This window comes from Lepidothrix coronata, unplaced genomic scaffold, assembly GCF_001604755.1.
Source record: "Lepidothrix coronata isolate B3197 unplaced genomic scaffold, Lepidothrix_coronata-1.0 Scaffold95, whole genome shotgun sequence".
NCBI lineage: Eukaryota > Metazoa > Chordata > Aves > Passeriformes > Pipridae > Lepidothrix > Lepidothrix coronata.
In genome coordinates, this window is record NW_016690275.1 from 954,700 (window position 1) to 1,026,788 (window position 72,089).

A 72,089-nucleotide genomic window follows, 5' to 3' on the forward strand; every position below is an offset into this window, starting at 1 on the left:
GCTGTCTCTGCATTGACACTGAAAGTCAGACAGCTGAGAGCAAGGGAGACATATAAAACCACAAGATTAATCCTATGCTGCAGCTAGGGAGTGCCAGTACATATCCATACGTCTGGCTCTGAAAAGGAAAAGCACCACTATAGTTTCCCCCTACAAGTAAAGGAGAAAGTATCCACGTATGGAGAGGGAAAATGAGAAAAATCCTTGTTTTCTCTATTATAATTCTGTAGTGGAACTGTCCCGGTTAGCGAGAGCCATGGTCCAGCAGTAACCTGTCACTGCTGGGAATCCTATGCTTGCATTATAATCACTTTGGGTTTTTACAGTGGACTGGACATAGCCCATGTCCTCCGGGATTCCCTGCAAATGTGTGAGGTGTCCTGGTTGGAGGACACCTGCCTCACACCAACCACAGGAGCAGCTTTCTGCCTGCCATTTCTCACTCTGGGTCTCATGCAGAGGGAAGGCCATTTCCTCAGCTGACTCATGCTCCTGGCTTATTTCTGCTTGTTTTTGTTTGAGTTATTTACAAGCAATGGTTCAGTGCCCACCAGCCCAAGGGCTCCCTGGCCAAGCTGAGGAGCAGGAGAGCCGTGTTGGCTGTGTTCAGTCTCATGGCAATGGAGCAGCTGGGAGAGACCTTGACCCCTGCCTCAAACACTGCAGGGTCCTGCCACTACCCTGTGTCCCAGGGCTGCTCTGTGATTTCTAACCTCATCCCTTGTTCTTCGAAGGGAGAGTGAATTAATGGGGGCAGACAGAAACAGACACCATCGGGCATTGCAGGAGAGGGGCAAAACCTGGCACTGACTGTGCTGCCACATGGTATAAGGGCTGAAAGTTTCCATTCTTTGTCCGCATGTACATCTGCAAAATTCTCAATCAATGGGTTTATTGCACAAAAAAATGTGAGAAGACCATGATGGTATGTTCCCAGCAAGTGACCTTGTGTACCCACTCTGCTTCTCACACTCTGCTACTTGCTTAGTCAAAAAAACATACTCCTATTCAGCACCAGCTGACAACCCTTATACAGGGCTCAGTCGCCTCTTGCTTTCTGAAAAATGGTGCAGCAGCTTTTCCTCCTTTATTATTTTCTATATTACCATGGAAGTGATGCTAACATTACCTAGTGGATTAAAAGGAGTGATCCTGAAAAATTCGGATTAAAAAGGGTGTCTTGGTTGCTTCTGCTGTAGAAACAGCCAGGACAGACACCAGCCTCTAGCCATAGGCTGCTCCTATCATGTGCCACAGTTTGTCATGTCATTGCTTCTCATCTGGCTCTGGCAATTGCATATAACTGACAGGAGAGGTAGGCTTTTTTGTCTTAAAGAGGAAACAAACCCTACAGAGTGCCTTGTGGTTTTTCACCCTCTTTTATTGCTACCTGCACCCAGCATGAATCCAGTAATAGGAGAGAGCATTAATTCTGTGATCAGCACAACTCAACATGGTATCCTGCTATTTATTTTCGGAAATTGGTACCTTACCACATGCACATCCTTTTTCCCTAAATCACAGCAAAACCCCTGCACATATAAGAAAGCATCACATTTTAACTTGTTATCAGAAAATGAGAAATGCCTCCCTGTGAAAAGGTGCAAGCACACAAGAGGAAAAAGAGAGCAAGCAGCAAACTCCTTGCCTTTCACAAGGTTAGCACACAAAAAAATTTTAAGTGTTTTATTCTCTAATTCTCCCCACCCCATTTTGCTGAAAGGAGATTTTCTCTAAGTTACTCGGCTAACCGGGAGTAAGGGGCACCAAACATAACTTTTTTCAATTGGCATCATTTACAGTGAGGCCCTAGCCAGTTTCATGGATTTTTGTAACACAGGATGATCCTTCTCCCACCCCTTTTTGCTTTAAAATAATTGAAGTAGTTCAAGTGTCTCTCTTTTTACTCTCATAGTTGCAGTCTGTATGTGATCATACAGGAAAACAAAGTCTTTTTTTTTCCTGGGTCTGGATAGGAAGGAGACCTCTGATCTAAGGCAATATTAAGTTCCTAGAAAAGAAAGTTTCCCAGATTTAGGGAGGACAAAACTTACAGTGTGGAAAACATTTCATATGTTGGAGACAGCAGTTCTCAGACAATGACAAAATATGAATCCAGAATAGCACAAAACAAGGGCTGCTCTCTGCAATGAAGCAGACCAGCCTGGAGAAGCTATTCTGGGGACTGTAAAGTATACACGCTCAGACCCGGGGACAGGCAAGACCTCTGAAAGTCAGACTCTGGGTGACTAAATTTGGATCCCCAAAATTAGAGACCATTTTTTAAAATATAAGACTGGGTGGAAAATTTTGTACTGTACATAAGCAACATGCCATTTTCACAGGCTTATAGCAACTTATAAACTTTTCCTAAACCAGCATTTATTCAAATACCAACTTTCATCTGGATGAAGCTATTTGACTAGTCAGAGTTCAGAAACTAAGGCAAACATAAAACCCAAACACAAACAGTTGCGGAATTATGGCCTGGTATGTGGAAAAATAGTCACCTTGTGCTAGGCGAGCTCAAAAAGAGGTTCACCAAGAAACGTTTTTACAAGCATTCCCAGAAAAATGGACATTAAATTTGCTCAGTTGAAGCACTACTGTTTTTCCTTGGGGAACTCTGAGGTGCATGGGGCCTGATGGCTTTCCTCCTCCTGGAAAACCAACCTCTGAGATGCAGCTGCAGCATGGCACCAGGTGATGCAGGGTGACTTAGCCCAAGTCACAGTCAGTAGGGAATGGTTTCAGCAACCCTGTGGGTTAGTTCCCTGCAGATGCCACCCATGGGATTCAGAACAATGTCCCACACCAGCATTTCTATCCTTCCCTCACAGACAGATGTGTTCGAGTAAGGGACACATATTTTGGGGAGGTTTATCAGCTCCTAACTATGGGCAAGTGACTGAGCTGATTACTAAGAAGACACTTTCTGCTGTGACTATATCATACATACATTGTGCAACAGTATGGACCTGTGAAAATTCGCTCTCTTGCTGCTGTTACCCAGCAGCAGTTTCAGTTACTGACACTTCCTTAATAACCCTTCCTTTTTTTAATTTCTCATGTCTCTCTTACTTTGGTTCCAGGTAGTAGGAACAATGTCGTATTCTCCATTTACATTTAATTTCCTTGTATTTCTCCCCTGCATAGTTCATACAAAAACAATCTGTCAGTTCCTCCCTGAGAGAGTTAACACTCAGGCTGTCTTCAATTTCTTTTGACCCCTAATATAAAATTCATTTTGATGAATTATTTATGTCTGGAACTCCCCAAAGAATTATCATTTGTATCTTCTATAGTTTCTGCCTGTCACTGGCTATTACCGAATTACATCAGCTGGACAGCAGCTGTCAGTAATCAAACCATGTTCCTTCTCTGCCCTGGCTTTTTACATTACCCAACAAACACACCATCTCCTAGAGCAGGTTGTTTTGTAAGCCTACTCCCTTGCCCATTTTAAAGGCTAAAGTTGAGTTCATTTTATTTCTTAATAACCTTGGTATGACAGGTAGCAATAGAGACAAAAAAAAAAGGTGTTGTTACCAAGTGGACAAATAATGCCAAAACCAAAATCTATCCCAGCCTTGGACAAGAACATAGTTGTATCTGGTTAATCTCATTGTCAAATAGAAACAACTGTATTCTCCTAAACTGACTTAATCTAAACACCATCTTCAGGAAGCAAACGCATCTGCGTGCTCCCTAAGCCCTCCTTGAAAAATAAAGCAAACTCTCTGGTGTGAATATTGACTTATTCAGCAGTGGGCCTTGGTTGTCATCTCCTCTGTCATTCATCTGAAGCCAGACCATAATATTGTCGTATTGTCACCACACAAAGTGGGTTCTTTGGGCTTCAGGTCCTCATTGTGAGATCTTAGAGCAATTAAAAGCTTTACAGAAGCCCTTTGAACATGACTTCTAATCCACTCTGGCAATAAAAACTGTTAATGTGTATTAAGCTAAACTGACAATAAAACTTTGCAGGATTGGAGTTTTATTCAGATAAAACCTCTTGGCACAGAAAATTCAAATGTAGATCTGAAAGGGGCAAAACCAGGTTCACCAGTGATGAAGGATGGCATGGTGTGGCAAAACTTGAGGAAACAAGTGCCAGTGGGATCCCTCAATCTGCTTCAGGAGTTGTTGGCTACAATGTACCACTCCTGAAATGTGTGCACACCAATGCAGGCAGCATGAGGAACAAACGAGAGGAGCTCTGAGCTTTGGCCCAGTCACAGAGATTTGACATCATTGGCATAAGTGAAACCTCGTGGGATGAGACCTGTGACTGGAGTGCCCTGTTGGATGGTTACAGGCCCTTCAGGAGGGATAGGCAGGGCAGAAGAGGTGGAGGGGTGGCACCACAGTTGGCAATGGCAGCATTGAGAGCTCCTGGGTAAGAATCAAGGGACAAACAAATAATGTGGATGTCATTGTGGGAGTCTGCTATAGACCTCCTGGACAGGACAATGATGCCAATGAATTATTCTTTGAGGAACTAAGGGACACTTCCAAGTCAACTGCCCTTGTCCTTACGGGGGACTTCAACTTGCCAGAAATTAACTGGGAGCATCACACAGCTGGTACAACCTGGGCCAGAATATTCCTAAAACACTCGGATGAAAACTTTATGGAACAGGTCCTAAGGGACCCAACCTGGAAGGATGCCCTCCTTGATCTGTTGTTTGTCAGCAGAGGGGATCTCCCGAGCAAAGTGGAGATTGGTGTCCCTCTTGGCCACAGTGACCACAAAGGGATCGAATTTAAAATCTCTGTTGACAGGAAGAAAAGTGCCAGCAAAACCTCAGCTCTGGATATGAGGAGAGCAGACTTCAGGCTGTTCAGGGAATCAGTGAGTAAGGTCTCCTGGGAAAATATTTTTGCAGGTGCTGGGGTTCATCAGTTCTGGTCACTTTTTAAACATCACTTCCTAAGGGCACAGGAGCAGGCAATTCCCAAATGTCCAAAGTCAAGCAGGCGAGGCAGAAGGCCAGCTTGGATGAGCAGGGATCTTCTCTTGGAAAGATGGCAAAAAAAGGAAGGTGTATGCCCAGTGGAAGCAAGGTCAAATGGCATGGGAAGAATTCAGAGATGCTGCTTGACGCAGTAGGGAGAAAAAACTGGAGTTGAAGCTGGCCAGAAATGTGGGGAACAATAAAAAGAGTTTTTTCAAATACATTAATGGCAATAGGCAGTATAGAAATATAATTGGCCTGTTACAGGATGAGGATGGTCATCTCACAAACAGGGACAGAGACAAGACAGAGGTGTTTAACACTTTCTTTGTCTCTGTCTTCAACATGGATAATGGACCAAGGGGGGGGTCACAGTGCCCTGAGCTGGAGGACCATGACTGTGAGAATGATCAACTCCCAGTTGACGCTGAAACTGTGTGGGATCTGCTGTTCCAGCTGGATCCCTACAGATCTATGGGGCTTGATGGGATTCATCCCAGAATCCTCAAAGAGCTGGCTGATGTCATGGCAAAACCTCTCTCAATGATTTTTGAGCAGTTTGGGGAATCTGGAGAGGTCCCAGATGACTGGAAGCTGCCAAACGTTGTCCCAGTTTTCAGGAAGGGCAAGAAGGACCTTGGAAACTACTGGCCTGTCAGTCTCACTTCAGTGCTTGGTAAAGTTATGGAGATTTTCTGTGAGGTATTCAAAAACACTTGGAAGACAATGCAGTCATTGGTCACAGCCAGCATGGTTCCATGAGAGAAAAGTCCTGCTTATCTAACCTGATTTCCTTTTAAGACAAGGTAACCCACCTCATTGATCAAGGGAAGGAAGTTATGCAGTCTTTTTGGATTTCAGTAAAGCTTTCAATACTGTCTCTCACAGGATCCTTCTGGACAAAATGCCCAGCACACAGCTGGAGAAACACATCATGTGGTGGGTGAGCAATTGGCTCACGGGTGGATCACAGAGGGTAATAGTGAATGGGGTAACATCAGACTGGTGACCTGTCACTAGTCCGCAGGGCTCCATTTTGGGCCCTTTGCTTTTCAACATGTTCATAAATTACTTGAACACAGGACTGGAAGGGATACTAAGCAAGTTTGCAGATGACACAAAACTGGGAGGAGCTGTTGACTCCCTCGAAGGCAGGGAGGCCCTGCAGAGAGACCTCAACAAATCAGAGGACTGGGCAATTACCAACCATAGGAACTTCAACAAGGGCAAGTATAGGATTCTGCACCTGAGAAGGGGCAACCCTGGATGTTCGTCCCTAACTGGGGAATGAGATGCTGGAAAGCAGTGCCACAGAAAGGCACCTGGAGGTCCTGGTCGAGGGCAAGTTGAAGATGAGTCAGCAGTGCCCTGGTAGCCAGGAGGGCCAACTGTGTCCTGGGGGGCATCAGGCAAAGCATCGCCAGCCAGTCGAGGGAGGGGACTGTCCCGCTCTGCTCTGCACTGGTGCAGCCTCACCTTGAATATTGTGTGCAGTTTTGGGCACCACAAGATAAGAGAGATATTAAGCTATTAGAGAGTGACCAGAGGAGGGCAACAAAGAAGGTGAAGGGCCTTGAGAAGCCGTTTGAGGAGTGGCTGAGGTCACTTGGTCTATTCAGCCTGGAGGAGACTGAGGGGAGACCTCATTGCAGTCTACAAGTTCCTTGTGAGGGGAAGAGGAGGGGCAGGCACTGATCTCTTCTCTGTGGTGACCAGTGACAGGACCTGAGGGAATGGCCTGAAGTTATGTCAAGGGAAGTTTAGGTTGGATATTACAAAAAGGTTCTTCACCCAGAGGGTGGTTGGAGGCTGGAACATGCTCGCCAGAGAAGTAGTCACACCACCAAGCCTGACAGAGTTCAAGAAGCATTTGGACGATACTGTCACGCACATGGCGTGAGTCTTGGGGATGGTCCTGTGCAAGGCTAAGAGTTGGACTCGATAATCCTGATGGGTCCCTTCCAGCTCAGGATATTCTCCAATTTTGTGACTCTGTTTCATTTGTTAAACTGATTTTTTTTCAGCGAACTTTCTGTGTGTCTGAAAATGAAAGCTCTACACAAAATTTTTGCAGTGATTTCTGTTTCACGTTTAAACTCACTTCCTCTGGCTTCTTTCACTTTTAATCTGTTTTCTCCCTCCCTCTAGGTTTCTGTTGAAAAAACAAAAAGCAAGTGCTGAAAGGGAAATAAAAAAAATGTAAAGTGCAAGAAGCAAAAAAAGATTGTAAGATTAAAAATTCCCACTTCTGATAATATTTCAAAATAAATATATGCTTTCAAAATGTTTTTTTTCCCCAGGTTTAAATCAATCATCCATAATATTTTCTTGCCCTTCTATTCATTGCATTCTCTTGTCTCATAGCTTGTCCAGGAAACTTCGTATCGAAGGAAAGAAGAGAAACAATACCAAGCAGAATCCTTTCTTTGCAAGAAAACTCCATTCTTCTGTACAGGTTTATATTGTTAAACAATATAAAAAGGATAGGCAGTGAACACTTACACTGAGACTTCCTCCCTGGTCATCAATGTGGGCTTTGCTTTTTTTAGAGGAATCCCTACATTTGGGATCAGTATAGTACAGCACAGCTAGCACTAAGGGTCAATACAGTCTAATCATACCACCTGTGAAGACATGCCTTCAAATCTTGACTTAAACTGATTTGTGAATCCTACTTAAGTCCGCAAGTTGGCACATCCAACCCCTCTCACCAGCTGCAACCCTTCCATGAGTGACATAAAAGTGGAAATTGGCAGCAGCAGAGGCCAGCCCATATGTGGCTTCCTTATGACCCATGACAAGAGCATGCACTGCAAAGTTCAGCCTCACTGTAGGCACTAAATTCACCCCGGCAATTTTAAATATTCCCTGCATTCTACAGCTGCTTTATTTACTGTTATCATCTTCTTTCTTTGTGTCTTTTTATCTTAGTTAGAACAGGGTACCTGAGCACTCAGTGTAAGACACTTCAATGCAAGATGGCCAGGTGTGGCACAAGAAGTCCCACCACATCTGGCTTGATGTCTCTCCATGAAGCAACTCTCAATTAAATATGTAGGAAAACGGGCTTATTAGTTCAAATCACACTATTTCACATGCTTTGATAGCACTGAGGACTCTAAACACTCTGAAAACCTTAGCCATATTGCTACATGCCCTGCAAATTCATTAGTCTAGGATTTAAACTTGCTCTCTTTTTGTAATCTATTCCTTTTAAGTTCATAGTAATTGTTCTCTGGATTTGAAGTTTACAAAATACTTCTTTCCAGATATCATTTTGAAACTAGAAACTCTTATTTCAGTAAAAGTCAGAGAATTTAATTGTGTAACAACAATTCTAGGAGTGAGGATCTGGGCAAAAACACCACTTGAAGTCATGAGACTTGGAAGCATAGTAGTCAAAACATCTTTACTTTTTTTTTTGGGGTGTAACAGCAACACCTTGATCCATCAATGTTGATTAGAGCCAACTGTATCATATCTGAAATGTATCTCTGAAAAATGAATGCTGAATATGATTATTTTTTCTTATAGTCACATAATTTCTACTGTTTTCCTAAAAGTTCCAGCTGCTCAAATTACATATACTCATGAGAATCATGGGGTTTAATTTCTCACAATAAGGCAGCAGAAGTCTAATCAAACAAAGCCAAGTAGATATATACCAGCCAAGAGAAATTTAGCAATAACTTGTATCTCATCATCTGTACACAGTACAAGGAAGGAGAGGCAGGGGAGCAGCCAAAGGACTGAGGAATGTCCCATGGTTGCTGGCATGACACAAACGACAAAAATCCTGGGAAGCACTGGGTGAAGTACTGCAGCAAGCAGGGAGGGCTGTTTTTTATACTGTGCATAACCCTGGTGGAACTACAAGCAGGATGCCAACCACAGCTCTAAGAAAGCTGAACTGAAGCTAGAACAGGTGCAGAGACCTAGCAGGACAGGAATGGGGCATCAGTTTTACTGGTGAGACAAATATAGCTTAATAGCACTAGCGTAGCAAAAGAAAGGCTGAGAGGGATACGATTACACTTTATAAATATATGCCCAAATACCATCATGGCAGAAGAATCATTCAAGCTATAAGACAATGCTGGCACGAACAAATAGCATGAAAAAAAATCATCAACTATTTTAAGCTAAAAGTACATTTCTAGCCATCAGAGAAACAGTGTTTTATAGCAGTCTTTCAACAGAAGGAGTAGATGCTAATAAGCTAACTATTTGTATAGTAGAAAAATAGTACATTAAGGTAAGGGATTTTATGACACAATATCTGCTGTAGTAGTGGATGTCCTTTAGGCCCTATGCTCCTAGAAAGGTTCTGCTTGTCTTGGTTGGAAGATAGAAAAGAAATATACAAATGTAAAAATTTGAAAGCTGAGATCCATGAAGAAAATTAAATAGTAGTCCACTAGTAGCTTTTATTTTTAATCTCCTGAGTTCATGTGGCAAGCAGGACAAGTGGCTTCTACTAGGTAGGGAAGGACTTCTGCTTCACAGCCTTCAAAGGTAGAGGCACACTTGTCTTCAGCTTCTTTTCACACACAGTTCATTCACAGGCTCTAACAAGACTGCCAGCACCAGTACTCCCACACAACAGACCATCAATAACTGCACAAGTGTTGTTTTAACACCACTAATGGCCGTTGGAGTGCAACTCTGTAACTTCTGTAGTCATTGGCCATAAAGATAATTGGTCTGAGTCAGTACCAGAGGAATGAGGAAATTTGGGGTTGAAAGGTATTCGTTGTGAGAAGGCACCAGCATGCTTTGCTGTCAGATCTGCCTGCATTGATCTGTTGCAGGCAAGTCTCAAACAACATACAAAGAGCACTGGCAAAAGCTACCTCCTAATTGTAAATCATTTAGTCAATCAAAATATAGCTCCTAAGCTACGTAAAGATCTCATTTCTTCTCAAGAGCCTTACATGGAAAAAACATGGAAATGCTGTACAAGGAGAAGGGGAAAAGCTTTATTTAAAAGTGACAAAAAATGAAAGCTTCGGGATCCCATTTGTGGTGTAACTTAAAAGAACTTAGGTACTTGTCAAAGCTAATTAAGACAGGCCATCTGCAAACGCTTGTGATTTGAAACATTCCTCCCTGTGCCAATGGAACAGCGTGTTACAGCTTCCTCACATCCCACCCTGACAGGTGCTAAGCTGCTCTGCCTAAAGCTACCAGTCCCAGGATAGGGAGAATCTCCCTCCTCCTCCTGCAGCATGAGTGCACATTACCTAAGCACCACCCTTTGGCTCTGCCATGCAGGAAAGGAATGGGGAAATGTCCCTGCTGCATGTGCACTGTTAGGGACAGGAGCGCCCCACAGGGAGCAGAGCCAGTGCCACCCTTGCAGCTGAGGCCAGCTCCCACTGGTGGGCTGAAGCACCTTGCTGTGTACCCTATGGCAGCAACTTCATCTTGGAAACACCAAACCAGCTGTTCACTGCCTTTGGCAAGCGTTTTGCAGGCAGAGCTGCAGGCAGTGACAGGCTAGCTCAGGAGGAATGAGCCCTGATGGTCCACCCTAACATGGCAGAGAGATGGGTGGTGGCAGGCCTGGGAGACATCTGTGGAGGAGCAGGTTCAGCGAGACAGAACAGCTCACAGGACTGACACTCAGGCAAAGAGCAGTGCAGCCTCCTGTGCAGTGTGCTCTTGATACACAAATGTTTAGTTTCTCCTTAGCAATGTTTCTTGGTAGTTTTGTCCATGAAGTATTCTTTGTACCTTGAGGAAGCCAGAAGTGCTGGAGGAGCACCAGGCTTCCAGAGTAGCCAAAAGCACTGTCATCTGTGTCCAGGGTAGACAGTGCCATCAGTCCAGGGATGTCCTGGGCAAAGCACTCTCTGCACAGACATTTGGAAAAGTCTTTTAAATTTAAAGCCTATTTATAAGTGTCATAGTTGGATGTGACAAGTACTAGGATCCCTAGAAATCCATTTTTAATTCCAGCTATGGACTTTACAAACTCTGTCTCGAGATTTCTTTCTCAGCTCAAGTTTATGAATCCAGTCTAAGCTCATGGACTCAGGCTTTAATCCCAAAGGAACAATTTCAGTTGCCAAGCAAGGTAAGCTACAAAACACCTCTCTCACTGCTGAAGGTCCACTTCAGAAAATGTGACAGCACCACCTGTCCTTGGGGTGGCACCTGCCTCCTGCTCACCGAGCACCCTCTGCCTCCAGCCAGAAAGCTTAAGTTTACTCTCTGCACCCCAACAGTGAAACTGGAGTACAACAGGAGAAATGGCTTTGCCATGTGTGTAACGCAAAAATGTTGGACTTACACTGAACCTTCAAAGAGGCAAAGCAAAAACAAAGCCACATCTCTTTTCTTTGTAAAGCACTATAAAGAATGCCTGCAGAGTTTTTGGGTTTGTTTTTCAAAGAATCATGTATATGTACACACACACATACATATATACATACACTGCATACACATGCATATTCCTTAATTTTAGGTCCTACTTATCCCTCAGGAGACATTAGAGTAGATCTTTATACCTAGATGGTTTGAGCAAAGTATATTTGTAGGATCTGCAAGATCCTACACTTGGGGGAAAAAAATGTGGAATTTTTACTGCCACATTAAAGCTGAAATAAAATCTTATTATCTCTTTATCCAGACCACTTTTATTAAAGAGGTTGTCTTAAATCAGCACTATATTTGAAAACTACTCAAAAGTCTTTATAAAACAATTCTCAATTGCTTTTCTGTTTGTGGACATTTCTCACACATACTATGTTCAGTCAAGATTTAACACTTCATTGCAATGCTTTGCATTTAGACAGTTTTAAATGGACTTCATGGGTACTATGCACAGAGCACTGTCGGGTCAGACCGTCTCTGAGTGAGAACCTTTGGATTTGTTAGTTAGAAAGTAATAATCTCACTGTTTGCAGCTGCTCCAGACAGTATCTTTAGGTATGTAAAGTATTCACAGTCATGTGCAGCTTACCAAACTAAACCAAAAAAAACGAAAACACAGTCTACAAAACAGGGAAAACACTTCCCACTCTGTTGGCAGGAACACTATATTTGCCACATCCCAGGTGTTATGCAGAGCTCTCAGCCATGATTTTCTCAGCAGAACCCTTCCTAGCTCCATCTATATCCTAAACTTTCTCAAAAAAGATGTCATTACCTTCTACTGTAGTCTCTTTTTCCCCCTCAAACTGATGGACACAAGCCATTTCATTCTGCAGCACCCCCCATTTCTGCTGAACCTCATGCAGAAGTAAAACAAGGTTAACGGCTGGTGTGGAGACTGGGACCCAGCACCCGGAGGTGAATGCACATTCCCTGTCTTTGGAGTTTGATACTAAACTAGACTTTCTGTTTCTTGCTGGGGAAAATGCTAAAGAAACATTGTTTTTGCAGTACGCCCTACTCCAAAGTGCTCGATAGTTGGCAGAGATCCAAGACTCACCACAGCCAGAGGCTGGAAAGCACTTCTTAAAAACAAACAAATGAACAAGCAAACAAACAACAGACAAAACCAAATAGGGGAAATGACACAGAGAAACCCCAGCTCCAAGAGCTGCAGAGGATTTCTGCGAAGGAACAGAAACCAGTTCTACAAATGACACTTTTACTCTGCTAGAGCATATCTGAAGGCTGGGAGATGTCTAGTACCACACACTCAAGAAAAAGACAAGGAATATTCTTCGTCTCAGAAACAATAAAATATACAACACAAGACTGCTAGCAGTGTAACAGCCCTATAAATTGCATTTTAAAAAGAAATGTATAATAATGTTTTTAAAGTTCTAGCTACAGAAGATTCTTTAATGTTATCCTTCAATTATCAGCATAGAGTTTAAAATGACAGGTTCTCAAACAAAGAAGTTTTTCCACTGAAATAACAGGCTATCAATGGTTTCAGATACTGAGATGCATTTAAGATTTTCCCAATCTCAGCCTGATACTGCTGAAATTCTTAAACCTTCACTGAACCCAGGAAAAATCATGCTTACCTGAAACATAGCCTCATTTGTAATACAGGTGCTTTTTTCCCCCCCTTTATATAGCAACTCATGACCATAGACCTAAACAGATACATTACATAGGATCTACCTTTTTCATTTCTCAAGTTTTGAGCAAGAGTAAAATTCATGCTGGATCTTTCAATAAGCAGATCTTGAAAAAATGGAACAAGACTGTATTTTTAAGAAAAGTAGTAGCATCTATAAGTGAATAACACAATACTGATCACCATTATAAAAACAATAGATGCACAGTTGACATCCAAAGGGAGACACAATTTTCTCACAAAAGGAAGCACTGTGGAGATAACAGCAACTACAGACTTTCATTCACGATGGAATACCAAGGGCCACATTATAGGCACAGATCTGAGCTCTTAAGACACTAGAGAGCTGGCAGAGGTCAACACACGCTCCCCACCAGACTGAGAGTCTCAGTAAATAGCTCAGGCCAAAAGCCAACTTCCAGTCAACCGGAATCAGGTGAGATGGCTCCAACCCTTCTTCAAATGAAAAACCAAGTATGACAGAAGTGTGCAGGAGATGGCAAGAGGGATAGGTGGCTGGAGGAGATGGTGAGAGACAGATTAGAAGGAAAAGAAATCCCTAAAATAGCTAACTAACTAAAAAAAAGAAAAAGGCCTTTGTCCTCAGAACAACATAGTCATTAAGAAATAGGCCACATAGCTGTAACTTTTGGCTGGCTGCTCTTTGAGGCTGTAAACTGTGTTTATTTGTATTTAATATTGATGAGGTTTGTGCTCTGGCATCTCCCAACTCTGCTGAATAGGCAACACTAAAGAGTAATTAAAATCCCTTGATTTCAGCCTAGGTTCACCTTAATCAGAAAGCTTTCCAGTGAAACTGCTCTGGGCATACATGGACATTACCAAGCAGAGAATGTGGCTAATCACTTACAAGACAGTGAAATTATTCTGGATGTATTTGTGAAAAGAACTTAGCTCAGTCCAGCCTAACAGCTTCGTTTAGTATGTTCTCACTATCTTGGGATTTTACAAAGTCTGACGAAATCTGAAAACTCAGTCTGACACAAATATCAGTGCAGAAATCTGTGTCTTTTTAAAGCAGTTTTAAGAAAAAGAACACGCACTGCACCTTTCTCAATCAAATTTTCTTATAAAATCAGATCTATTGTTATTTTAAAAAATCTTTCAAAACCAGGTAAAAAAAATTAGAACACCCATGCCTGCAAAATTCCTGCCAAAGATGTTTGCTCTCGAGCACAGGGCAAATAAAAATACAAATTATATTACTAAGCCCTGAGAAGAACTTTAGAAACCTCAGGGCAAAAGCAACCTTTGGGCAATATTCAAGGCTGTCAAGACACATAAAGCACCAGAAAAGTCACCCTCCAGCAATGGGTAATTACTATATACAGATACAAGTAAGCACGCTGGGGGGCAAAGGCACTGCTGCCACTGACTGCAGCGGGCTAGGAGAAGGCCTTTCCACATTTAAGAAATGTCAGCACTCCAAGGGCTCTCTTTATGACCAGAAAAAAAACGAAAGTACAGTGGAGAGAAGTAAAGTAGGACATAAAATTTTATTCTGAAATGATCTCTGGCCACAACAGTAAAATGTAACAAATATTCACTAGAACAGTCTCAACTCCTGTCATCAGCTGTACAATACATACAGTATCATAAAACTGGCCACTAGGATTAAAACCCACTACAACATCTTTAATGTTAAGTGGCAACAGCAGCATCTCACAGAAAATTATACATAAATATATACACAGTCCACATTCAATCATTTTTCACATGTTTTCAGTACACACAGTTGCAGCATATTACAGTCACGTGTCTAAGTTGTTGCCCAATAAAAACCCAAGCTTAGACGTAGTTGTAGCAGTTGAACTAAGTAATTACAATTTGTAGCAGAGATGTACAAGCCCCTAGAAACAATAATTCACAAATGTTATTTTATTTAAATGCTACCATAGCATTATACTGGGCAATATTCTAATCTTTGCTGACTGGAAAAAGAGTTCTTTTTGTACTTATCCCAAATATTACTGATGAGAAAAAAATACTAACAAATGGAGAGCATTAAATAATGCACACTCTTTCCTAAAGATTCTAATATTGCCCGATGCTACTTATGTCTTAAGTGTTTTCAACGTTCCCATGAAGTCATTTATAACTCCAAACCACCCACCAAGTTAAAAGTGGCTTAAGTGCCTTGCACCCAAATTGTAAAAATCCCTGGCCACCTTTATAAGAGCCAGGCACATATAAAAGGAATGCACTTTGGTTCATACCAAATGCCCTGGGATTAAATCACACTATAAAACTAAAGAGTTTGAGGTAAATTTTTACAAATACAGTTGACTTCTGTCTAGTGTCACTATAACAAAAACTTATTTCAAAAAAATTAATTTGATGTTAAAATACAACCAATGAGGAAGGGCCATCTTTAACCCCTTAACGAGACATACTACAAGAACAGTTTCCTCTTCACCCTAGCAGTGTGATTGCCTTATTGTTTCTATTAAGGCCTGGATCATCTACAGGATGTTTTAAGACAGGTATAGCACTTAAAAATAGTTTTCATCCCTACTAACCAGTATTCCAAGGGTTAAAGAGGCCAAGACGCATGCCCTACAACACGGCATTTGTAACAAAAGGCACATTGTTAACACCAAGGGCACAATCCATCCTCTATCCTTAATCTACATATCTTGCATCACTCTCTTGTTCCAACACACTTAAGTGGTAATGAACCAGTGGTGCAAGAAACTGAGCCAAGTGAGACTGCAACCAAAGACAACACTGTGCTATTACTAAATCTGAAAATAGCTCAGACATCCCCAGACAATGGTAACATGTGAGACTAAGCACTGTTTCCAAGCCAACTTCTATCAGCCTAATTATCAGAGCCCTTAGAATAAAATCACATCAAAGCAAGAGGCAATGTCCTCCCCCCTCTGTTTTTAGGGGTATAAATAAGCTACAATAAAAAGCAGCCGCATCACATAAAAACCATGATGTAGCTGCTCCTTTAGCATAGAGGAAGTTCCACTGTATCTGGGTTAAAAAAATAGCTCTGCATACTATATTTTGGCCTTTAAGTTTCCGGTAGCATTTACGACCAACGTGGATCATAAATGCATTATTGGCATTAAGAACAGGTTACATGAAAATTTAGTGGTTGTAGCCCATTAATGATCCATGAATATTATATTTTTACCTTAAGTTGACATGAAAAGCAGGAACATGTATCAATATCTCCTTTAAAATATATTAAGGAAGGTGATTCTTCTTTCACTCAACATCAGCATCCCTATTTCCTAACTTTTGCAGGAAGAGTTAAAGTAGAAAGGAATAGTAAAGCCAAGTAGGTGGTGGAGAAAGTAAAGATTCCCTGTTACTGTAGAAAAATACACAATATTGTATTCCCACAGTCAAGAGAGTCAGTTAATTTTACATGAGAATTAATATATCTCTTTTCCAGACTCAGAATTTACTGACCATAATTTACTGGGTATTCACACGCTAAAATCCACTTCTCTTAGCTGTATTATTATATTTCATTTTTAACATGATTTCATACATGTTTACATATTGCACTTACACACATTGTATAAAGTTGTGAACATTTAACACTAAATAATTTAATTTGACTAGAGGCAGGAAGTTATCTTTCTATTTAAAAAAGTAAGAAAAATGGTTGATTGACAGTCTAATTTTTACAGTTATCAATCAACAAATACCATCCTCTACTCAGAAATTATTTTTGGAGCTTCTTTAGGTGTTGACTTTTTGGCAAGAAGGTCAGCGATATGTTTCCTGAGAATTCTGTCATTTTGTCCTTATATCCCTCCCCCAGTCTTACATTAAATTACAAATAAAACAAATCAACAAACAAACAAAAATTAAGCTGTAAGTGGTAAATTAATGAACATGAAGGAGAACTTAACCGGAAACTTTCTTGGCCTCTCAGGGGACCATGCTTTAAGTATTTTTCATAATTTGTACAAGTAACTCAGTAAAATATGTGTATATAGATGTTGTTTATAAGCAAAGTTACTGACATTTAATGCAATCCATTCTAGTATGTCCTGTTTTAACATCCATAAACCCTTCTAGATTATGTTCTACTTTGTTTAAAATTCCCTTTTCATATGTTTTATACATCCAATGTAGTCCACAGCCATTGTATGTATTAAAATATTGACCTCAGATTTCAAACTGTTCCTGTTGAAAACATGCTACAACGTGTGAATACTTCTTTCCTAGGTCTAGGTACTATTCCTCAGTAAAGACCATTTTTCTTCCATGAATGCAGTTAAAAGAAAGAAAAACCAAGCATTAGTACACACACACACGAACAAATCTACACATGTCTCTAACTGTTCTTTCAAAGTTAATTTTCAGCTACAGATGACAAAGATTAAATCAAATTCCAAGCATTTAACTTTCCTTTGATAATTGTCCCTTATTAGAAATTATCTAGGATGGTGTCTTTCAACTGAAAAGCTATCCACTGAGGATGTTTCCCACTACCTTTAAGCTGTCTAAGGTGAAGTACTCCTCTACAGGAAGCAATGTTGTAACATTGTGTTTGTCCCTACATGTAGATTTGATCTGAAGTGTAAATGTACTAGAGAATTCACAGTCACACAAACACCATCAGAAGAAGTAAAAGCAATCTTGCAATACATGTAGTATAACAGTCTGGAAGTTACAGTGTAAAACTGACAGAACGAGTACTTCTGTCTATGTGACTCTGGGAGACCAAGCTGCACATTAGAAAAAAACAGAAGAGAAGAAAGAAAAAAAAATGAGAACCTCAGTGTGAATGCTCAATGTTATAGACCTGAAATGAAGTCCAGAACATCTTGCTTTACCAACTCATCTGTCACGTTCAAATTCAGAGGAACAGACACACTGCCATCTTCATGCTTTCCAAGATTGCCCATTCCTCTCACTGTATCACATGGCATGCAAATTAAGACAGTCATTTTAGCCCTGACATTCTTATTTTTTGCAATATATTTAAATGTTTGTTTTAATCAAAGTTCATTACTTTTGAATAGAGAAAGCATTCCATAGGAGGTGATCATATCATTAGTGATCCCACTACTTTCTCTGGGCTACCACACAGAAAATGGCAATGTAACATGCTCCACTTCAAATGACAAGTTTACAAGTGCTTAACTGTATTCTTTGAGCGTTCTCCCTGGAGTCCAGCCAGTCATAGGTGTAAGTGTTCACAGAATCAAGACCAAACCCATAAAATCCAAAAAGTGGTCTTCCAAATTTACCCCAGGTGAAAACTAGTATGAGTCATGGAAGAGAAAGGTTAATACCTTTGATACCACGCTGCAATGCATGACAGTCATGTTGTAACCAGTGGCCTGCCACTGATGTTTATTACTGTGTCACACTAGTTACAGTAAGGCTAATTGTACTGTAGAAGACAAACATTTTAAAAAATAAGTATAAAAACTTAAAGCATTGTCCCCGTGTTTTTATAAAAACAAATCAACATTTCTTACATTTAAAATGAGTGCTGAAAGATACAAATGAATAGATTTATTGAGCAAATAAAAATGTATATCTGAGCTAATTTTTCATACAAATAAGGCTCAGCCACATTGTATTTCTCATATTAACAGCATTGGGTTTTCAAACTCAGCTAACGAGTTTTGGCAACACTGTTCTTTGCTGAATATTCCCATTGGCATCTGTCATCTGTGCCAAATTAGTCCTCAGTTTTGAAGCTGAGCTTGAAGTCGGAGGTAACTTGGAAATTGATGTTATAGCACCAGTGCTCTCTGTAATTCTCTTTGCTGAGGCCTTTTCCCCAGCTGGAGGTTTTGGCAACCGTCTCCTTAGCCAGGGATGCCGCAAAGCCTGGCTGGGTGTCATACGGATAGCAGGATCCCATTCTAAACACTGTTTTAAGAAGTCAAGGAAGAGGGGATCATCACATCCCTTTAATGCGTTACCCCATTCTCTGCTCTCTGGTGGGCCACGCAGTTTTCCCCTCCGAGAGCGTCCACCATTAAGTATTACAGAGCCATCAGACAAGGTTGTGATGCTGCAATAGCGGGGATAACCCTTAGAGCTCACAAAGTTTTTGGCTCGCTTGGATGCATCTAAGAGTTTTGGAGAAGGCATGCCCAACAGTTCAATCATACAAGCCAGTTGGTCTCCTTCATCTTCTCCAGGTAAAAGTGGATAACCAGTTAGAAGCTCTGCTAGGATACAGCCCAAGCTCCACATATCTATGGGCATCCCATAACGAGCACCAAGGATGACTTCAGGTGCACGATAAAACCGTGACTGAATGTAAGTGTAGACACGCTGATGGTCGTAACAACTTGAGCCAAAATCAATCACTTTAATACCACTTCTACCTTGTTGCTTCAACAGAATGTTCTCAGGTTTAAGGTCACAGTGAATGATTCTGTTTTTGTGCAAAGCATCCAAGCACTGTAAAATTGAGTGGGCAAACTTGCGAACCAAAGGCAGGCTAAAGCCCTGAAACTTGTTTTTCTTTATTAATTCATAAAGGTTCATGCTCAGCAACTCAAATGTCATGCAGATATGGCTGCGGAATGTGAAGTTTTCCAACATGTGAATAACATTCATGTTGTTATCCTTATCTTGTTTCCGGAGATGTTCCAGGATCTTAATTTCTTCTGCAGCTTGGCGGTGGAAACGTTTTTCATTTCTCACCATTTTTAGTGCCACATGCTGATGCATCTTGTGATCGTAGGCCTTCACCACCTGCCCAAAGCTTCCTTTCCCTATAACTTTCAGGACTTCATACCTGTATGCAATATGATCATGGGGTACTTGTATGTAAGACCCTTGGTCATCATCATAGCCGCAATTGTTTGAACCACCAATCACACCTTGCCGTTTCTTTGCATTTGGACCCAAGAAGTATATTTCAGGGTAGCTAAAAATCTCATGATGCTCAAAAGCTGTTAATTTTTGCATGTATTGCTTCATGGCCTGCTCTGGTGTGATAACAGAGGTTTTCACCTTGCCTGTTCCATCTGTAGATTTTAAAGAGCTGGAGCTTCCTTGTCGTCTGTGAGTACTCTCTGACTGTCTGTCCTGAACCACTGGCAATCCAGATTTGCCTAGTGTTGTAAGTCCATTTGGCTGTGTTGTCAGAACCGTCCTCTTGTTACTATTATCTTCAAAGAGTTGCTGAACCTGGATTTGTCCATGGCTACCAACATGGAGGTGCTCATTCATTGTGTGCTTACTGCCTCCAACCTAGAATCAAAAATAAATACATACCCAGTTAACAAGAAAGACATGAACTCTATGCTTCAACATTCATTCTGCAACTCACCATTCTGCCTAAATAACCTCAAAATGAAGTATTTTCTTAGAAGTCAGTTGTTTGCAGACAATCTAAGAAATACAGCACATATACTGTGATACTGCTGGATGCTATTAAATTTCCCGATCCTTGTTTCTCAAATGCTATTTTCATGACTCTCCAAAATGTTTCCAAGAAGGCAATCACAAATGCGCTACTGTTACAAGTTAACAATTTCTCCAAGGAATTTTCAAGGCAGCAGTCCTATAACATCAAGATGCATGCTTGAGGGACATCAGACTTTGTAGAAAACAGTATCAGTTTTACCCTGGAGACCAATATATAATGCCTGCTAGAATTTACATGGCTAAGGCTCTCCCAGTCACCTATTTTCAGAAATCAAGATTTTAACTTGTCCCTAAATTTGCTATATATCAAAAGTTCCAGATATATTTTTAAGCAATAAGGAATGTGCTGTGACATGCACAAAGAGAAAAAGAACATTTCTGAAGTTAAGAGATGTCATTTACTGCTTGCAATTGAGACAGTCACAATTCAGCAAAACATTCCTATCAATGAAGAAATAAGCACAGCTTTTAGCACTTTCCCACACCAGTCTTACAATAACTTTTAACTAAGATGAGATTTGAGGCCTGATGCACACTTGAGTAGAAAGGAAATCTTTGCCTTAAGGAACATACAAGTAACTTTATTTTAAAGGAATGGAAAAAAAGCAATAGTTGATTTTAGAAATTACATTTGTTCTTGACAGCGTTCACAAGAGACTAAATAGCTGCATTGAGCAGTTTCCAGCAAATAACTACTGCACTAAACCTGTTATTTTTAAGGAGAAACAAGAAATTTACAAGCATATAGGTGCTATTAAAATAGCTGTCCTTAGAATTCCTCATTTGCTCTAAAGTAGAGGAAAATTAATTTGTCTTATGTCTGGTCTTATACAAATGTGGGAAGAATTCCCCCGCTGTCTCTCAAGCTGATTCACCGGTCTTAATATTTATGCCAAATTACTAGTGAAAAGTTCACTGATATGTCAGACAGATATCAAGCCAGGACTGAGAGCACTTTTCATCCGAACCTTATTTTTAGTAGGCATCTAAGGATAACACATTCCCTGTTCACTTAAGATTGCTGAAATGAAATCGAAAATGACAGCTGTGTGCTGTAATATAAGGCAATGAAATCTGTGCTGCAACAGCAGAAGTGCTTCCTAATGAGAAAACGCAGCCACGCAACGCAGACTCGAGCATACTTTGTGCTTCTGTTAAGGTATCAGTTTGATATGGCAGAAGTCTGCTTTTGCAAATTGTTCCCAAAGACTTGCCAGCTAGACACGGGCTTCACCTTTGGACAATATTTTGAAATCTGCGGCTCTGAAACACATAATAGAAGAGCACGTGTTCTCAGAGATTGCTTCTGTCTTGTTCACTGCTCTTCTGATTCCATTTTGACTCACATTGAATAACTGGTTCATTTTAGTTCACCACTGCAGTTTGACTGTGTATGTTTGTTTGCAGAGAAATTTAGGCTCACACTATCGAATTTAATCAATCTCACAGAAAGCATTACCACACAATCATAATTCAGAGCAAAGATGTTTGTAACATTTAAGCAGGGTGAAGACATAGAGGAAATCAACAAGAATTCCTTTCCTAGTTTGATGTCTCAAAAGCAACAGAAATTAAATCATCAGGAAAACTTAATCAGCTTATCAAGCCTACAGGCAATTCCTTCAGGTCAAATTTGAGGTGCACTGTAGTAGCAGTTTCCTGAAGGTTGCCCTGATCCTCTATATGAACAGCAGTTACTGCAAAGAAAAAAAAAAATCAGCCGCAAGAGCTGCTAAATCACCCATCTCAGAACCAGATCTAGTTTAGTAAGATGTCAGAGGTTCAGCACATGCAGCATTGCAGAACTGTGTAAGAAAGGCACAATGAAGCAGCAGAGTAACCATACAAGGACTCAAGCTAGGAAATTCCAGGTACAAACATGTCTTCTGCAGCACTAGTTGAACAACAAAGCAGAACATATCTGCACAAACTGGGAGTAGACAACACTAATGTAGACAATGAGTAGAAAGAGTATAGCAGAGAAAACCATCTTTAAGCATTTCTTAATCCAAGTACTCATTGTCACAGCTCACACCTTGAATTTTTTTTTTTTTTCTCTCAAGTCACCTGTTTTCGGAGTTAACTATCTTCTACCCTTCCTAAGCACTGTTTATGTCAATATATGCATTGAGAACTTCTTCAAGGATTGGGAAAAGCCCAAATATTTATTCCCTCTCGAAAGGGACTAAAGAGTTCTTTTTTCTAAAAGTGTGTTTGCAAACACATTCTAAAGTGTAAACCACGTAGCTCTGCTTCCTGCACCTTCAGGCAGTCTCATGGTTTCTTTTGTTGCTGACAAGTTGGCTCTTCTTCTTTAAGCAGCAGAATGAAATCACCAGCATTATCCCAACTTCAATCCAAATCCAAAGTGACTGGTTTTGCCAGTTTCAGTCAGCTGCTACTTGGGAATGCAAATGCAGATGCAGACAGTAGCACTGGTTTTCTTTGTGGAAGAAAAGACACCACATTAGCACAGACTCTATTCCAAAAGCTGTGGGGAAGAAGAGAGCTCTTCTTTCAAAAAGCCTGACAGGAGTTTCAGAGCTATGAGACATATCACAACCACAAAGTCAATATGAAAAATGGACTTTCCTCATCTCAGAGTACTGCCTGCACAAGAATCACCACATCTTCTATTTCCAAGCTGGATGAGGGTTGGACTTGCACCACACCTTTGCTCTGCCTATCTACTTCTGGCTACTGAGTGTCTGAGATTGCTGTCAAGTTCAGGCTTGCACTACTTACAAGGTCCATGGGCTTCACCAGTGACACTGTAAGTTCCTGAACCACAACTACTGGGTTTGGGAAGCTACAAAGGATTATAGTCTTAGTCCAGTACCAAACTGTTCTCAATACAAAGAAGCTTTTCAACTAAAACCATAAGGCTGAGAGATCTACAACACGTTTCCATTTTGCTTCTGCAGAACCAATAACCTACACAGCTGACCACCTATGAGCACTTACGAAGCTTACTTATTATATACTGTATTGCCTGTGCTCAAACCCATCCACACCTTCTAAGATTTACACGTTTTTGTAGCACACATCTTCAAAAACTGATGTACACATTTGTCTATAAAACATATTGAAATAACAGGTAAGTTTGAACTCAAAGAACTCATCTTCCTGAATCTTCTGGCAACATCAATTACATAACAGCAAGTGTTACAATGGAATGTTTTTTTCCCTCTCAATAGTTTTTCATAATTTCAACATTGATGTTACGATTTTACTTTAACTTTGGTTTGTTCAGTTTATGGAAGTTGATGACTATGCCGAAAACATTCACTTACTCTTTGAAATAGATACATCAAGCAAAGCAAAACAAAACAAAGCAAAAATACACCCTAAACTATAATCAATAAATCAATCAATAAATAAATAAACCCCAAAACTTTTATTTGCGGGGTGGGAGTACTTGGAGTTTGGTTTTTTCGCTTTGTATGCACAAATGGGTTTAGAGACAGAACAGTAACTTACTGTACTTAGACCACGGACCTGTAACAACACAGAAGTAGCATAAAGATGAGTCCACTTTGCTAACAAGAAGGCAAACCCATTGACAATTCCTTTGCAGTAACACTCAGCCAATGCATTGGTCTGTTTCAAGACCTACAAGACTATAACTATAGGATTGAACACCACTGGAGCATATACCTCTTCTCAATTTTAAAAGCATCAAGATATTATGTAATGGTATCACATTCCAGCTTTGTAACAGTCACTTGCTGTGATTATTAGCACCCTATAAAACCATCCAAGGTAGGACCATGATTCAGCTATATATTATCTTTTTATTTTGAGCAAAACCACAGAAAAAAAGATTTTGCTGTCAATCAGAATCTAAAATAAAATAAATCTTAATAATAAAGCAATCATGATGGCCTGTTGAAATACTGCACAGGAATAAGATGTTATTATCTGCTATTATTTTGCATAGATGACGACAAGGGAGAAAGAGTGTTCTAAAGTAGTAACTTAATTAAAGAATAATTGTTACACTCTATACCCCTCTCTTTACAGCATTTCTGGGTGTGCCAATTTCAGCTCTACTGTGTCTAACACACACTAGAGGCATATGGTATCAGGTGTAGCATGCTTCACTGCCTATTTTTTTGATTACAGCCTGAAATGTACAAAAGGCCTTCTTTTTCCTTGATAAACTAAATCAGCAGCATTCCTCTGTTCAGAACTAAAAATACTTGCTAATTAGTACCATAATAATGCCAGATTATCATAATGGTTGTATTAGGAGTATGAATCTTATACACCAAAAAAGATTAAGCCCCTGTTGAGCTTGTGGCTCAACAAGAGCTGTAGAAAAAACACACCATTTGGATTTTTTGTTGTTGTTGTATCTGGTCAATATAAGCTCATTTTTTTGAAAAGTAAACTTTAGACAGCACCTATGTTCACAGACAGAACTATGGCTCAAGAATGATACCAACTCTTAATTTTTTTCCATCCTGTTAGGACTCCAAGGGTACAGTGAGTTTGAACATTTCTGGGACACCCTGCACTTATTACACATGATGAAACCCAAAAGGACAGACAACGCAAATAAGCTGAAGTATATAAATATGAAAGATGTGCCTAGATGTACTGCAGTCCCCGCAAGCACAGTTACCAATTGTTAGAGCCCAAATTTCAGAGACTCCCTGCCCACCCCTCCTCACCCTTAAAAGTTAAGATAGCTTCATTTTCCCTCTAGATTCAAGTTTTATATAGAAGGAGAAATATCCGAAGAAAACTAGATATAGTGAAATCCAGGTCGTGACTGCATAGTTATTTCACTTAATGTGACAGCATTTCTGTTGCAATTTAATACATGAAAACACCACAACAGGAAGGCATTTTTTTTGGTTTTACCTCCTTTAAAGCAGATGCCCACAGTAAAAATTTGCAGCATGTGACATACCAGATCCTCATATTAACAGCGTTCAGGAATCTGTTCCATTATAATGTAAATTAATTTAAAAAAATTAAATTTAAAAACATTAAGCTTAATACTGAATGATTGATGCAAAAGTACATGAAAGAGCATTCAACTGTGGTGGCAAAAGACAATAGGTTTGCCATACAGAAATCTTAGAAAAGGCTTGAAGAGGGAGGGAACTGAATCATGCACTGTAAATGGGTTGTTGCTACAGTGCTAGAGAAGAGGATAAAAACATTAATACTGCTTTACTGCAAAAGAAACAGCTAGAGTGCAGAATGCAGGGATACATGCCAAGTAAGAAAGAACAGAGATGGAGGTAGGCAGAAGACAGAGACAAGTCTTGAAGAGGGACTCACAGACAGGTGGGGATTTACACAAACAGAGCAGCAGGCAAGCAATATAATCTCTACTGCTGCATGTCAAGTGGATGTAAGAACACCACAGTGAAACAGGAGAGAATGAACAGGAAAAGGTTCCAATCATCAAGGCAAGAACTTAAGCCCTCAAAAGAGAAAGCAATGACTTTGGAGAGGAAAATGAAGAGGATGACATGTTGGAAATAAGTTCTTGGTTTCGACCATAAGGCAAAAAAGATAGTCAGGGGTGGAAGTAGACACAAATAAGCCTAGGATGAAGCCAGACTTCAAAAAAAAATAAGCAAAACCTTTCCCTGGTACAACACATAACTGCCTGCTTAGCAACAAAGGGTGCTGTGCTCGGAGAGACTGCAGCCAAAACCTCTGTCCGTTTTTATAAAGCCTGTGTAAAACAGCATATTCCCCCCCTTCCACTCATGCTACTATAATCTACCAAACAATGACATTTCACTTGAAACTAGGAGACCACAGTTTCACTAGAGGCTAGATGACACAACTCTCTACTGCAAGGAATATGATAGGTAGTAGATTTCTTCTCTGTATGAATTAAAAGAAAAACTTTTCAGCTTAAACAAAGCTCAATCTCAGTTTCTCTTCACAACTAGTATACACACAATGCACACACTTATACCCAAACATCAATGAGTTCACCCATTTAAGCACACTGTACCTTCTGGAAGTTTTAACACAAATACTCCATTTTTAGCTATTAGAGAAGTCACATAGATACAACGGAGATGAAAAGACAATAAGCAAATGAACACAAAGAAGGAAAATCATTTAAGAAAACTGAAATGTTTCATTTCAGCTAGGTCTGAATGAAGTGGTGGGATATAAAGCCAATGGTTTCAATCTGTCAGTGTCACCTGAGGTCAGTAGGACTGAGTTTACAGTAAGATCACATAACAGATACTGCCCTTTTTTTTTAGGGCAAAATCCAGCATTCCGATGTCATATCTGATCCTTACCGCAAAAAGTTATGTTAGCCAACCACAAAATAATCACCAATGAAATTCAGAAAGGCAGTCTGAGGTGTTTCCATAACAGCACCCCAGGCTAAATAAATACTGTAGAGTAGGCCCTGTATCACAAAGGCAAGGCAGACTTTGGAACAGTCAGAATCTAGAGGGACATGAAGCACAGTCATATAATGCTTGATCATCCCTGTGTGCTTCCATAATTATTTCATCTCTATGTACACACATACATACATATGCTATATATAAACATATCCATCCATACAAAATAATGTACTTATAAAAATACTTGAGAGACAGAAATATAACACTTGAACACCCCCTGAATGCTTTCATAAGGACTTCATTTTTACATATGTATCTATTTATGCACAGACACCATATAATACACATACACAAAAATCTATGTATAAAAATATCAAAATTCTATACTTCCAAAATTAGTAAGCAGTCACAGATAAACAGCTAAACCACCACACTTTCACAAATTCTAAATTAAGTCTGGGCTCTGCTACATGTGGGCCCCTGATATTTGTGGGCCCTACTGTAAATGCACTTCCATGACTGGGGTCCAGGCTGTTTGTACTGTATTCCCTCTTCTATAATTTTATTAAAAAAACCCTAAGCTGTTGCCCCAACTCTAAAATCAAGCAGCACTTAACTGGCCTACGAATATGAAAAAACTGGCCTTTCATAGTAATGAGCAATTCAGACATACGCCCTAGCTACATAAATATACAATGATGTTGATTTCAAGCATGCAGCTCCACCTTGAATTTGCAGAATACTCATCATTCCTTTTGAGAATATCCAACATATACTTATTTTTTTAATTTAAGCCAATTCCTTCTATAAATGGACTTGAATAAGATGCTTTTACCCCAGAAGCTACATGGAAAGTCACTGAAACACTAATATCTAAATGCATAGTTTTACCTTCCATTAGCCCATAGTCACATTACCATTTAAAGCTCTGCCATATGTTTACAAAGATAGTATGTGAGCTTCCACGAAGAACTCATTTATTCCATGAAAAGTATGCCATCGATAACTTTCAGGATCAGTATGAAATGTTTCACAATCTAAAAGGAAATGTATGCAATAAAAATTTCAGATATTTAGTGTTAACATGACAGCATAGAGACCCCTCTCTCTATTCTGTCATGACTTCAGGACAGAGATATCTTCTCTTATCCATATATAGTGTCATACTCGGGAAGTTTCATTCCTAGTAGATTAACTAGAAGTGGGAGACAATGTGAGATATCACAGAACCAGAAAATAACATCCTTTTCATGCCATCAGCGATTATTTCTTTATAGGTAAACTACTGCAGCAATAAAGGTAGATTCATCCAATTATTGTCCCTGAGCACAGTGATAGCTTTTTCTAGGGAAGAGACTGATCGGCCTGAGCTAATCAGACATATAAAGGAGAAAGTAGTCTTCATTTTTCACCACAGTTCATGCAACCCTTTAATCACAGTGACTAACCTCATTGCCAAAACAATGTCATCTCAAAAAATGCATCTACCAGAATAGCTCGTCTATGAGAGTGTGAAAGATCGAATTTGTCACTGAAAATGAGACATAAAATCAGACTGAAAGGGGAGCTGGGGCAAGAGAAAGCAGCGTGTGCAATGACAGCGTCCCAGCCTCACAGCAAACATGCAAATTTCATCCAGCCTGCAGAAATTCAACGCGCTTTGCTTCAGCACCATGAGCCTCTGGGTGCCCGTGAGCACTCGGTCCCTCCACGGGGCACACGCGGCGAGCGGCGACGGCGCGGCGAAACCCCGGGGTCAGACGCCCGTTCCCCGCACCCCATCCACCCCCCGCCCTGTACCCCGGCTCACCGTGTGGGAGGCGTTGCTGGCCCTGAGCGGCGGCAATGCGAGGGGCGATGGCGGGCCGGTCCCAGCTCCTGCCCGGGAGACCCCGGCTCCAGTGCCTGGGGAAGACTGCAGCGGGCGGCCGCTGTCCCCTGCCCTGCCTGCGGAGAGCAGAGGGGTGAGCGCGGAGGGCAGCAGCGGCCCCTCGGGCCTCGTCGGGGCGGCGGCGGCCCCGGCGCTCGGCCGGCACCGCCGCCCGTCTTGCTTTGGGCAGAAGCCATTAAAAGCTAATCACCGCCGCGGCGCACACACGCACCGATCCGGCTAATAGCGCAGGCGGGCCGTGCTCGCCCGGCTAAACCCTTCATCCGAGATTAACCCGCCACCGGCAGGCGCCTAACCGGGAGAACGAGCCGGCTCTGCTCCGCGCACGCCTCGAGGCTGGACGGCTGCCCGTCCCCCCCGAGCCGTCTGGCCCGGCGAAATCCCGGCGCCGCCGGGGACCTGCCGGGAGTTCACAAGTCTGCAGCGCGAAGCAGAGGCGAACACCGTTGCCCCTTGTCAAACGCGGCCGCTCCGGCACTCGCGGCGACCCCCAGTTCTCCCTGGGTCGTTTCCCCAAGTGTTTTCTCTCGGCCCCTCACCACTTGCTCCCCCGAGACAAACTCGCCATCCCGCACGACAGCAGCTCGCCGGAGCCCAACGTGCAGCCCCCGACAGCCCCCCCGGGCTCGGCTGCCGCGGGGGGGGGTGGGGGTGGATCAGTGTTCGGCACACAGGGCACCGCTGCGGCGCCAGCCGCAGGGCGCCCGAGCCCCCCGTCCTCCGTCCCCCCTCCGCCGGGCCTCCGCAGCCCGGCCCAGCGGTGGCTATCGCGGCGGCCCACTCGCTCCTTACCAGCTGGGTAGGCAGCACCAGCGGCGGCGCTAGCTGAGGGTTTTCTGGTTAACATGGCCGCTGGAGAGGAGGGAGAGGAAAAGGCATGTCAGGGTGGCTCTCCTCCGCTGCTCCTCGGCCTCTCCGGGCGGTGTCTGCCTCTCTTCTCCGATCAGCTACACCCAGGCCCAGACACGTCCTGCGCTGCATCCCCCTGGCTCCGGGCCCGCCGGACAGACCCTCCAACGGCCCGCCGTCGCCTCCCGCCGCAGCCGCAGCAGCAGCAGCCGGGCCGCCGCCGCAGCCCCCGGCCCAAGCTCATCACCTCCCCCGCCCCCGCCCCGATCGCCCCGGTCCCCTCGCACGGAGGAGGGAGCAGCAGCAGGCGGCCGGACGGAACCCTCCTCCTCGCGCGGCGGAGCGGGGACAAACAGCGCACAGCAGCGGCAGTCCCCGCCCCGCCGTCCGCGTCCCCTCCCTCCGTCCCTCCCTGCCGCTCCCTCGCGTTCCCTACCGCTCCGCCGCCGCGGAGGCGGCGCGGCCCGCGGCTCCCCCCGGGCCCGCACGTGCCCCCGCCCGCACAACGGCCGCGCCGGCCGCGCGTCCCCGCGCCCGTACAACGGCCGCCGCGCTGGGCCCGGGCGCGCGCCCGGCCGTTGGTCACCCCGGCGGCACAGCCATGTCTGTGCCGGGCAGGGAGAGACACAGGGACAGAGACAGGGACAGGCACAGGGACAGGCACAGGCCGCCCGGCCAGCCCCCGCCCCGACAAGGCCCGTGGTTGCACGGGCAAGGGGGAGATGCCGGCGGGAAAGTCGGCGTGTGCGGGAATCGTGGGGAGGGGAGAGGAGCTCCTCTCCCGCTCCTCAGGCAGCGGGGTTCGCTCTGCCAGACTGGAAGGACAAAGGTGGCCCCGTAGGAGGAATATTAAATAACTTGAAATGTGTAGAGGGATGAATACTTAAAAAAATGGTAGTGAGGTAAAAGAAGCTTTTGGGATTGCCCTGGAGGCGTAAGTGCCCCAGCCTAGAACGAGGGAAAGGAGAGTGCGAGGGGCTGTACTGGCCTTGTTTTCCAAACTGCGCGACGTGCTTAGTGGAGTACAATGCTTTGAATTCCTGGTTTGTCCGTTTGAACGTCACTGCAGCCAAAAATAGATGACTAAACATTTGCTCTGCTTGGGACAGCATTGAAATGAACTGTCTTACCTATGCTCAACCTTTTTTGAAGTCCATACAGACCTCGCAGGTTTTCGTTTTTGAAACAGCTGGTAGATGTGTAGACAGACCTCCCTTCATCCCCTTCCACAGAAGAGAAAAAAAATGAATCTCCCCTTTTCTTATGCCTAAGGAAAAAAAAAAATCTGCTTCTTTGCCTCTTCCCATGCCACAGATACGTGTATAAGCAAAGACATTTCCTGTACTGGTACAAAGAAATAAACAATTTCCCTAACCCCTCCTGTCATGCAGAGAAAACAATCATACTTTCTCCCATCCACACCCACCTAATCTTTTCCTTCACTGTAGCTGAAAAAAAGCTTTGTCTTCCTCAATATCCCTGTAGATGTCCACAGGCCCTCCCTGTGTCCTTTCCCATTGGCTGCCAGGTGTATAAATGGTGTTTTCTGATTACTTTCTGTATTTTCTCATAATTTTCAGAAGCTGCGCATGCACATCAAAGCTATCTGAATATCAAACACTGCAATAACATTAGTGTTCTCAGATATCTTAAACGTTTCAGGAATGAAAAAAAAATACTTTTCTAGTTAGTCTAAAGAGGGGAAGGGCTTGTTCACCTTCAAGCTGGATAAGAAAAACCAGAATTGATATCAATTATGTTTCCATAGGGCTTGCAGGAGTTTTTCATTTTAAATGATGTGCCTTTTCTGAGTGTCGATGTCACAGATGGTTTCATGCACGTTCTGGGGTTAGTTACACCTTAACATTGAGATAAGACAAAGCCCACTAAGTGCTCTGTTTCAACTCCTTTCCAGTCAGGTACACTATCAACAGTATGCCTTCCACAGTTTATTCAACATTCTTGGACTGCTATGCATACTATGTAAAAAATTGAGCTAGTCTATCACATAGTAAACAGTATTTTAACTCAGTGGGAACACATTACATTGGTACCTGTCCTCTTTCTAAAACTGTGTGCACTGTAGGCATTCATCTTGAAGCCTGCGAGTGTCCTTGGGCCTGTTTGGATGCCTTTCTTTCTCTCTCTCTGTCACTTTCTCCATCTGCAACCCATCTGCTGTCAAAGATGGAGTAGTAGTACCTGACGGAGTCTGAAGTGGAACTCAAGATAAGGGCAAGCCCATCTTGATTCCTTCTGAATGCAATGCAAGCAACTTCGGTTTAAAAGCCTCTTTCATGCAGGATTTAGGTTGATAAAGAGGAGGAACGTGCTAATATAATTGTAAAATACCTTGGCTGCAAATAGCAATGCCTTTAACAGCCTCTTCAAAATCATAGAGGCGGATATATAAAGAAAAGAAGAAAGCAAAGCCTAAATACTCAAAGACAAAGGAAAGGTTAATTCTTTCACACCAAGTCTTACCCTCAGGAATCTGAAATATGTCCTGTTGAGTGGCCACAAAACTTTTTTCTTTCTAATACTGGCCATACTGAACATATCAGCACTTTCCAGACCAGTGCTACACAGGATGAGATCAACAGACTTAAGTTCCCAGGACAGAAATAAGTATTAAGCATCTCACAGGAGAAAGTGTATGGTTCTCAGAAATTAGAGAGCAAAATGAATTAGGGTTTTATTGATCCTTTTTCCTGCTCACGCAGTTTTTATTACCCAAAGGTGTGAACTAACCTGTAATGATAGAAGATTAGTCTTCCCTTTCTTGCAAACAAATCTACTGAGTGTTCATGAGTGACAGATTACTTAGAATCATAAAACAGTTTAGGTTGGAAGGGACTTTTAAAGGCCATCTGGTCCGACCCCCTGCAATGAGCAGGGACAGTTTCAAAAAGATCAGGTTGCTCAGAGCCCTGTTCAGCCTGATCTTGACTGTTTCCAGGGAAGAGGCATCTTCTACCTCTCTGATGGCACCACCTATGCCGAAGATCTCTTACTCATATCTAGTCTAAATCTACCCCCTTTTAGTTTAAAAACAGTGCCTCTTGTCTTATCGCAACAGGTCCTACCAAAAAAGTTTGTCCCCATCTTTCTCATAAGCCCTCCTTAAGTATCAAAAGGCCACAATAAGGTTTCCCTGGGGCCTTTTCTTCTCCAGACTGAACAACACCGGTTCTCTCAGCCTATCTTCACAGGGCAGGTACTCCATTCCTCTCATCATTTTTGTGGCCTTCCTCTGGACCCACTCCAACAGGTCGAACAGGTACTTGCAAGGGACTTGTAAGATAATGTCATCAAAGCACTTGTTTTTAGGAGAAATACCTGAAAGCTTTCTTTCCATATAGGTACCCAAAGAGGCCTGCAGACTGAAAAGTGCCAGCTCAGTGGGGCACAGGCACTACTGGTTCTGTACCACAATGAACACCTAAGGAAGAAGGTGAAGAGGCAGCAGTTGATAGTGCTGATGGAATCAGAAGGCTGTTTGCCACAGCTGTCTTGAAGAGGCTTGGGTTGGTCTGTTACAGATATTATTCTCCCATGATAAACTATACCAAGTGTTCTAGAAAAAAAATTAACAACTGTCTGGTAAAAATGATGTGGTGAAATCGCAACCATTAAATAAGAAAATTAAAAGTCATTAAAAAAAAACCCCAACAGAACCAGAACAGTCTAGAACAAACCATGTTATCTGTAAAACCTTGTCTAAAAGTATTCCTGCCCACATAGTACATTAAAATGCATTATTGAAGATAATATGCTAATACAGAGCGATACAGAACATGCTGTGTTTCCTGAGCCATTCAGTCAGGGCCCTTGTGACCAAGACAGATTCTAAGCAGACTGTGAGGGGCTGCTGAGGTCTGTTTTTTCAGGCTGCCTTGGGGCCCAGTTCATATCTAGTTACCCTGTTAGAACACTGTATCTCCTTAGCATCACTCTGAGATCTCCTATGCCTGTCTACTTACCTCTCTAAAGTGGGTGCTGGTTAGGGTTTAATTATATGAGTCTTTGGTATGTAGTTGTAGGGCAAGCAAGACTGGCTGGTCAGTCACACAGCATCTCCTCCACTGTAGTATTAGCATATGCTTATGTGGTCAGACACCAGGGAATTCCTGAGAAACCATGCATGTCCAAAACTGCAGTGATGACACTGTGGAGCTCTCAGAGTGACGGGTGCAGCCGTTGCTCAGCGCCTTATTATGCTCTGACTATTCTCATCAGACACTGCAAACTATTTTGGCTTTAGATAAATGACCTCTAGGTAAAGCAAATACAAGACTCCTCGAACATCATGGGCTTGAAGGACATGGCACTTAGGGCCATGGTTTAGTGGTGGACTTGGTAGTGTTAGATTAATTTTTAGGTTTGATGAACTTAAGGGTTCTTCCCAATCTAAAAATGATTCTATGATTCTATGAAAAGTAGAGATAAGACAAGCCTAGAACAAAGAACAAAAAGTGTGGTTCTCTGCTATCTTTTAACTGTCCCCTCATACTAAGCAGAATCTTTACTCATTCTCAACATCTTTTAAAATGTTCTAGGACCTAAGCTATTTAAAAATACATGATTTTTTCCCCATTGTTTTTGTGTAGCAAACCTTAGATGCTGAGGTAGAAACATTAAACCACTTAGAATATGTCTCACCATCAATTAAACAAGGGTCCAAGTCTGTTGTCTCAGCCAGTAATATGCATTTTAAAAGTAAACCCTTAAGCCCACTAAGTGGTTGCCTCAGGATGGCCTGAACATAATCAGCACCAGGTTCTCATTAATTTGTTGTGGATAATTTAGGCATGACTGTGTACACTACAGTGTTGTCTTTCAGCAGTTCATGCTGAGAACAGTGTAGGCAGTTCAAAATACAGCAGCCTACAAATAATAGCATTGCAGATGGAAAGCGCACCAGTCGGGGCTCGACTAGCTCTCAAACATGCACTTCACTGTTTGGCACACGTGTAAGGTTTGCGACTCTACCCTCCCTCTACCATTCCCAGAAACAAAAAATTCCCAGCGGAGCATCACCTGCAACTTAGAATAAAATCGTATTTCAATGCAATTATAAAAAAATGAGGTTATGTATTCAGAGCAAGAGTGTAGAGAGTTACTGCCACAAGTCAGCTTGCTAGTACATATTCATACGGACATGAGGGTATATGAAGCTAAACTGGCATGCCAAGTTCAGGTGTTCATTGGCCCTCATTCCAGTGTATGTTCTGTTGAGGTTAAACTTTATTCTGTATTCAAGGGTTTAAGAACTGCTATTTAAGAACACATAATTCACAATTTCTTTTACCATATTAAGACAAACTAAGGATGTTTTAGTGGTCAGTGAGTTCACCCTGAAGAGAATCTCTGAGATCCTGTAAGTCTATTAGCACACAAGTAATTTTTTATTCTTCTGCTATTACAGCTATATTGTGGGAGACTATCTCACAACATGTTTGTATTTTAGTGCTGGCAAATTGCATATTAAGTAAAATATGCAATTTTCATATTTTCACCAGACTATGCCAATGTTTCTAAATTTCTGTATTATATATTTCCTATCTAATTTCTGGATTCTTGTAGAATTAATATTCATTAGAACATTAGACTTATTCCTTTGTGTATATTCTCAGCATGTATAATGGAAGGAGAAATATTCCTGTTTTCCTGTCTCATACAGCAGAAGCAATCCAGATGTAATCCATGGAGTAGCATTAATATAAAATTAATCTTAGGGAAAAAGCCTAATGCTGGCTGATTCTTTTAGCTGATGGCACACCCTCCTTTATATACTCAAGAAAAAAGTGAACCTTTTGAACAAGAAAAGCAGGAAATTACTTATGTGTCCTTAGCCCTTCTCCTTCTGTGGACACTTCCCACCATGTTGTGAAGCTCCTCTGTTTCTGCAGCTACGCAAACAAAGGAAGATGTGATAATTGCAGAGACATAAATTAAAACTACTGTCTCTCATGTCACTTGAATGTTAATCTTTCCTAAAAAGGTCCTATAAAACAACTGTTACTGCAAGAGTAGTACACAAATGATAGTTAGGATTTCTACCAAACTCTTTCAGAGAGAAACCACAAACTTGTTAAACCTTCTGTCATTTCTGAATTCATTTCCTGTTCTAACCACCTTGAAAATCAATATGTGGAAGGTCAGGGTAATCTTTCTTGCACTCATTGTGTGGGCTACTCAGTTTCAGAACCAGCTGTTCATGCATGGGGTTAGTCCCAGCTGTTGAAACTCTGGTAACATTTGCTCATCCAATTCCACATGTGAAAAAAAAGAGACTTAACTTTAAAGGTTTTACTAGAGTCAGCTACTCTCCACAGCAGTGTTTCATGGAAGCTGGGAATTAATTCTGTCAGGTGAGAGGTTTTAGCTCCCCTGAGTCAGTGGGCCCAGTATCTCGCAGGGTGTCTGAGAAATGACACACCTCACTCAATTGTGATAAGCTCATTAAAATCACTGCTCTACGAAAGCGCAAAACTGAGACATAGTTAAAAGATAATGGGTCAGAGGAACTCAGAATCCTGAAAGAACTCCAACCAAGTTCTTTTCCTCACCCAGGCTTTCTCTGGGCAGAATTTATTGATAATAACAGAAAAATGAATCATTAAGTCCCACAGCCCTAGTGTTATATTATTAACTAATATAATATACTGTCAGGATTTACATGGGAACTTTTGAGTTAAACCATGAGCCACTTGCTGAAAAGCAAATTTAAGGCTATATGCTGGGAAAGAACTTTCTCATTAAAATATAATCAAGGTTTGTTAGGCAACAAGAAAAGAACCAACCTGATGTGCTGAATTAAACTGAGTGGGAACTAAAGATATCAGATAGCTGTGAAGAGTTCTTCAGCTCCCCATTTTACAAGGTGCAAGCCTTACATGGATTTACCATGGGAAAAACAGACTAAATCTCTTGAGTGCACAAAATAAGAAGAGCCCCTGACCATATTTTCTAAGGATAGTAGGTGCAACACACACAGTACTTTTTCTTCTGTAATGACCCTCCTTACCCTTCTCCATTTATCTCTGTGAAAAGGGTTTTAAGTGAGCATGGTCTGACTGCTAGTTGAGTAACAAGAAGGGATGTGCAGGCATGTATTTATAGTGGGGAGGGAAAGTTAAGAGTGATCTTCTTGATGCCCCGTTCAATAACTTGTTACTGGTCCTTTCGTGTGGAAGTACCCTATGCTGCCCAGCCTCTTATTTACACTGCTGTGTGAATGCTTGGTGGATGTGTCTGTTCAGGTGTGAAAATGAAACAGAGGCTTTAATTTACTATCATCATTTGTAATCTCCTTCCAAAAGAATAACACACAAACAGTTCACAATAGATTCAGAAAATTGAAACTTAAAATCACTGTATAATTTGGAAAATTAAATAAATAAAGGAAAATTCCTGCAGATGTTCTACAAATAGAGAAAAAGAGAAAGCAGGCCCAAGGGATATTTCAGTATGTTTGCTACTTTATTAGTAAAATTAATACCAGTGGTTTCAAAAAGACCACTCACACACAGTTCCTCTTTTGATTAGAATCTGGGCTTTGAATTATACAACAAATCTTTTGCTTAGCTGAAATTTTAATTTTAATTTGCAGAAGGGTAGGGATTGCTACCTACAGGTAATTCTCTATAAACGGATTTAATTGTGTGTGAAATGGGTAACATTGAACACGTGGGGCTAGGCTTAATAAGTGCCTAGTCCATAAAAGGAAATCACATGTGGCAGAAAATATAGGTGCCAATGCCCATTCCTGTGCTTGGAAAAGTGTGCTGTGAAGTGGTGTCAAAGCAGATAGACAGAAACTACAGGTGACACAAATACCGTGGATATTTCTCCTTGCACGAGCTGGCCAGTTCAAGAATATCTTCTGAAGATGCCATCTGTATATTCTTTAGAGAAAAAGAGTCACTGTCATCACAGAGTCCCCTTCTGTACAATAAACTAATGGCAAAAGCACTCGTTTGGCAAAGTTCAGTACATTGGACCTTAAGTCTCTGAAGGTGTGTAACAAACTACAAGCTGCTGAATCTGGAAACAGGAGTTCATTACTCACTGAGCCAAAGAGACGAAGTGTTACAGAAGAGAAGTGCTAAAGAAAAAGAAGACTATTGCTGTGAGGTTAGACTTTAAAAGTGGTTTTTAAATGTTACAGAAAGCAGGGTAATATTCTGTCTCCCCAGTCATGCAACATGCAAAGTTTTTGTGAGCATTTTGAGTTCAGGTGAGCATTTTCAAAAAGGGTTTAACTTCAGTTTATAAAGGCTAATGATCTATTTCTGTAAACAGAAAATGCACTGAAAAATGGGCAGTAAAAACCCAAGAGACAAGAAAGGACGAAAGTACAGGGTAAGAAAGATAACATGAAAAAGATTAAGGAAAGCCACGTAGAAAGAGAAAAGAGGATGAAGCAAAGAAGCAAAATACAATCATCTTTTATTTTCTGACATTAGGTTCCTGGTAGAGTGACCTTTGCCTTTTTCCATCTCTCCATTCAGTGCTGTTTTCACTTTTATGTTTTAAGTCAACTTTTTTCTTCTACTTCTTCTGGTCTTGTTTTGCTCTCCTAACATTGTCCTTCAATCAGTAGGAGGCTGCAGATGGACCACGTCTGTCTGTCTCCCAATATGTTATGTCCTTACAGTGCTATTTCCTTCCAGGAATCAGAGTGGATGATGATTGGAATCCTGCTGTCTGCAGGGCATCAGCTAGGGAAAAGGAGAGCTGGAAGTGTGAGAGAATGACTGGACAGGATCAGTGGGCTTAGGAGTGAGTAAAGTTTAAGGGGATTTTCCCTAATGCAAATAACTCACTGCTTGTTCAGTTTCTTTCCTGAGGGCTCTGTGCTAGTCCTACCCCTTCAGCTGAAGAATTTGTGTCTTGGGCACTTTCCCATGAGTGTTGCTGCAGCGCAAGTAGGCACAGGGGAATGGGAACCCACTGGTGACAGCCTCCTGGGGAGAGAATTGGGGCCCTGAAAGGTAAACTTAAAAAATTTAAATTTTCTAAGAAAGTGACTTTCTAAAAGCTCATTAATTTCAAGTCAATCAATTTTTGCTAAATCGATGTTTTATTTTATCCTATTGTACATTTATTTCTAGGTCCTTCCTTCCCTCACACCAAACTTGTTAGATTTATCCAGTCTGCAATCAAAGGTGTAAGTTCTTCCCGTATGCTGAAGTCCTCTGCTTCCATTGCTGTGCTTTTGGTTGGCATGGAGGACTATAAAATGAATGTTATCCTGGCAGCCAGGTGTTCATGGTGGCAATGACATCTTCCCAATTAGCTTTCTGGATAAGATTTTCAACTTGCACTTCAATTGCTCAGTAAAGCATGCCAAGCTTCTTGTCACTGTGAGATACCCTAGATACTGTGAAGGACTCCACATTCCTGAGAGACTCTTATTGCAAGTTGACAACAATTCAGGTTTTCTGACTCAAATGGCACCTCAAAATGGCATGGTCAAAGGGATGAATTCATTAATCACTGGGTAGATAAAGATTCATTCAGGCAGCAAAAAGGTATCTTCTCTTGGAAGTTGTAATGGGTTGCCAGACTGGCAACTGTACATAAATTACAGTTTCAAGAATATGTACTAAGTCATCTATTTCTGAGAGGTAACACAAGCCATGTGTGATGTGAGGTTAAAACATAGGTCTAAGACATTTTCAGTGCCTGGAGAGTGCCACTGAACAGAGAGGTGATATATATACTGCCAAAATGAAAGTGAAAACATTTTTTTCATAGCAAGTACTTCTCTCTGGCTTTTAATGAAGTAATGCAGTATAAATATGTGCCACTAACTTTCGTTTTCATTTTTGTTTTTTGTTTTAGATAATTAAGTCTCCCTTGGCAAAGTGCCAGAACCACAGGAAACAAACCAGGGGACCAGAGACACAGGAGCTGATGAGAATGGAGTACACTTTTCATAAGGATACCTGATTATTTTTATAATGTATTTCTTAAAATAATTTTCCTCTTTTGGCTTTTAGACAAAGTTGTAGTTGCTGCCTCCAAGACTTAAAGTAGAAATTCCACACTGCTCCACAGCTTTTTCCAAATCCTGTAAGAATGCAAAATTGGTTCATTTCCTAGAGTTTACCCATGGTATTCATTTCAGAAGAGCTTTCTCTTTTCAGACTGAAATCTGGACTGCAAAGAAGTATGCACATTGTTTCATATACATACAGATTTATTTTTTCATACGGAAAGATAAATAATCAGAACATGTTGATCCCTTGAGAAGATAAGGTTTTTGAGTAAATATTCAACTGTTATAGCATTAGATGTGCTGAAACAAGATCAGTCGAATATAGCAGACCACCCATGCTCACTTTTAGGGAGTTAATAGCAGTGGATAGGAACTTGTTTGATAAGAAGGCTATTCATAGAGGCCATCAACATCAGGCAGGACATCTGACTGCTTCATGGTCTGTACAGAGAAAGCCATAAATGTTTAGAAGTTTTGCTATGCAAATTATTACAGAGAGAAGAAACTTCCTCAGTTTATTTTCACCTATCTTGAAAATTTAAACCCTTTCTTTTCCACTGTGGAGCAAAATCCTCCATGATCTACATGAGCAGATAACCAAGGATCAACAGAATATCTCAGCCATGAAACATGACAGTCTTTGAATGCATCTCCAGGAAATATTTGCTTAGGGAAAAAAACCAACAGTTAACCTCAAGCAAGCAAATCTCTCACAAGGAGGCATTTTCATTTCCCATGTTCCCCAAGCACTGTGATGTGAAGTCTTTGAAATGACAGTAGCTGCAGAAGACAGGGGCTCAGGAAGAGAACATGTCCCAGGGATATGCTGTGGCTCCAGCAACTGTGAGGGAAGCATCAGCTTAGAAAACAGCACCCAACACAGCACCTCTGCCACAAGCATCAAACGGAAGAAGGCAAAGCTGATTCCCGAAAAGCCAGCCATCTACAATCAATGTACTTACCAGCAACTTGTGTAAGAATGTCTATCAGTTGCATAAACACTATTCACACAACTCAGTGACTAAAATGGAATTGCTTTGGCCACTCATCTAAAAGCATAAAGCATCCTGACATCAGATGCCTCACTGAACTCTGGACCTCACATGTCTTTTCTCAAACATTGCTGTTTCTTCTGAGTGTTGCATATTTTATCCAGAAAATAACAGTGAGGTCCAGTTTTCTTTAAGAACAGATTTAGAATATGACAACTTCTGCTTTTGAAAGTAGATTGCTGTAGACACCTCTGGGCCTTGCTCTAAATATGAATCACCCATGCAGTATGCTTGTCAGCTTAGGCCAGACATGTCATACAAGGGTTGGTTGGGTTTTGGATTTCTTTTTCTTTTTTTTTCACCTAGATATAAGCAAACCTCAATGTAGAAATTTGAAAAACAACCAGACTACTGTCATCTTCAATTAAGAGAAAGAAACAGAAGCACTTCGCTTAAGCCCTTCTTTCCCATATGGCTCATAATTTGTCAAGACTGCCATTTTCTTCTCCTGAAGTGATTTAGAAGGCAATTTCTATTTTGATACAGGTCCTGGAGAAGTACACAGAACATCATGATATTGCTTTTTTCATAGCAGAAGAAGAATCTGATATGAGACTAACTTATAAGTACCAGACATTATGGCAAACATGGAATTCTCCATGCCCTGAATGGGAATGCTCAGTACCAGCACAGTTCTGGTAGAGCTTTAATCAAATGTGCTTTTCATTCAGCTCTAATTAGGAAACACAACTTTGCTGTGCTGTTCCCAGTGATATTGGACAAGATCAACGGAACTACATTTCTACACTCTACATCTTTAAAATCTGTGTCAAAGCAGTGATTTGATATCCGCTTCTTAATCATTAGTTCACAGGGTGCGTAGTTGGTGCTTGCAAAAAATTTAGCTTTGTATCTTTAAGGGTTGCATGTTTCCTTTGAGACTGACACTAATTTCAGCAGAGCCCTGGGCAAGAATAACATGAGTGCTGCAAGCCTCCATGAGGCTCTCTCCTCAGTAATGCTGTGGAGAGAGCATCTTTGCACAGCCATGACAAGCCCTAATCTTTCCTTCTCAGCTGTCTGTGACTTTGCCCCCTCAGGCTATGATTGCGCCATCTTTTCATTTTTGAGGCTTTGTAGACTTTGACACTGTTACAGACAGTGCTGGAAGCCAGGAGCAGGGGAGGGATGTGATATTGGATATGTTGAGATTGAGATATTGGATATGTTGAGATTGAGAAGGAAAATAGGGAATTCAGTATTTGCCATGGCCTGCCAGTATCAAGTCAGTGTACAATGTGGATAGAGAGTTGTGGACTGAAGAGGTAGGTGGACATGCTTATGAAGCAGAGCTCTGGGAAGATGGATCTCTCTGTGGGTAAATAGACTGAATACTACAGCTAAGGTTTCCTAATCTGTTTAGTAATAACAAGGAATCTTTCTCAGTTCCTGCAGACTTTTTCTCAACATAGAGGGTACCCTTTTCATATGCAATATGAAAGAATCTGGCAGGCACAAACAACTTCAGAAAGAAATTTTTACATTGTAGTAGAACAGATTGATACACTAAACACTACAAGCTGTGAGAATGGGTCAGTGAGACTCATTCTCACTTTTAGCATGAAGGAAACAAACTTTTTGGATCTCCAGGAATCTCCAGTCACACATGAGTGACACCAAAAAGTTGACAGCTCTATTTGGTAATTTATCCTCCTGCAGGTTTTGTCTTTCTAGACCATCTGTCAAAAAGATACAAAACCCACAAGATGCTGAATTGGGAGCAGTTATAGCTGTAAACAAGAATTAGTCAAGACTGTGCTACCTGGTGACTTTGATCTCCTTTCTGTTACCTGTTCCTTCACCTTGCAAACTTTCCTAATCAATGCTCTTTTATCAGAGTCTTGTCCTTGTTCTGTATTTGAAATTCAGCTGAGATATCCTTAGTGTAACCAATCTATCAGCTAGCTTCTAGATATTAAACAAATCTATCAGATCTAGATCAACCATTCTATTTTCATCCCACAGGTCTTTTTCTTGTTAGACAGCTTCTGAATCTAGACTGCCTCTTCAAAGTTCACCTTGCACAACAGCATCTGAATGGCAAGCAAAAGAAAAGGATATAAGAAAATGCAGCTATTGTCAGAAATGGAGACAACTACAAAAGTGGGTCATGAGAGTATTCTACAGCAGAAGCTCTAAATCTGTGAAGTGGGTCAAAAAGTAAATTAACTCTCAGCATCTACCTGCGAAAAGTGCCCATCTGCACACTGATTTCAAAGCTGTTTCAACGTGCAGATTCATAGATTTTAAATTCAGATGGCTCTGTGATGATCACCTGGTCTGAAGTCCTGTGTTATACATGCCTCAGGACTCACTAAAAAAAAAAAAATCCTTCTTTACACCCCTACATCAGTATTTGAAATACAAGATGTATTAAAAAAAATCAGTCATATTCCCAGGTAGAGAATTCATCATAAGCCCTGTGTGTTGAACTTCAGTAACTATCGTCATTGTTACAATACTTCGATTTTATTTCTGATCTGAATTGGTCTATCTTCAGCTTCCGGCAGTTAGTTCCTGTCTGAGGCACTTTGTGTCTGATTTGATTGCCCTGTATTACCAAATTTCAGCTTCCCACCTAGATAGATTGTCAAAGGCTTTTCTTGCATTCATATTGCATATCATTTGCATGTGATCAGGAGACAGAAAGAAAGATTTATGATGTATATATTAAAAAATATATATTTCAAGGCCAATTAATAACATATTACAGGATATACATTTTTTTTTCAGAATGAACATTGACAGTCCTCTCTCCTAGACTGCACAGGTCAGATTTTGCTTGCTGCTGGCAATTTGTATAGTGATTGCTACTGTGTAGAACAATCTGACATTTTTTCTCTTGATGGGAAAAATCAGATTGTTTTAATTCTTGAGAAAAATTATGCAAGCTAAAAAGGCAAAAAACACAAGTCAAAAACCTCATAAATTTGTCTGACTGCTACATTATATTTCACCATCCATAGCAGAAAATAAATATGTAACTCAGAAAATAACAAGAGATACAAATCTTGCCTCCCAGAGCTATTAGCCATTTAGTTCTGAGCATAACCTCATTTATTTTTGTAACCCTTAATTTGATTTCAAAAGAAATGTATGATAGTGTAGCTAATTTCACCCTTATATCCAAGCTAATTTGCCTTGCTGTTACATGTAGCATTATGTAGCTGGAAAAGATCATTTTATTTGGATAGAGTTATGGTAAAAGTGCTTATTATATTCTGCATGTGTACTGGGTGTTTTCTCTGCAACTTAGAACCAACTGATTCCATTCTGTGCCTCCCATTTTCCAGGTCCAATCCTATTCCATTCTATGCTGTCTAGCGACAACAACGTTGAAGGGTTTAGGAACTGCATTAAAATACTCCCAGGTGAGAGTAGAAGCACTTTGCAGCCTCTATCAGAAACAAAAACAGCTACAGAAAATGCAAGGCAGAGCAAAACCAAGACCAGTAGAATTGTTCATGTAACCATCTTAATAAAATTGGATCTTCTGAAATTACTTTGGATTCTTTTGGATGAAGTGAAATATGTTCAGGTAAATGTGACTATTATGGAATTTATTTTTTTTTTCTGGATGGTTCCAAAATACTTTTGATAGTGCAGTGGTAAAAAGTGAGTAAATTCACTTGTTTGATGCTCAGGGCTGAACAGTGGAAAATACATAAATTCTATATTGTCCATGTCAAGAGTTTAGACATAGTTTTCTTTTAAATCAGTTTACCTCACCAGTGAAATAAAATCCTTGTTTCTATAAAATAAACTATCTGTTTAGTATCTGTTTTGTATTTATATTTTTATATATCACAGTCAAACTACAAAGATGCTGTGAGGAAAGGTGGAAGATATGTGATGTACATGATATAGCTATGTAATTGGATGATGTACATTCTAAAAATTCCAGCCAATGAGAGGAAATCAAATCTTTCCAAAGGGCACATAAGTGACACAAGCATCTTTCCAACACCAGAACATAAATCAAAATACATTTAAGTTCTATGTTAAGTATTATGTTTTTGAGGGGATTTCCATTGCTTCTAGAAAAATCTCTATGTAACACTGAGTTTTAGGTAAAAAGAAGTATCAGAATATAAGAAAAGCATTCTCTGTAGGTTTACACAAACTAAGAACACTCAAAAGCAGCAGTAGCAACAAAAATACAGAATATTTACCCTCCATGCTTCCAGAAGCATTTTTAATGCAGACTAAAAGAAGGGTGAAATTCAAAGCCAAGTGCCTCACAATTGAACAATAGATTAGCACACCAAGATTGCTTGCCAGTGTTTGTGGACATGAATGGGACCAGACAAGGTACACTGAGACCACTTCACGTGACTTCACACAACCACAGCAGTGAGAAAGAATGTCACAGAGGCTATAACCATTATTTATTACCTTATTGAGACCTTTCTTCACAGACAGCAGACAGATTAATATCAATGGGAGTTAGGCTTGCAAGTAGCCATGGGTATACTGTAAAACATGAGTTGCAATAAGATATGCGAAGAAGAGAAACAAATGGGTGCGTTACAAAGCATTTCAGATCAGGTAGTTACAAATTAGTAATGTGGTATTGGCTAGTCAGTCTTTTACTGGGAAATAGATAAAAACAACACAATCTCCTGATTGCTCAGGCTTTCCTCTTCCTATCAATAGGCCACGCACCAACAAACCCCCAGATGCAGAAAGGCACCAGAACCTGTTTGGCTTCCCATCTGAGCTTCTCATACCCTGAGGCAAGGCTGAGAGCAGGAATGGAGCATGATGCATGCTAACACAGGAAGAGGGTACTTGTCGCATGAGAAGATCCAGAGGTCTCCTGGAGGGAATCTCACGCTTTCTCTTAAAAGGTCTCAGTGTTTCTTAGTGAGCCTGTCCAGGTCTAACCAGGCTTGGTAGGGATATAGGGCAGGGCTTTTCAGCCCTTAGGGGGCCCTGGAGGCATTCTGGCAGATGGGCACAGAAAGTCTACGGGGATGTGCTCCTGGGGTAAAGAGGAAAATACGTCTGGGAGTTTTAGTCCTGAGGAGCACAGCTTTGAAGGCCTTGTTTTACGGTGGTGCACGGGCCAGACTTTCTGATATGTCTCTGGATAGAAACCTCAAGCCAGGGGCACACCAAGGCAGCTTCCTTGTTATCCAAAGATGAACATGAGTTGCTTGACTGCTGCGAATACTTTCTATGGCACATTGTAGGTTCCTCTCCAGTGCAAGTGGTAATGGGCTCTGACAGTTGGCATTCAGGTAAAAAATATGTACTGCACTTCTGTCATTTTATCTTTTGGGGATGGGTAGGAAGATAAGATGTTCTGCTTAGCATTGAGTTAGTCCTCAGGGCTTTGTCCCTGCGCACTTGTAAGTCATCCAGGGAAGAAGTAGATAAAACGTGGTCCTAAAATTAGGGAAATATAGAATTGACATCAGAATATTGCACTTGAAAGTGAAGAGTATTATGAGGGCACACTGATGATACTAGTGACTATCAAGGAGATCACTTCCATTTTATGTATTATTAAATTTGTTTAATATCTAGAAGCTAGCCATACAAAATTAAAATCTTGCCTGATTAAGCTATCACAGCTACATATACAGCAATGATGGTTCAGCTTCAGGCTATGGCTATCAAGGCTCAAGTTTTTTCTAGTTGTTGACTAGGGAATTTCTTTCTCCTTGGGTCTTATGGTGCCAAAGTCTGTCTAGGTCAGTCAATACAAAGTGGCACTGCTTGAAGAACCAGCATGATTGACTGGAGCATGGCAGTAGTATGTTTGTAACTGGTTGTATTGGGTCTGGCTGAGCCGGAGTTCGTTTCCACATAGCAGCCCTCACAGTGCTGTGCTTTGCATTGGTAGCTAGAAGGGTGTTGATAACACACCAGTGTTTTGGCTACTGCTCAGCACAGCATCAGCACTGTAACATTCCTCCCTCAATCGAGGGCAAGATCCTGGGAGGGGAGACAAGTAGACCAAAGCTGACCCAAACTGACCAAAGGGATATTCCAGACCATATGACGTCAGCTCAGATATCAAAGCTCAGGCAAGGAGCAGGAAGGCAGCCATTCGTTGTCTCCAATGGCTGCCTGCTGAGGAACTGTCACGTGTGCTGAAGCCCTGCTTCACACAAGCCAACCATCACTGCTGATGGGAAGTAGAGAATAAACCATGTTATCTTTCGCTTCACTTCGCTTTTGTGCACGCAAGCTCCAGCTTTACTTTTGCTTTAAATAAAGTGCCTTATCCCAACCCACGAGTTGTTTTCCACCTTACTCTCTCCCCTGTCCATCTGGGAAGGGGAGTGATAGAGCAGCTGGATGGGCACCTGGCATCCAGCCAAGGTCAGCCTACCACACTGGTTGAATAATAATTGAAATTAGTTTTATAAAGCAAAAATATTTGGCACTAAGTATAAAAAGTTGGGTATAGACAAAATTCAGCTTTGTGATTTTATGCAGATACTTTCTGAGAATGTCACAGTTACAGGCTGTTATGGACACCATCTACTGAAAACCATTTTCTCACCAGATTCTTCTGCAGGAAATAATTTTATTTTAATTGCTTCTGTGTTGTTGAGCAACAATGCAAAATTTTGCATGGAATATATCCTGTACCTTCCTGATACAGAACTGGGAGAGCTGCAGTTTTAGTCATTAGGAGCAGTAGTTCTCTCTGCCAGCATTAGCCAACTTAAAGTTTGGTTCCCAGTATAAATGAATCTTTTATTTTTCTATCCTTTTAAACAGAGACATAGACATCTCTAGAGGACCGCTCCAGTGCCTGTGTTTTTCTAATTTAGAAGCGGGTGGGTTTTTTTGGGGTTAGTGTGGGGGTGTTTTGGTTTTGGGGGGTTTTTTTTTGGGGGGAACTGTTTTGGGGGTGTTTTTTTCGGGGGGGGGGAACTGTTTTGGGGGTGTTTTTTTCTATTGTTGTATCTGCAGACGCCGTGGCCCGGGTTTGATTCCCGGTCAGGGGACTTCCCCGGGCAGATGGAGCTCGTCAGCCCTGTAAGGCCATCCATCTAAGAGAAGGTCACTCTAAAAAACCTACATCCTGAGGACCTCGCTGCCACTGTCCGAGCTCGCTCGGCCCCAGCAGATGAACCTCAGGATTAAAGGGTGGGCTCAGTTCAGCGCACGCTGTGTCTCACCTTAAAAAAAAAAAAAAAATCCACTGTGCAGGCTGGAAGGGTAATGACTTTTCCCAAATCTTCGTTCGCGAAGACTGGCCATGATGATGATGTATCTGCAGAGAATCAATAGGTTAAATCCAGTTAACTTCCCTTGTAGTGGACAAACCAGTCTGGCTCTGCAGGTATAATGAATCAGGACATTCCAAACAGCAGGTTGAAGGAAAAGGTTGGTTTAATTTTGTTTATGACAGGACTGTCTTCTTTTTTGAGCTTCATGGGTGACTATATAAAATAGAGTCTGTAAATAAAAAATGTTTGCAAATATAACTCTGCTGTTGGCTTGGAGGGAGGTTGTAAGACTAGAAAATGGCACTGCTTCTAGCACTATGTGCATGACATAGTGAAATGTCTGCTAGCCATAAAGGTAGCAGTTCCTCACAGAGTTAAATATCAAAGATTAGAAGAAATTTAGCAATTCATTTTGTAGGATAAAGTAGTTCTTAGCATATACCTAGAATTGTAAATTTTTTTAAACTACTGAGAGGTTTTCAGTAGGCTAGCTGGGGAGTTTGAGATCACAGTATATATTTAGCTCAATGCATTTTTTTCTTTAAAGCTGCTGGCTTGTAAATCATGAACCAGTAATCATTTGTTGAAGTTTTAAGTTTCTATTTTTGCACATGAAGTTTCTGACAAAGTTTTTGAAGACTGTTTTCTTTCTCATCTGTGTTTTTGAGGCTAAGCATATTGCATCTAAAGTTTGAGGTAGGTTTTCTGGGACAAGCTATTTGGGACATTTCATTTCATTTAAACCTATTCTTCCAGTCCTGCCGTCTTTGTACAGTAGCATGTAAATTCTTGATAACTGTTCTATATGGATAAGCAAGACACTATCAACCATTTCCCCATTTTAATAGCAATTTTGTAAAAGCATAACAGTTGTCCAAGCTGTGTAGCCTGTGGTCAGTATTTAAATGTACTCCAATTGCAGACTGCTATACACATTCATAACTTCCATGCACTGCTTCCACACATAGAGTTGTTACTGCTTCAGAGCAGCTGGTCATGCATGATTATAAGCAGATCTAGCGCTACTTTCATCCTGTCTACAATCTTGACATATCTGTCCTCTGTTGAAAATGAGTAACGTGGCTTCACGACAATTCAAGTGTCATCGCACTGTGTTAACAAGGCCTTCATATCAGCATCAGGAGGAAATGTGTTGACACCTTGTTTACAACCATTCTCTGTGGACATCCAGAACTGACTCTCCTTTCACTCACATATATTTTACAGTGGTGCAATTCCACTGGATTTACAGGTACTTTTCCTTGATAGCCACCTGAGAAAAGAATCAGATTCATAATTCTCTCGTTCTGCTCATTCTGCAGTTGAATGTCAGTTTAAGATCTCAGAGGCACAGAATGCTTTGAATGCCTTTGTGCATAGTTGTTTTAAACATAAAATTATAAACATAACAGTGCAGATTTGAATTAAAAAAAAAACAAACCACATTTAAATGTAAAAGTGTAAGCATATTAAAGCATAAGCCTGATAATCGTGTGAACCATATTTTTTATTATTCCAGAGTGCTTAAGGCTAGCAGTTTGGTCTGGCCTTCCAATATGGACCAGTGATTTCAATTTTAAGTCCCTGATATGTAATTTTTGGACTGAGACTTAAGAGAAATTCCATTTTTTTCTCAATGGTTAAAATCTATTCTATTTTTAAAATTTTATCATGGGGGTGAGGTGCATCTAGAAATAAGCAGCAAAAAATACAGATTCTTCTGTATCTCTGGTGTAGCTTCTATCATAATCTCTGACTTCACTTATCGGGACATCCCTACTAGCTGTTAACAATCTGCTTATGGTCTTTACTCCTCAGTTGATCCCAGACAGGCTTGTGGTACTCAAATGCCTTAAATGCCATTCCTGTTCCAACTTTTGGGGATTGTGTCTTTTTTCTTTCAGACATTGAGTTTGCAAGTCACAGAAATCTATTACTTCATTGCCACTGTCCTCCTCTCTCTTTTATGCTGACTTTCCATATTCCCTCCTCTGACACCTTCTTCATTCTTATTTCATCAGGTCTATTCCTCTGTGCATTTTCTCCCCTCTTTTTTTTTTCCCTTCTCTTTTACCACAGCCATCCATATAATTGCTGCAATATGGCTTTGTACTGATTCCCTCACTCCTTCCCGCAAGATTCTCTTGATTCCTTTGATGAAAGAAATCAGGGAGGAGGGAGAGATGGACTGCTGAACTGTGTTCTCCTCTAGCATGAGTTCATTGTCCTCATCTTTTCTGCGTTGTAATACCTCTATTATTCTCTTCTGACTCAAATAAACTGTGCCTGGTAATATCATCTTCCTTCCACATCTTGCCAACCCCATCATCCCCTCAGTATGATCCCAGCTGTGGGTTTCCGTTTCCAGAGAAAAGCTCTTGCCCATGTCTTTTTGCCGCTTCTCTCACTGTTATAGCGACATAGTCAAGAAGAAATAAAGTCCATCAGCTTCTAAGAGGGGAAAAAAGTGGTTTTCCACTTCTCCCTGCCCAGCCAGGAATGCGAGTGAGGAATTTGCAGAGCTCTGGCTGCAGCCTCCTACTCCTGTCCCCAGCAGCTGCCGCTGCCCCTTGCCAGCTCCTCCTCCAGCAGCTGGCTTTGCCACGGCTCCTCCTGCCTCGGAAACTCCCGGCTGCCCTCAGGCATCGCAACTCACGGCTCAGGGGACTGTAAATGCCTCCTTACCTGTAAATATGTATACAGGCACAAGGCTTACATATATAAACGTGTGTATATTTTTTTTTTCACGTGTTCATAGGCATATATACACCTCTGTGTTCTCACACGGAAACAAGTGGCATCCTGGTTCTCTCTGGGCACGTAAACAGGCTTTTTTGAAGCGCAGGCAAGGCACACCAGTTTTATCTGCCTGTTCCAAATCTATTTTGGAGAAAAATTACACCTTTGCATGTAAGTATGTTTGATTGCATCATATAGACATGGCTGTAGCAAATTTTTCTAAATCCTTTTCATGTCATGTCTTTCCCTTAGCCCTTGCATTTTTTTGAGGCAGGGTTTGGCTTTTCATACCTGTGGGCTACCCAAAAAGGCTCCAAACCCTACTTGTGCTGGCAAAGTATGTTTTAAAAATAAATTATTTCTAAAAATATAACTTTTGAGAAGAATTGATGCAGATAGCTTCTGGGGTCCCAGGATTTTCACAACTCTTACTAGATGGGAAAAAAAAAAGCTCAGCTGAATACAGTACAAGTGTGTCAAATGCAGCTTTAAAATTGTGCTGTGGCCAAAATGCTGTAATTTTTCACAGGCATTGCTGTGGTGTGGGAAAGAAGGAGGAACACATATGAGCATTTCTTTGTACAGAAGGTTGGGTGTTTCTCAGCAGCTCCATTCTCCAGTCTGCTCGCTCACAAGATTGACTCCTTGCCTGAGGCTGGCAAGAGGCAAGTCTCCTTCTCTTGCATTTCTTGCTTTCTCTACAAAATCCACTGAGGAGCTCCACCCCTGCATTCTCACGCTTCTTAATGTGACTATAAACAACACCTTATTTGCTGCCAAATCAAGTTATCCACATAGGTTATTTCAACCTAACTTTTGTGCCAATCCCATTTTAATTCAGCCAGAATTCTGGCAACAACCTTTTCCTTTCCTTGGATTGCAGGAATGCTGCCAAAAAAGTATCTACTACTTCAGAAAACAGAAATGACATAATGTTAGAAGCCTGACCACAAAGGGATGACTACTCTGAGGAAACTGCTTGTGTTTTTCTCTTGACTGCACAATCTTGAGCCTTGTTTCTACTGGATCTTAATCCACCAACATCAAAGTTTCTGTATAAAATCTCATGTGTAGAAACAATTGATATCACGATCAGTATCTTTTTTTGTTGACCAAAATCCCAAGACAGACTAGGACTTGCCCAAAAGAATTTATTAGAAGCCTACATACCAGGAGTCTTCAGCTACCAAAGTCAGAAGAAGAGAAGTAAACAACTATTTTAAAAAGACCTATTCAGCTTTTCTGGGTAGAACCTAGAGCCTGCAGATATGACCACATCATAACTGATGGTTTCACATGCCTTCAAAAAAGCCCCACTGAATAAACTGACTCATTCCTGTTACCTCCAAAGCAGCCCTGTCATCGGCAGAGACACTCCCTTTTGGCAATGAGAGTCTATGAGATTGCAGTTTCAGAACTGGGACCTCATTCTGCCTTCTTAGAACAAGCAGGAGACCCCAGGGTAACAGGCATCTGTATACTTGACTTGCAAAGCAGCTTGTGCAGGGGGCAGAAAGATGTGTGTTTGACCCTTGAAGTTCAGGCTTACACTAAAAATTGCACCTTGACCACACCATTGAGATGCTCCATGGTTCTGCTCCTCTCTCCTTACCCGGTCTTGTTCATCAGCACATTTTGCCTTATACATCTGCCATCTCTATTTTAAATGGGCTCAAGCCATGAGTGTCCTCTCGTCTGACTTGCCCTGGCAAAGGTCCCTGTGACTTTGTTACAGCTCTCACACCGAGAGCCCAAACCAGATGGCTGCTAGTTTCTCTTATATCCAATCCACTGTTGTAAATAATTAAAGGGAATCTGATGATGAGAATCAGGGATAGTTCAGGTGACCTGTCCGCCAGTGCATTTAAGGTTTTCAAATAAATAGAAGCCACACTTTGTACCTATAGTTAACTCATACAATCAGTTCTCTTTCGTAATTTCTCTACCCACTCCACTTTCGTAGCACGCTCCCCTGCTTCAAGGCCCAAGGGAGAGAGAAAGTGATATATTCTCACTAGTGGTTTTAGTACTGTGTTGGGAGGAGGGGATCCTGTTTATGAACAATGTTTGTGCCCTTACATGGCAATTCAGATAAAGCAGTAGGAGTGATAATAAAGAACACTGTAGCAGAGAGAGACAGTGGTGATATCTGGGTGCTCTTTCGAATGCTTTTGCTTTCAGGTATGAGCCATCTGAAAGTGCCAAACATTTGCAAGGTAATAACGTACAGTGTCCTAGTTAGGACAGCTGAGACCCTTTTGTCACTGGATGGGTGTAACCTAAAACTGTGTATTCTATAGCCTTCCATGCCATTTCCCAGAAACTGTTATCAATGAACCATTTACACCATCTGCACGTAGAGCCTGACTCCTCAGGCTATGAACTAGGTGCTAAGAGACCTGCTAGACAGGAGTTGCTCTTGTCCTCACACCCATTAAGGAACCCCCCCGCCCTGAGGGAGGTACTGGGCATTCCTGCCTGAACTGGAGGATATATAATCTTGGAGTCTTGGGACCTTTTTTTAACCACTCGTGGGATCCAGAGGAAGACTGCAGATCACTGCTCTCAACCAGACTGCAGACCACCACTCTCGACTGGACTGCAACCACCACTTTTCAACCAGACTGCAACCATCACTCTCGACCGGACTGCAATCACCACTCTTGACCAGACTGCAACAGCACTCTCACCAACAGGTTTTCCCCTCTCCTTTTCCTTTGGACTCAGGGGGCCCAAAGAACACCACTCTGTTTTTGCCCCGGGGTGCTGGGTTGTATATTTGGGTTTTGTGGGTTAAAACCAATTGTTTGTCTGTATAATCGTACTTATTGTATTATTTTATTAAATTGTTATTCTGATTTATAATCTCTCTTTTAAGTTGAGTTCATTTCCCCTGCTGGTTTACCTTTAAACCAGCACATACCGTAATGAAGCAAAATTGTGGTAAGAACTCTAATAGAACAATCTTTCGTGGAATCTTTATGGCCTGTAGAATTCAAGGGTCAAAGACCACCCACATCCAGGAGACAGGAGATGCAGGCGTGTCTTATACTGTGGACAGGAAAACAGTGTGTGTCCTCTACTGGAAGCCCTTGCTTTGGGGAAGGTCAGCAGAAACAGTGCACACAGATTGTCAGTGAAGCAAAAGGATTAGTTATGATAGCTGTACATTTGGATTTTCTCAGGGTTTAAATATGGCAAACCTTAGATGGGCTTAATTATTGGATCCTGACAGGCTACTTCAGATAGAAGCTGCCAGTATGACCTCCTCTGAACTCGCCATCTAGACGTATTGCACCCTGTGAGCTCTTGAAGTGTTTTGTACTTATGCAATAAGTCAAGGAACCTCAGGTGTTAAGTTTAGCTTCAGGACAGCTATCCGAGGCTCATAGTTCAAATGACTGATGCATGGTTATATTTCAGGTCTCAGCAATTTACAACTTGGCCACTGTTCAGATTAGAGGCCTGGGTGTTAGACTGTTGGATTACACTGCTGATGTTTAAGCAGTACACTGAAGAAGACAAAATTTAAGTAAAATTAAAAGAGACTGCTTGTTCAACTGACTGATAGAATGAACACTATCAGGGGGGAAAAAAAGGAACAGCAACTCAAATTCGAACAGAAAAATGGCAGGTTAGAAAATAATTAGATAAACTATATATGTTCAGATTTTCTGTGCCTGGCGAAATCTGCCCCAAAGTAGTGAAGGAGTTGGCTGAGACAGCCTTAAAACTGCTTTCAATTGTTCCAAAAGAATTGTGGCAGAGCAGTGAGCATCCACTAGACTGAAAGGGGGCAAGGTTAACACCTACTCAAAGGGGCAAGCAAGCTACTGAATTGTCAAGCTGGAAAAAGTGAACAATCAGAGTCTTTGTGACCACCTCAAAAAACACAAAGTGGTGAGTAACAGCCTAGATGAAACAGAGAAAACTTGATCTAATCCAGTCCAAACAACCTATTTTCACATGATGAAAAGTGATCAGATAACTGTCCCTCTCAAGCTGCAGTCAGCTGAGGCAGGCAACATATGCTTGACCCACCACATTTACAAAGCAGGCCTGTGTCTACAAATAGATGTATTAATTGGTATATTTTTCTTCACAATTTGTGGAAGGTAAAAAGACACACAGAGAACATCTGTTCAGAAATTTTTTTGTTTTTATTTAGGGAACAGAAGATTTTCCCATCAGTTGTGGCAAAGAGAAAAAGAATAACCCGATCTCCACATACACAATTAAAAAGAAAAGATAGACAAGGAAATATTCTTAATCTGCAACAGAAAGAAATTGCATTTTACAGATGAAAACTATCTGATCTTAAGGATAATTTAGTGTCAGACTAGATTATGCAAGTGCCATAATTTGCTGTTTTTAAGAATCGATGAGACAAACACGTGCCAGAAATCACATGGTTGTTCCTCATACTTCCAGTTTTATTTTGTCTGGTTTTGCATGATTTAGAAATATTTGTGGTCTCTCCTAGTGCTGATGAAACAAACAAAAATTTCTCTGTTCAAGGGGTAAGGTGCCTTGCACTTTGGGGGAATTCTAGCTACCAAAACAGACACCCAAGACAGTATTTTCTGGTTCTCTTTCCTAGATTCAGTTTCCAGTTATAGCCAGTTCAACTTCTCAGTCTTTTTTCTTTCACCTCTGCCATGGCTGTGGTAGCTGGCAGACCCATGCCATGCAGAACACTTCGTTTAGGGCAACTCTGGTGTTCGTGTTAAGATGAATAAGGTGGAGGGATTCAATGTACTGTAGCACCTGAGGGAGAGAGCATGCTCTCAGATAAGCGCTGACCTCGCTGGATGCACAAGTATCCCCATGGGTATTCAGCAAACAAGCTCTCCCTGCCTGCTGTACGAATGCTGCTGGCAGGACAGGGCGCATCCTGTCGGGCACTGAGCCCTGGGTAGAAGTTCAGTGTTCTCACCACACACCTTCAGCATCAGCTTCTTCAGGTGTTTCATTGGGCTAAGTGAGCTAATGAACAATGGTTGGGTTTTGTGAGAAATAGAGCCAAGACAGGTGTAGGGACTTGATTCAGCAATTTGTTTAGTCTGATATCTACTTCCCTCACCCATTGTGGACTACTTTACCTCCCATCCCTCAACTTTAGTTTTTTATGGAGTACTGCTTTTTATGGAGCACTGTTTTTTTATGGAGCAACAGGTTCAGCTGGAGGCAGAAACTGTGGGGGACAATGTAACAAAGAAACCTATGTGCCAAAAACTTGGCCTTTTGCATCTATCCTTTATTTTGCTGGGCAAATCTTTGTAAAATCAAATCCACTCTACCAGGTTAGCTAGAAACAGTCTTAGAGCTGAAGTGGTTATGTGTCCCACAGGAAATTTCAGCTGAGAGCCATATAACCTCTTACCTAATAATTTCAACTGGAAATCAAATTGAAAAACAAGCAATCCATTTAAAATTAGTCTTTGCAGATTGGTCTTCCATCAGAAAATTATAGAAGCAAGAGTAATCCACAGAGACCAGCAAAGATTCCTATGGAGCCTGGTGGAATTCCCATTAAAGAAATGGTGACATTCCTGAATTAGCAGTTGCTCTCTTTGGCAGGGAGAAGCTCATTTTACTGGATCAGCCCTATCAATTGCCAAACAGATCATTCAAAAAGAGGGGTTAATGATTGGCATTTAGCTGAGAAGTGGTGCTGAGGAAGCTGGATAGAAGTGCTTTACAGAAGAGAAATTGAAAACATAGAGTAGGCTGTGCCAAGGGGAAAACCTGAAACAGGTTGTTCTGATCAGTAACAGGCAGAAATAATGAGTTGTAGAGAGGTAGGAGATGCCAAGGAGCACATTAATTTTCCATTGCTGGAAGTGTACCTGCCAAAGACCAGCCTCAGTAACCTCTTCTGGCCCTTACATGTTCCCAAGTAACAGTAAACTTTCCTCTCTGAACTTGTTCACTGTCTTAGAATTCATCGTCTTCTCTCCTTCTGTCTTTTAAATTGTTTTGAAAGGTTTCCCTGAAGGGTGTTCAATCTATCAGTGTCATTTATATTATCTGCAGGGAAAACCAGAGTGGGAACAGCCACTTCCACTTGTGATATGTTCCTCTCTTTAGGCCTTCTGCTGAAGACCTCTACAGTACACATGTTGAAATCTATCCATTGTGTTGACACTGTTCTTTTAATTAGTGCAAATGATATTCCACATTTTTTCATAGCATGTCCTCTGAGACAGCATATGCGATCAGCTGTGGCAGCAAATTTGTTCTCTCTTTTCTCTTCATTCTCTCTTTCCTCCTGCCATGCTTGAATCTGTTTTTATTCTTGGGTGAAATCCCTTCAGTTTAGCACTGTCACAATTACTGAGTATCTTGGAGTAAAACTTGATCATATTCTCTCCAGGGAACCAAGTAAATGTCTCTATAATAAGAGTATGGCTAAAGCACGAGGAATAGTACACAACCTTCAAGGCTGTTAAGGTTGAAGCTGTGCTATTGAATTTGTTTAGGATGCCAAATTTCAGATGCTCTTCCTCCAAAGGGTGAGCAGCATGGACTCAGATGGAAGTAAAAGTAACATGAATGATTACACTAGGATTTGTGGTCTGGAAGGAGCTCAAAGCCCTGCACTGGTTTGGCATTTTGGGAGCTGGAGCTTGATCTTTCTCTCTGGCTGTGACTGAGAACCTGTCTGAACTCAATAACTCAGGAAACCCAGAGCTCTGTTGTACCTTGAATCCCTTGTAACATCTTCCTCAACACTGTGTAAATATGAAATTCTTCTGCCAGTAGCCCTTATAGGTAGCTAAGCATTCTTACGCTCAGATGAGTGAATTGAGGCACAGAGAAGTGAGATTTCTGGAGCAGAGCAGTGCTGGAGGAGAAATCAGCAGCCTTCTTCCAGCTACCTGCTCTGAGCACCCCGTGTTTGTGCTCTATCCCCAGGGCCTCTATTGCAGCACAGTTTTTAAGCAGGCTGGATTTAGAGCAGCTTGATCATCTTGTCATCAAGGCACAGCTTAGGGCAGCTCTGTCAGTATTCGTCTGCACCAGCAGCTTCCCACTGCCATGGATGGCCATGCTGCTGCCCAGGGTCAGGGCAATGGGCTGGCATTGCACAGCAGTGAGATAGTGGGGCTTTGCTGATGCAGTTCAGCATTATAACAGCACAGAAGGTGCTGCTTTCTGCTTCTAGACCTTCCATTCTCCTGTGGTAGAAGCATATGGGTGATTTGGATGCTGATTTATAAGGCAGATAACTTCAGCAAAGTCCATTTTAAAGGCTGTAGCTGAACTGAGTCATTTAAGTCAGCCAGAATTTTGCCAATTGTCTCATTTCTACACTATTTGTCTCAATTGAAGATTTATCAGCAAAATCAGTGAACATTTTTGATTCTGTATTGGAATGTACTTATTGTGCCTTCATAAATTAGAGCATGTGCTTCACCAAGATGACAGTCTAGAAATGTACTTTTTCAGGACTACTTGGGCAATAATAATTTGACATTAGGCAATATGAAAATTTTCCTGTCTGCCTTATATTTCCCGTGGAGAGTTCTTTATGTACTTTATGTTGCTTTATTCTGTCTTTTTTTTTTCCCCACCACTTCACACATGTATTCTTAGCATCTGAATTTGGCCAGAGATGAAGGATGGGGCTCAAGGGGCAGTGCCACACCAGTGCCATCAGCCATGTCAGGATGCTTTGAATGGCATCAGCCAGGGCAAGATATAAGGGTCCAGCTGGATCAATGGTGCCACAGGGCTGCCCCCTGGGCCCATCAGCCAGCCAGGCTGACACAGGTAATCCCCCTCACAGTCAAGGACAGCTGTTCAGATGGTGCTGGCTTTTTGGTCACTGCCAGCCCAGGCCAGATTTAAATCGGTTCCTATGGATGGTCTTGGATCTCCTCATCAGTCCTGTGGGGGACTTTCCCTTTGTTTTTTTCAATTGGAGTTTATTCTGCTGGGTAGGCAGTGCTGATGCTGGCTATAGGGAGGTCAGTTGAACCTGGAGAGCTGTGAGGCTGAGCCAATCAGTCCAAAATGCTTTTAATCTTAGGCTTTAATCGGAGCCCAAGGTCTGCACTGATGCACATAAAATACAAACAGGAGGGTGTGTTCAGCAGTCACTCCAAACCACACCCCTTCTTATTCTAGTTCTGGCTGCAAAGGTTGCAAAACACTCAGATGGAAGTTACTTATAATTATTATCCCAATTACAAAAAAATCCCATAGTGCAGTTATCCATGCACAAGTGAAGGAAGGCAAATACGCCCTATATAAGCAGCACCTTTGGGGATTCACATGACTTTGTGTGTGCATATGTATATGTAACATTTGGTGAAAAATGCTTGTTCTGTTGGAATGGATGTTACTCACAAATATGGTTCCAGTTAAGCTAATTGTTCTTGACTTTAAAAAAGAAGGAAAATTTCTGGTAAGCCCAAATACCTTACTTAGACATTTTCAAAATGAAGTGTTTAAAATTCTCATTTTAAAAGAAAAAATCTGCATTATTATCAATCTGTGTTATTTTTTAAGAAAAAGGATTTATGGTGCAGAAGAAGAAACTAATGAAAAAAAGGAAGCAGCTGACCCGATATTAAATTTGTCAGATATTCTAAATTTGGCCATCTGACTGAATGAATGTATCTTTCACAAAGCCCATTCTCAGAGGAGGTGAAGTGTGATCTAGCCATTCAGGGTAAGTCTTTCACTCAAAAGCTGCCTGTTGGAGAAGTCTCTGCATACCACAGGGAGGAAAGTAGGCCAATCTTCGTCCTTTAGAGAGGCACCTGAAGCTATGTAATTATTAAGGATTAAAATCTTCTGGGACTCTCACCTTCAAAATGGACAGATGGCAACATCATGTAACAATAAAAGCATCCTTGCAAAATAAATGAAAGACAACTAGTCACCTCCAACATATCAGGAGACCATAATGCAGACATCAAGTGTTGGGGATTTGAGAGAGATCAAACAAGCTCTCAAGATATATTTTCTCTAAGGCATATGAAGGGTAGAATTTAGGACTGTGCGAATAATAGGAGGTTTTTTTCTTTTTGGTTCTAGAACTGAATGGAAAAATCAGAATAAGAAATTACAAATTGGAATGAATCCTAGATTTTCGCCAAAACAGGACTAAAAAATAATTACACGTTCACAACAGATCCCATGTATTTAATTTCCCTTTCAGCCACTTACAAAGCCACATCAAGTAATCATCTCTTTAAGAAAACACTGTTAATATGTCTGTTTTATTGTGACATTAGTGATTACACTGCTGGCTCAGGATGTGGGATACCAGTGTCGAATACCCCACTCTATCAAAGGGTCTTTCTGTGTACTTTCTCCCAACAGGGCTCCTACCTGTGTGTGTGTCCTGGAGCTGGCGCTACTGACACTATCCCATTTATTTTTATTTCTAAGCAGATGCTGGATTTTGAACTGCACTCAGCAGCCTCACCAGAAATGTGGTCCTGGAGTGTCAAGGATGAGCAATGGTCCCTCCTGGTAGTAGTGACTAAGTCAGGTACGCCAGGGACAGTGACATGGCTCTGAGAGCAGGATAGAGCCTGCAGCCATGTGACACTGCAGCCAAGCACCTTCCAGCTCTGCTTGAGCTTTGAACTGAAGCCTTCCTAAGACATTAGGAAATGTTGTCAGAAGTGTAGAGGCTTCTCCACCAGTGTGTGTGTGTATTTGCTTTTCTTCTGGCTTTCATAATCAACATTATCATGACCAGTACCTGCCTGAAAATGCAGCCTCTCGCTCCACCAAGTACCACTGCTTTGTTCCTCTCTTCACTCTTTTCCAGCGCAGCCCAAAGTTCTGCTACCAAAATTGCTTCTTACCACACCATACCTGTTAACTTTTTTAGGCTCCCAGAGGTGTATGCATGAGGTCCATTGAGTCCTCGTGTTTTCTGTAAGCAGTTTCTCCCCGCTGTCATACCTGGTCCTCACGGCACTAGTTCAGCCCCACAAACCCTTCCTCACTCGCTTGCCAGGCCCTGCTCACGCCACAGCTGCTGCTCACATCTGTCTCATTCTCTTCCACAGTACATGGCCACTGTTGCCTCCAGTGCAGTCTCTTGGCACAGTTAAGGAGGCCTCTTACACTTCTCTTGCCCAAGGAAGCCTTAAGCAAGTCTCTTCCCAGAGGCCAGGTCCTTCCTGGGACTTGTCAGGTGCAGGGCAGGCCTGGTAAAAAACTTCAATATGCATTTCTTTCAAACCTCCCCCATCTCACTGCACTCACCAGTGCAGTGTTTCGCTGACTTCCCACTCGAAAGTAGTGAGGGAGCAACTTCTCTCTGCATTTCTTCCCTTCCCAGTTCCTGATTGTTCAGCCTACAAACTGGCTGGGACTGACGTTGTTTCCCATCATTTCTTAGCACAGACTCTGGCACAAAGGAACTCTGATCTCTGCAGATCTAAGCTCTGATGTATCAATAGCTAATTAAAGTTTCTTCCATATTTAGGATCCTAGTAACCCCTTTACTGACAGTGCTGTGAAATCACAGTGACTGGAAATCAGACTCAGTGATATTAAAAAGTAACCAACCAGACTGAACACATGAAACGTTTTCTGACCTGTTTCACTTTGTCACCCTTATCTGAACCACATGGGTGGAATTTAGCACCTCTATTTTTAAACCTTTAACTCAGGCATTGACCTCTTTAATGCAGTCACCCTATGTTCCCTTTGCAGTCAAAGAAGAGAAAGGCACTTCTGGGGTGCAGTTTGCTTGCCCTACTTTTGGGGTCTGCTTTAGGACAAGATAAAACGGACCCCAGAAAAGTGTTATTCTCTTCACTGACTGTGAAGAAAGATTTGATAGTCTTGCCACATGTCTACAGTGTCAATCAAACCCAAACCTAAGTGCTCTGAAATGCCCTTTGTAAACTATTGTACACACTGCAAACTCTAAATAAGTAGATTATTCATAGCATATATAGTGTTATATGTTACATGTGTTCTGTGTTTATATACACATAATACCAAATCCATGCATTCATCTATTTCTAGGAAGCTAATCAAACAGCTGTAGTTATTGTTGCAACATTTTCTACAGTTTCTTAGATGAGAACGCCATCTTCAAACAATTCAAACCAATCTTGATACTAGAGTAGAGTGCCTGGGTTATAGATTTGCAAGGTGCTTGTCTGTGGTGATTCTTTGCCTTTCTGCCAGTGTCATTCCAGCACCAGCCACGAAATCAGAGGCACGCTCTCAGGAATCTGGCTTTGGATATTTCTTTAGGTCTTATCAGGGCTGCACAGCAGTTTGCTGAGGAGGATGGCTGCAAGTAGTACTACTGAGTATTTGTAGCATCCACTGTGAACTGATTCCTTTCCTGGGCACAACTCCCACTGAAGCTTTTGGGAGCAAGGACTTGATATGTTAGTGTGATAAGCCTGGCTGTCCCCATTTTTTTGACCCAGCTGACCAAAGATCTGGAAATTTAAATCTACATTTAAATCTACATGTGGGTCACTTGATGCTGAGACTCACTATATGCAAAATTAATAAATTATAATTATTAATATTATAATATTATATTGTAGATATTATAATATATTGTAATAAATAATATATTAAATTAATTAGTGCCACTGCATCTGCCTGATGGATGGTGTTAGCCACCCACTATACTGCAGCCTTCCAAAACTGGATTTGGCACTTACAGAAAAGGATTTTTTTTTAAAAAAGCACTCAAAATGCTATAGCCTCTGAACTAACCTTGCTGGGACATTTAATGCAGAAAACAAGAGCCTTTGGGGGTAGTTAGGCCGCATATGCCGCCTTCTATATGCCTAAACAATAGCTCTGAAGAAAGTTTTCATTTTCCTGTGTAAGTTGCTCCAGGAGCAAGCTATTACTTGACTGTTTTTTCCCCAGCGTGCACCTGAAAAGTGGTATGAAGCACAGCAAGGGAGACAGGATTGATGCACAGATGAGGGCACATGTGCTGCTGTAGATACAAACTACATACATGTCCTAAGAGTGTGTTCTGACATCAGTAATTTGTTTAACATACCTGCAAGATAATATAAAAGAGTGGAAGAAAATAAGCTGCTTCCATCACTTTTCAGCAACAGTAAGTCATTTGATCTTGAGCACAAATATTGCAGTAAAGCCTCTTGATACAGACACCATTTTTTGATAGGCAATTCCATTTATTTCCTTGAATTGGAATGCTAATTTAATCTGTCACTGGTTCTCCTGCCAGAGATCTGCTGCTACATCTGTGGGCAAAGCTGTATTTAATACCCTTCAGAGTCAGTAGCAATTTCATTGATCAGATTTATGTAAGGAGTATAACCAGGAAAAATATATCCTGTTATCTTCTCACCTAAGAAAACAATCTGATAGGCAGATTCTTAAGTGGAGCTGTCTTTTGATAATGGGTCCAACTTTCTGTATGGCATATGAAAGTATTATGAACAATACCTTAATCTTTGAGTGTATCTCTTTACAACGATGAATTGCATTAAAAATGCACAGCAAAATATTTTCCCTTTCTTCCTAAGAGGCATTGTAGCTGTTTTATGCTCGATGGTGTCTGCAGAAGTTATCCTTTACATGCAGCAATCTTGTACCTTTAAAAGAAAATTGGCCCAGCTGTACTGCATTTCTTATGGAGAGTCTCAGAGATCAGTATTCTCTTTCTCACTGGAAAGGAACCCAAACCATCAATCAGTATCCCACTGCATTTAGGAAGTAAATTTCCATGAAGGAAGATAACTGGATAGGCTTATTTGCATTTCCCCTTCCTATACATGTGCTGTCTGTGAAAGATGAATAGTGAGTACTTCTACCTGAATCACACTGCAATACTGAACTTCAGCAATGCCTGCACTAAGGCTGCTCCCAGGCAGGGCGCTCCCAGTCTTTCCATAGGGTCCAGGACTGTGGACCAGGTCCCATCTTCTCCCTATGGCAATGCACTATGACATGAAGCATCCTGCACGGTGTCAAGGGACTGGGTAACTTCTCCTGAACAAGTAAAAAGTGACACAGGACATCCATCACAATGGTGTGAGTTGGTGTTCCGTGAATCGAACGGTTGCAGTAAGGTGTTCATGAAGGTGGATCTTGGAGATCCCAGGCAGTCTTGCCCTGGCTGGTATTGTCAGAACCCCAACACGTTCAAGAAGGTGTTTGTTCTATCACTGCTCACTAAGAGCGTGTTTTTGGGACTGAGCTTGCAGGTTCTCACTCAGCGATTTCTCTTTGTGTGTTTATAGAAAGTTTAGTGCCATCCTGGGAGCTTGTCTTGTCTTACAGGGGCTTTCTGGCTTGTCCATGCACTTTCTAGCTTACAACTGTGCAAGCAAAGTATGTGCACCTAAGAGACTGAGGCTGGCCGTGGTCCTAATGTCGGCTCCTGCGTTTAGGGTCCATGGGAAAATCAATACACCCTGGATGTCCCCAGTGCAGCCTGAGTGTCTGGCACACTGTGGCTGCTCCTCAGACCTTTCCTCCTGACACAGGCCTCCACTCCCTGTGAGAGGGCAGTGGGGATCCCCAGATGTAGCCTCCAATGTAGCACTGGGGGCTCTGGGTGGTGTGGGCTGAGATCAGGGAAAGTACACAAGCAGAAGCAGCAAACCCAGTGATACTTTGCAATGTTATTTCATACTTGGAAGCAGTCACTATTACAGCAGACCGTTTGTTTGCTTGTGAGCCCAGAACAGTGCTTTCCAGAGCATCAGAGAAAAGCAAGGCAATGGTGGGAGCTGGCTAGTGCCAGCAGCCTGCCCTAAGAGATAGATGATGCAGATGCAAGACCCTCACTGCATCAAGACTTTTAATGTTATCACACCTACTTAAATACCAGTAATACCATATCTCAGTGCTGTCCTGCTCTGGGTTTTGTGTTGTTTTATATTGTGTTAATTTAAATATCACTTAAATTAGATTATTTTCTTTTTCTTCGGCACTTCCACCTTTCTAAAGGTGATGTGGTAGAGAAATATAGTCTGTATTTTCCCTTATATACTTCAAGGTCTGTTCCTCAAAGATCAAGAGGTAATTTTTTGAGTAATAATTGAGGATGAATTTTGAGTCTTCAAGGGAAGTTAGGAAAAAGCACCCAAAACAAGACATTCAAAGTCACTAGTCAGCTTTAAAGGCTTGAGCATTATTTCCATGCTGCTTTACCTGTGATTTATTATCACAGCTATTATCTGTCTTAAAAACAGGCTTTTGTCCATGAATATAAGAAATATTAGTGAGACTGCTGATACAGGAAAGGTCAGCAGGATCAGACCTTAATATTTCACATGTAATCCTATGAATATTGTGTTTATTAGGTCCCATATGCTCTGCTAAATCCAGCTTTATTTCTAACGCATGGCTTGTTTCTTAGGATTAGGTTTAAAACGGCAATTGGCTGTTCAACAAACAGTGCACCAAAGCACCCATCTTGCAGCTAGAATTGGCTTCTTCTCCTGAGATTGTGAAAAATATTTATCCAGCTCAATATCTAAGCAGTTGAATCTCTCTGTGACGAAAGCTGTGCCTTCTGATGGCCTGCACATACGTACAGAAGCATTTCCCGATCAGCTGGTGATAACCACTTCGCAGCCATGGAGGAATCTGGGATGGCAAAGATTGTTCAAAAGCAGTATCCAAGACATTTACTGCACTTGCCAAAATATTTGTGCGTCTGCCCCTTTGTGGCTATTGAGCTGGGGTTCACTGGCTTTGCAAACCCCTTTGCCTTTCACCATTACTCCCTCTCACAGCCAGGATAAGCCACAGCATCATGCCACAACAGGTGCACAGGCTGCCAACTTGGGTGGGAGCAGCTGGTGTTTTGAGCTGGACGAGCGGGGAAGCAAGTGCATGAGGTTGGGAATGGTGCTGGAGGATAGTTTGGGCACATGGGACAGCGGCTGGGCTGTGGAGTCAAGGGTGCCTGTGCCTCCACTGCAGAGCCCATGCTACCTTCTGCTGGCAGAGGTTGCTGCACGCAGGTTGCAGTGTCCTTACTTCAGTGCCTGCGACCAGACCCCTGCAGTGACCTCTCCAGGCTCCACATCATATCCTCATCCACAATAGCAATCCAGCTCTCAGTTCCTTTTTTGAACACCTTGTAAAATCCCATCCTACAAATAAGCTTCTTGGCTCATGGACACAGCAAGAAAGAGCAAGAATACAGTTGTTAAATAAACACAGGCAAGGCACAAGAGCAGGAAAAGTATTAGTTCACTTACACATCATCCAATTAGCTCATTTTGTCCTCTGTCATTTGCATTGCATGCCCAGGCAGCCATTTAAATGCTGGGGTTCTGTCTATCTTTGTGACTCCCAGGGTAATTTTCCCTTCTGTTGGCTGGCTGGACTCACTGTATCTCATCCAAGGTCAGGATGAGTGTGAACTGCTCATTGTCTTGTGACCAACTTTCTGCTCTGCCACCAGCTCAAAGGTCTCCCACCTGTGCACCACACAGGCCTCAGACATACTTTTCCCTAAAATATCCATCATCCTAATGAACAAACATGCAGAAAATGCTAGAACCAAAATTAAGACAGCCATACAGATACTGCTTCAAATAAACCCAAATAAAATTAATTAACTGGGATGACAAGCAACATCAATCTGCTAGTCTATAAATAAGTAAGAAATTATTTGAGATGATCAGATTTCTTGCTTCCTGTACTTTGGGAATTCACAACATCCTCTGCTTTAGCTCAGAGATCAGCATGAAAGGGCTCCCAGTTCAGTGATTCCCTCACTGTATATGCTTCCTCTTCCCTCTCCCTGGCTACTGCTTCGCCTGGTCTTTCGGTCTTCTGAGATTCCTGCTTTTTTCCTTGCTGTCTCCTTTTTAATTCTCTCTCCAGAAACCATTTTCTCTTCTAAAGCAGCTGTGTTCTTTAATCCTAAATCCCATGCCCTGAAGACCAAGGATCATACTAGGAACGTCAACAGTTAGAATAATAGTAACCATTACCATAATAGCAATAACAATAAGATAAGGGAGACAAATTACCACAATAGATAGCAATAACAAATAAGAGTAGTTCTCATCTGCAGTGGAGGATATTGAGGGTGATTGTCCAGGACAGTTGGCCAGTGAGAATGCTCAATACATGAAGGAAGACCTGCAAGTGCCATGGTTGGCAGGCCTGAGATATGCCCCAGGTATAGGGAGCTCTCTGCACATTTTCAGGGACACAACAACAGAAAAATGTCATGTATCGTGTCTCCTGCTGACTAGTCCTGAGCAGACATGACTTCCTGGCAGCAAAGCTGTAAAGTCATAGAGATGAATAAGATGGGAAAGATCTCAGTCACTCAGTCCCTGTCCTGGTGTGAGTACTGGGTTGCCGCTGAAGTCCGCGGGTGAAGCCTCCGTGAGCAGCCGCATGCAGGGTTTGCGGAGTGATGCTGCCTGCCCAGATGCGGTCCTCCTGGATGCTGCCAGCTTCTGCATAAGGGCGCCCAGGGCCGGCTCCAGCCATGTGGCAAAGCAGCCGCAGGGCTGAAGCGCAGCTGACAAGTGCGTCTTTCTAGTGAATGACACACTGCATTTCACGGAGTGCTAAACCTCGGGGATTTCCTAAGGCAGCCTAGCTGGATGGGCTGGAGGAGGGAGCTGAGCAGCCTCTGCCACCTATTGAGGGGGTACAAATCTCTAACTCAGCCATGGAGACCCTAAGACTCCCAAAAGAGTCCCTCTCTCCTGCCCTTAAAAAGCTTCATCCATTGCTTGGTGGTTTTTTTGTAATGTTCCACCTGCAGAGCGGTGAGTTAGGGAAGAATCATAGAATAGTTGGGGTTGGAAGGGACCTTTAAAGGTGATTTAGACCAGCTCCCTGCAATGAGCAGGGACTGCTTCATCTACCTCAGAGCCCGGACAGGTGTTAAGGAAATTTTCCTGTCCGACCATCCAAGAACCACTCCGGCAGTCACACTCTCAGCATCTGGGATCGAGGCCTCTTCGCAGCGGGCGGCTCCAGTGAACCAGCAGGTGCTCTGCTTGACTCCCTGCACACACCACAGTCACACGGTTTCAGACCAGGTTTCCTTACCGTCCCGACCCCGGGTTTCCCATAGATGGACGTCTCAATCCTTAAATTAATTTAATCATGGTGGAATGATTAAATTATTACAGCTCAAGATGGGTGCTTCTAGGAGGGACCCAGAGCAAAGGAAACCCTGGAATTTTATGCGTTTTCAATCTAAACGCGATAATCTCGGGTTTTCCAGCTGAGCCATCGGCTCCTGCTGTGTTTCTGTGTGTCCGATCCCTTGGCTGCGCCACAGGTCCCCGTGCCCTTTGTTATGCAAAGGACCGGCAGTTCACAGCCTCTTTCCTCGGGCTCCCACTCAGAGCTCAGTCTGCAGCTGGCACTGCAGCTGCACACCAGCTATCTGCACTGAGTGTATTCCTCGACACAGCGATGGGGCATCTACCACCTCTCTGGGCAACCTATTCCAGCTGAAACTGGGCAAGTCTGTGGCTTGCAGGTACTGCAGTAAAAATCCCCCAAATCACCCGACAAGGAAAAAAATTGCAAAGATATGTTTCGTTTCAAAATCTCAGGGTTTTTAAGCAAGCCTCGTGACTGTTTTTCGGAGGCGGGGTGGGGGGGGATATTACATGCATGTCAGTTCGCTGCAGTAGACCTGTCCGTGTAACATGCCCTGTAAAATGATGCTGAGACTCCAAAGGTTTGCATACCTACACATGGAAAGTTAAGTCTGACAGAATAACAAGAATGATAAATGAGGTGAATTTACAAGTTTTTCTCCTTAATTCCCATTCCATTAGCACCACTTTCTCCCTGCCCAGAGCTGCCTGCTTGCTCACTCACCTTTATTTGCAAGTGCAGTTTGAAAGACAACTAATATCTGCATGAAATCTGTGAGGAACCTGTTGTGGCCTCATTAAACGGGAACCACTTGATGGGGGGAAGTATTTTCAAGTTTCACTTACTTATGAATTTGAAGGATTTAAAAAAAATTATTAAAGTGTCCTAATATCACCTTGTTCAGCTGGTGACAACGGAATTTGGAAAAGATTCAGATTGCACCAAGGGGTTGTATTATTTTATGCCAAGAAAAGACAAATTAAATGAAATCATCAAGTGTTGGTAGGGTTTTTTTTTTTTTTTAAAAAACACTCATCAGAAATCAGCCTAATCTTAAAGTTTTATAAATTGTACATGTCATATGGTAATAGGGCCTAGTCAATATGTTAACTTTTCATCCTTGTACAGCTGAAACATTACTACAGAAATGATGTACAGAAAATCCCATATTTGCAGTGGGATGTAACTGTAATCTAATTTAGCAGCATTTCTTTTCAATTATCCCTTTGCTTTCCTCCTCATGAGCCCCAATGAATTTTTTCCCTTACAAGTATCTCTCCATGGCAGGAGTGAAAGCCAGCACAGGGAACCATGGACAGGCACCTTGTGCCCTGCCAGCACCAAGGGCACCACTGGTACCTGCACTGCCTCACCAGCTTCTGCCCCCACAGCAGGTGGGTTTGGTGGCTGTTTGACATGTCTGCAGGCTGCCACGGGGCTGTGAGGTCCCCACTCTCCTCAACTTCCCAGAAGTTTTCCAGAATCTTTGATTGTTCTGGTTTCATAAGTTGATGAATGGTTGGAAAATTCAGAGCTGGAAATGTTTGTGCCTGCATATATGGAATGTGGGAGCTGAGGAATAGGTGTCAGAAAGACAGAAATAGCAACACGTTGTTAATCTGTGGCATCTCCCTTTGCTGCTGGGAACTACTGGAAGGGGCTGAGAAGCTAGGAGAAGGGGTACCTGGCCTGTGTCCCTGATGTTACCCACAGCTTTTAAAAGAGGCTTTCTCATCCCTTTCTTTGCTGCCATCCCCTCTGGAGGCCAGGTGACATTACTGGAAGAGTGGTCCCACAAGGGGTGGGGATCTCAGGGATGTCCAACCTGTCCCAAGTCTGGTGTCTTGACTCTGTGTTCCAGGTGGCTATGCAGTGCTGCAGCTCATACCACGGCCTTGCTAATGCTGGGGACATAAAAGCAGTATCTCCATTATCCTATCACCTTTCCTAAAACTCAAACAAAGCCCTCAGACCTTTGCCCACCCTCAAACTAGACTTAAACTGGCAAGAAGCTTAAAAAATTATTATTGGATTGGACTGAAGCATGCTGCTGAAACCCTACACAACCAGTCTAAACACATAATTAACCAGGCAGTGCCGCCAAGAGAGGCTGTGCCTGTGGGGTCTGGCCAGGCTGGATGCTGGCTGGAAGTCCTGATACATCATTATCAGAGAGCTGACCCCCCCCCACACACACACGTGTGTGTACACATCCACCCCCCAACACACAGAGCAGAGGGCCTGGCATGAGGGTGAGAGCCACACCAGACACCACAACATAGCTGTCACAGTGCATGGGCAGAGCTGGAGGCTCATCTCCAGTGGCTTGAGACTGGAGATGTTGCAGAGCTTCACAAGCAGGCAGAGTTTTGGTGCACAGAGGGAACAAAAGAAAAAAAAGCAATTATATTTTCATCTCAAGTTGAGTCAAAAAAAGAAACTGTTAGGGTTTTTTTAGGAATTGTTCTTGTGGTAGAACAAATGCATTTCAAGTATGCAAAGTACAATGATTTATTTTTTAGGTACTCAAAAGGCAAATCCCTTGAGGGTGTAAAATGGATGCAGTCCCTCCAGCCCAGTCAGAAGACTCCATGCCTTTCCACAACCTCTTGGAAAAAGAGGCTGTCTCACTGAAAGAGAAACTACTTCCCAAGTGCAGAAAACCTTGAGGACACAAGTAACAACAAAACCTGCACACTTTCCCTTTGCCCATGCCTCATGGCTGTTTTGCCCCTGTCCCAAGGCTGCGGGCAGCGCATGGGACAGCAAGCAGTGTTAGATTCATCAGCGCTACTCTGGACGGGCCTCCCATACAGGTGAGATGCCAGTGGTGTTCCAGCCCACAGAAAGCATGAGCTCAAACACTGCTTGCACCAGTCTGGCTGAATTCCCGAATAGTGTCCCCACATTATTGCTGTATGCTGGATGACTTCATTTTGCTTGTACAACACATACGGGTGCTGCATTGTCAAAGCACAATCTGTTCCTCTCTTTTTCCTGTTCTCTTTTTTTTGTGATCTGAAGTGATTTTCTTTTCAGAGCAGCCATATTGTTGGGGAAAGGCTCCTGTCTCTCTCCGCCAGCATGTGGCATCTCCCTCATGCAAATGAGATGCAGATATATAAATAACATCAGACTCCACAGCTGGTGGTCAGCTGCCACACTGGGGCCCAGCCTAGGACTAATCCACTTCAAGGCTGTAAAAATGCAGCCTGCTAGCCCACTGTCCTTCTCTACAGACCTTCTTGTTATCATTTTCCCAGCTTCCTGTCTCTGCTCTCATGCAGGTCTGCTCCAAGTGTCCCTTGTGAGCATGCAGGTGCCTCAACAGGGCTTGGGCAGTGCAGAAGCAAGGTGTCATGAGCAGGTTGCTTACTGAGCAAACCAACCCATGGAAAACCTTTTCAGTCTCATCTGAGCAGGATGGGCCTGAACTGATGATTATTTTTCTTTTCAAAGAGCCAATGAGCAGGGCAGACCACAGGCAGGTGCCTGAATATTTACGCTCCATGACCCCATTGCATATGAGCACATCCAGCCTATTTGGGCTGATGGGCTAGATCTCTTTGTATTAAGCATTAATGAAAACATGTGGCATTGCTATTGGAAAATAAGGATTACGGACTTGCTGGGGTTTAATATCAGAAGGCAAAGGTATAACATTATTTTTCTTCCTTGACTGATATTTTATGCAGGAAAGCAAGCTATGACCTTGATACATAATGTTGCTGCTACCTGAGACTCACAAAATCTCAGGGTCAGTCACAGTGCAGGTATAAATATGTATATTGCATCAGCAGCAAATGCAGATGTTTTGATAAGACATACAGGCTAAGGACACTGATGTGGATTCCTGACTAAATTGAGACATGGCAGACAGCGTCTGAGCCCGTAGCTCCAAGCCCCCTTCAAAATCAGCAGGGAGAAGAGAAGTGGGCACTCCTAGGATACATTTTGTCTGACTTGGATTAGACCTACCTTAGAATAACACGAGACCCACAGAGGCCGTTTGGATGAGTAGCCAGGTACAGTCCCAACGAAGTGGGTGACTTTGATTAGGTTAGTCCCATATCAGGTGAAAAATAGTTCAAGACCTTCTAGCACAAAACTAGGAGAGGAATTGAAGGTAGGAAGCAAGATGAGATTCTGGCTCTCTTGCTGTTAGTTTATCCTGTTCGGCTTGGGCTAAGCACAAAACCCCTGCAGTGCCCTAGAAAGGAGAAACTGTCTAACGGGAGGAAGAAAGAATGGGATGTGCCATAAAGTCCCTACCCTCTTTGTTGTCAACCCAAAATCCACTCAACCCAGGTAGTTCTTATGAGATTTTAAGCACAGACAGGAAAGGTAGGTCATGAACTTGGGGATGTGTTTGTAGACAAACTCACGCCTTACTTCAGTGGCTGATGTTCAAGATCTTCCTACAGCTGGCTTCAGCACAATCAGTGGCCTTGGCTTTCTATGGCACATCTCAAGCAATGATTATTTTCCTGCTTAGACCCAGAAGCCTTTTTCTTAAAATAGGCTTTTAAAAATAAA

At 42.0% G+C, this 72,089-nt stretch overlaps 1 protein-coding gene across 3 annotated transcripts; it reads right to left on the reverse strand.

Moving 5' to 3' along the window:
• Positions 1–14,500: 14,500 nt before the first annotated feature.
• Positions 14,501–29,954, reverse strand: DYRK2 (dual specificity tyrosine phosphorylation regulated kinase 2). Of its 3 annotated transcripts, XM_017822172.1 has the most exons (4): positions 29,909–29,948; positions 29,416–29,475; positions 28,543–28,679; positions 14,501–20,217 (listed from the first exon to the last, which is right to left on the reverse strand). In XM_017822172.1, the coding sequence occupies exons 2-4, from the start codon at positions 29,468–29,470 to the stop codon at positions 18,616–18,618; spliced, it is 1,794 nt and encodes a 597-aa protein (XP_017677661.1). In that variant the 5' UTR covers positions 29,471–29,475; positions 29,909–29,948; the 3' UTR covers positions 14,501–18,615. The 3 variants fall into 3 exon arrangements, with proteins under 3 accessions (XP_017677661.1, XP_017677663.1, XP_017677662.1); XM_017822174.1 differs by lacking the exons at positions 28,543–28,679; positions 29,416–29,475 and having other exon boundaries at positions 29,909–29,954; XM_017822173.1 differs by lacking the exons at positions 28,543–28,679; positions 29,909–29,948 and having other exon boundaries at positions 29,416–29,690.
• Between the last annotated feature and the right edge of the window lie 42,135 nt (positions 29,955–72,089).

Coding starts and splice junctions, on each gene's coding strand:
- DYRK2 (XM_017822172.1), bottom strand. CDS start 29,470: ATGTTAACCAGAAAACCCTCAGCTAGCGCCGCCGCTGGTGCTGCCTAC. Junction 28,680..29,415: donor TGGTGCTGCCTACCCAGCTG/GTAAGGAGCGAG, acceptor TGCTCTCCGCAG/GCAGGGCAGGGGACAGCGGC. Junction 20,218..28,542: donor CCAGCAACGCCTCCCACACG/GTGAGCCGGGGT, acceptor TTTTGATTCTAG/GTTGGAGGCAGTAAGCACAC.